Genomic DNA, 72,089 nt, shown 5'->3' with positions numbered 1-72,089 from the left:
TTAGTATGGATTATGAGCCAAGTAGCGATTGACCATCTTTCTATTCTGTCATGGATGCATTAGATCGTTCAATGGCATATTCATAGGATGCGCCTTGCTATTTATGTGGGGAGATTAGCTAATAGTTTGATGCATTTAGTGTAGGGCCTGAGCAACCCATCCCCTTGGTCTATTTTTGTGCTTCAGTAGGATTTCTGTGGGGGCCAAATTTTATTTTTAGCAATAGGATAATGAGTGGTGTGCTTTACTAGTTAATTTCATTAGTCCAAGAGGACCCTTTGTTCTTGTAGAGAATGATTTGATTTCATTAGGCTAAGAGGATCGTTTCCTTTATAACCGCAAAATATACAAGGCACGCTCGAATGACCTATCTCCTTGAGAATAGTATAGCACCACAACTTTTCACCAACTAGGTTCTCAACTGTAGGATAATATTCCAAGTTCACTTGGATTTTGACCCAAAACCTAGTTGCGCTTATATACATACAAACCACTACACAAGTAAGGTAGACACACATTGTAGATAGAGCACAAGTGACTTAACAAGTGCAATGGAGCTCCTCAAGGCTCATCAACATCAGTGGCCCACAACTGTCATGATCCCTTGAGCATTGGCCCATATTAATCCTCAAACGAACAAGGTAGAAAATCTGAAAAATCTAAAGCAGAAGACAAGGCTAAGACGAAAGTGAAATGGAAGGTGAATGTGCACCAAACAAGAATCTGGAAACACAAGAAGTACAAAATAGTCCTAAATCAAGGAGAAAGGAGCACAAGAAAAAGCACAAGTCAATACTTTTGTAAAAGAGCGCAAGGCGCACTATGAATTATTTTAAGAGCGCCAGACTCTCACCTGTGCAAATTGTAAAGGTAGATGGGCGATAGGAAGGAAGCTAGGAAGATAGGAGGACAATGGGAAAAAGGGCCTAGCCACAATCGGCCATGTAGAAAAGGCAATAAGAGGATGACCGCCCAAAAGGGATTTAGGATTTTGTATATAAAGTTGAAAGGTGAATGAGAAGCTCATTCTTGTGTGTGGCCCAAAAGTAGCTTTCTTCTTCTTCTTCTTCTTCTTCTTCTTCTTGCTTGCTTGCTCGCTTGCTTGCTTGCTTGCTTGCTTGAGCTTGTGCTTGAGAGAGGGAGTGTGAGAATGTGAGGGAGTGTGTGTGAGGGTGAGGGACCATGGTGGAGAAGCTCTCCATCTTCATCTCTCTTCTTCTCTTCTCTTCTCTTCTCTACGGCAATGGAGCATGGAGCGTGGAGCGTGGAGCTTGAGGATGGAGCTCGCTTGAGGCTTGCACTCAGATCGTGGAGCTACCAGAGTGCTCGAGAGAGGAGGCAACTCGATTGGGTATGGAGGTAAGCTCACTACACTCGTAGGGATGGATAGTGTGTCGGCTATGTGAGAGGTAGGTTCTCGGCTTGGAACACTTGAAACAATAAGCGATCCATGGGTCTTAGTAGTTGATTGCCTCTACACTTTGGTTCCATTGCCGGGACAAATGGATTCAAGTCTTGAGTGCTTGCGTGCTTCGAATAGAGCATTGAAGTAGGGTTTTCCCTGAACCGATGCTTGAGGTAGATAGGTAGGAAGTGAGGGAGTTTGAAGAGATACTCGATCTCCTTAGCAAGTAATTCTTTGGTTTTTTGGATTTGGAAAGGTAGGCTAGAGTAGTGTATGTGTTTTATTTATGATTTTTGTTGCATTTAGGTAGGATAGGAGAAAAATAGTTGAGCACATAGTAGGGTTTCTATTGCTGTATAACAGGCTAAAACAGGGAAAAGAAGGGCAAAAAAAAAAAATGGATTAAATGTTGGTAAGGGGAGCAAGATTAAGGTGAATGCAAGCCTAGGCAAGGTAATAAGAGGCTGGGAGTGGTAGGGGAGACCTCAGTTTGCATTTCAGGGATTCAGAAGAGCTAGAGAGAGAGAGAGAGCTTCATTGTATAGACCTACTTCGATCTTGTCATCGAGAAGTTCTTTGCCCACAACAAGTACTCCCACACCTTCTCCTGCATGAGTAGCTAAGATCTAAAGGTACTCGACCAATGGGAAGGCCTCGATTGCTTGGCGCGACAAATTTTGTGCAAGTCAGTTAAAAAAAATGTGTCGTGTTTGCCCGTCCGAGTGATGAAAATTCTAGGCCAAGTCCCAGAATTGACCCTTGGCCCCCTCAGCCCTCTTATATTTGGCCATTCAGCCACTACCACACGCGAACACCCACCGCTCAATCTATCCAAATTGACCATTCGAACGAACTCAATATTCAACCAACTTGATATTTGGCCCTTGGCCCTATCGACTCGGCCCAACCCCACTGAGACAAGCTGACATTCAGGCGGCCAAATTCACCATTCAGACCACTTTGTATTCAGCCTACCCAACTCGGCCCTTGACCATTTGACCCAAACTCATTCGGACGAACCACTCAGCTCTCGGCCCTCGGCCCAATCAACTCGGCCCACTAATGATCCATTGTTTGGCCCTCGGCCTAGTCAACTCGACCCACTAATGATCAGATGTTCAACCCTTGGACAAACCACATTTGAACTGGCCAAATTTGACATTCGGACCAGTTGCATTCGGTGCTTTCTCATTCGGCCCTCGGCCTTTAGACGGGCCGAATTGGACATTAGACCCCTGCAATTTCGACCGAATTGGACATTTGGCCCCTGCAATTTGGACCTATTTGGCCGAATTTGGATTTTGTCATATTTTAACCTGCAGAACTTAAAGCTGACCCCAAGATCTATCACTAGATTTAAATCTAGAATAAGTAGTTCAAAACTTGGCTACGAATGGTCCCTCAAATCATGCATGGTGTTTAGCATACCGACCCTACAGGCCAAAGGGGACTACCTCCCTTCCCCCCCCCCCCCAAATCCCCGTAGAGGGCTCTACCTTCTCCACACCTCCCCAGTGGGCTGGAGCGAAAACGCGCGGTATGACATGTCCTCCAAATTAGATCCTAGTGTAGTAATGGCTCTACATACACATAGACTCTCACTTGCAAAACAACAACCAAAAGCCCATACCCAAACAAGGACAAATAGAGACCCTAGGACCTCAATGGGCCAATCTAACCAATAAGAGAAAAAAGGCCACACCACATGTTGCATTCAAACTGCATCTAGTCAAAGCGAAATGCAGCAACATCAAGCTCCAACTGTGAGGATGACTGGACATAACAATCCTAACGATAGATGCACCTTGAATGGCACCACATAGACGACCCAAGACATTAGTGGAGATTTCACATTTGGTTGTGTAGTGGGGGACTCAAGGGCATTTATCAGAAGGCTTAAATTTATAAGCCAAGACCCGGAAGATGAAGACATAGTACTGCCTACTTATCTTAGGGTCAAACTCACCGCAAAAGGAGAGCATTGTGTCGATGCTCTTATTGATGAAGGAGCTGATTTCAACATCTTGACCTATGAAATATGGACCCTACTAGGCCAACCAGAGCTCACACCAACTGGTACAACTCTTAATCCTTATGGGGGATACCCACAAATACTTATAGGAAATTGCAAAATCCTTGTAACTATTGAAATGGAAAGCTTGCCTATCCTATTCCATGTTCCTCCAAATAGTGCTAATTGTGGAAAGGAAACCCTCCTAGGATGACCCTTCAAAAGGGCGATGAAGTGTGAGGCCGACTATGTAGCACAGAGGATACACCTGACACTACCAGATGTGAGGATAATCACAACCTTTAGTAAGGGTGACCTCATTAAACCTCAAAGGAAGGACAAGGAACATTCGAACATAGCAGGCAAGTCTAGTGATGAGAGCAAGGACTTGTTGAGGGAGTTGATAGAAGCTCATGTTGAACAGAGTGGGCTAGTGAGCGAGACCATGCTTGAAACAAGGTCAGGAGACAATGCCAAGGACAGGCTTTGGACTTACAAATATCGTAGAAGACCATAAGAGAAGCCCAAGTTTTATAAATGAAGGTATTGATGGAGAGCCAGCACAACACCGCGATGGATTTCCAAAGCGTTGCTACGTGCTCAAGGATATTACGCAGGTCACCAATGGATTTGGGTACCAAAACCCCCTCCTAAACCACCTCTATCAGCTGAAGGCTAGGACGTATCAGGAGCAAAGAAGCATAGGAGGAAATCTAAATTAAAAAACAAGTCTCAAGTCAAAAACATTGGAGTGATCAAGAAACCAAATGGGACTATTCGAAGGATAGATCCTCAGCCTAGCGTGCTTAACAAGTGACTATCAGATGTAACCATCGAGTGTGCACAATAAGAGGATCCAAGGAACCTTTGACTTCGCAAGGGGATAATGAGCACCACAGGCACAATGTTGCTCATGATAAGGCTAATTTCTCAATAAAGCAAATGCTAGAGTCATCTAATAGCCATGAGCAAATCTTCTAGTCAATGTCAAAGCTACTTAGGAGTCCCAAGTCTCCTACACCCTCTTTCCCTAAACGGACACAAGAAGCACAACATCGGCCGTCAAATGTGGCTGCTCAATTCCAATCTCTATATCTATCGAGGCTTCCGAATGTCCAAGAGGTGGGACATGACACCACCCTTAGCTCTCAGCCTAAGGATATACCTGTGCAATCCATTGTGACTAGCTCCAACCTGCACAAGTGAATGATCAACGGGCAACAAAAGACACGACCACTTCTGATTTGCCTAAGGACTTGGCACCCCAATCCACCAACAATAGCCAGTCCACTGAACTAGCAGCTACTATTCCCAATCAGGAATAGGATGAGGAGCCAAACAAGGGAGAATTGACCAAAAAGCTAGACTCCCCAAGAGGAGAGGCATTTGTACCCTCACAAGCTCACAAGGTTTTTCAACAGGCCATGGTTATGTCCCATAAGGGCATGCCAGAAGAAGACAATGCTGAGCCCCAAACCAAGCACATCAACATCTGATCTAGTTCAAGGTCGTGAGTCCTTAAAGGATACATCACAATCTCCCAAGAAAAAGAGGAGAAAACAACGAAAATAACTGCAGTTTCTAGTGGTTGTGGGTACCAAGAACATTGAGACCAAGAGCGCTGAAGAGCTGAGGAATAAAGCATCGAGTCCATCCACCAATAAACCCATTTCCATCTTTCCTAACGGTAGTGAAACCTCAAACACATTCGCGTGTTCTGAAGAATCAAAGCAACCATTACCGTTAATAGTTGATTGCAACACTCAATCCATCGACAACAAAACTCGCATTGATCAATCAAGAGTGGATACAACATTGTCAAAACAAGGTGACAAGACTATACCAGTTACATCCGAAGAGAACTACGATGCAATAGCAGCAAAGCCTCAGAAGAAACACAAAAACCTTGAGGATATAAGCAATCCTAGCAGTGACCAATCTTGCTCATCTAGGCCCGACCCCCCAACTATGCTAAAGCCTAGAGAAACTCCTAGAACCTTGCATGAGATAGCAACTAAGCAAGCCGTCATAGAACATAGAAGTTTCACAGAGTGCTTGACTGAGTTGGACACTAAACTCAAACTATTCGCATGTGTCTACGTCCTTGCAGACATGGGCACATTCCCTAGGGAGCAGCTTGAAGAATACTTGCCATGTCCCCTATCTTAGGAAGAGCAAGAATATCTTAATGACCACTAAAACATGCTCCTACATCAGTGCATGCAACTCATCTCCAATGAGGAGGGTGATGAACTACACTTAACTATGACACTCGTTGCCACCATGGAAAGCCCTGGCCAACACCTCTGAGGGTGTAGACGTGGTGTTGTCCCCTCCTTTTAGAAACGAGTCTTGCTCCATTCCATCACAGCCAATCCACGCAACTTGACATAAGCAAAGATCTGCTACTGGCCAAAATCCACCACACATTTGAGGTAGAACGAATGTCATCACGGGGGCCATCCCTCTACAGCAACTAATGCATGCCTCACCTCACCCCTCCTCATCATAAGCGCTTGATAATCCACTGTTTAATCCCTTTCATGCGAATAGCTTTATCTTGCCTCAGGGCCTAACCCTTGGTTCACATTTTGCACGTTCCTCCACAGTAGCCCGTCATGGAGCACACAATGCAACTAGTCTATAAAAAAGCTCTCCTCCATAGAAGGGAGCATACGTCACAAGCTCCTCCACTAGAACGCTACTTGTCTACCCTAAAGAGGTATGCACAGAGACGAGGCCCAAAGCAACACCGCCCAAGATGCAGGCCAAAAACTCCCTAAGCCAAGAAGAGAAAGGCTCAAGGGAACACCCGGGGGGTAGCAACCCTTGTTGTACAGGCCTGTGCAGGCCCTCCCTAAACACTCGGGCACCAAGTGCTCAAAAGAAGAAAAGAAAGCTAAAAACAAGAAGGAATTTGCTGAACTATTTCAAAGCATTCTTGATACGGCAACAGCCAGGGACTACACCATTTGGGTCCCAATCAATATCTCCCTTGCCCGTCTTGATAGGAGCCCCCCACCGGCAACGCCCCAGTTGCCTGGCCACCCACACTCACCCTACCTCATACAAATAGAATATCCCCTATTTTGTGCAACATGCTTACCAAATGCTATCTGGCCATGACTTTTTGTCATTAGATGGTTAAAAGGAGCAGATTCTCCAATTGTGCAAACTTTCCATATCTACTTTTAATATATTTCATGCCTTAAACAAGTGACATGCATCTAAGTCAGCACCATGGGATTCAGATAAGTGATGTCTCTTTGCATTGCACCTATTCATTATAGTTGAAACATATGACTTGCATGTACCCTCACAAGTTGTCAAGTGGATACAAGACGACACAGATCTCTATACGAAAACATTCAATGTCCAAGGTACCACAAAACCACCAACTCCACAAAGAGCCATGATGGAAGCCTCACTACCGAAAGTGAAAATCACCCTTACAGTCCGCCCACATCGCATGGCCCAAAGCATAGTCATTGGCTACTCTCTCCTTCTGGGTCAAACTCTACATTTGGCTCATGGCAGTTATTACCTCAATTGTACTAACATCACATGTTACAAAGAGTTTTGCAAAATCTCAAGTGTATCTCCCCATCTCAACAATTGTTCCCCTATAAACGAGGCTAGTAACACAATCATCTTTGTAATATCCATTTTCACAACCTTTGAATTCCAACATTTCCCAATCCAAATGAAAGGCTGATAGCCTCAACGTATTGCAATGGTTGTATTCATGTTATATATATATATATATATAGAAAAAAGCACTCACAATCACATCACAACACCTAGGGGTCCTCAAATTAGGTATGTCTAGTAACCTTGGTCGGCTGGCTCCGTCCCTAGTCCCCTAGCCCTTTGCACATCCCCCACAATTGTTCAGGGAACATCAAGGGTAGGACATACCTAGGGAGTTTGTCTTGCCTATGGTTAGACCTGTCACCTTGACCCATTTGCTCGATTCCTTTTTTGCACCCCACCTCAATATCATTGCGATTGATCATGGTAATCAAGGCACGAAAGACCATGGCAGGTACACCATACTCGTCAACCACTACACGTAGCCACCAGCCACACCAAAGCTAAGGCATCAATGAGCTCAATTATGCTACAACGTGTTGTCAAAAGCACAAATGATGTCTCAAAAATCCTTCAAGTGTACTTCTCCTCAACATCGATAATTTTTCCCACCCCATCAAACCCTTGCTTCATCCACCCATTGCTACAAGGAACTAGACTAGTAGTCTTATAACTATGTTATATCTAAGTATGCATGTGCACTCACATAATGTTGCCCACAATATATACGCAGTTTGGGTCCTCAAGTGCAGGAAAATACTCTCAGCTTGCTTAGAGTTCAACCTGTCTCCCAAGCTAATCAATCTACATCTTGTGCATGATAAAAAAACTAGCACTATCCCACGGAGAGGCCACATAAGAGAAATTTTCAATTGTAGGTATTGCAAGGCTCCAACGAAAGTACCGTCAGCTCTTCATCAACACTCAACTCTGAACTCTTTTCCTTTATCATCATGCAAGCCCACCAAAGAATTGTCACGTGCAGAATCCCCAAAAAACTAGTACCTGTGCCAAGCCATCAGTGTAATTCCCAACTAAGAATAGCCCTATCACCAACTCCAACAACCCTACCACCAGCCACCTGGGCCAACAATGTGCCCCTAATGACTTTTGTCCATACCACCACCAAAACTCCTCCAAGGCAACCACCAATGTCCCCTCCACCCACGTCTTCGATGCATGCCAAAGCCTGCTACCTATAAGGGTGAGTGCCATGGGACTGGCACTCGTCTAGGAGGGGGGTAATGTTAACCCTCAAACGAAAAGGTGGAAAATCCAAAACATCTAAAGTAGAAGACAAGGATAAGGCGAAAGTGAAATGGAAGGAGAAGGTGCACCAAAGAAGAATCTGGAAACACAACAAGTGCAAAATAGTCCTAAATCAAGGAGAAAGGAGCACAAGAAAAAGCACAAGTCAATACTTTTGTAAAAGAGCGCAAGGCGCACCATGAATTGTTTTAAGAGTGGCGGCCATGCAAATTGTAAAGGTAGATGGACGGTAGGAAGGAAGCTAGGAAGATAGGAGGACAATGGGAAAAAGAGCCCAGAGGCCACAGTCAACCATATAGAAAAGGGGATAAGGAGGTGACCGCCCAAAAGGGATTTAGGGTTTTGTATATAAAGTTGAAAAGTGAATGAGAAGCTCATTCTTGGGTGTGGCCCAAAAGTAGCTTTCTTCTTCTTCTTCTTCTTCTTCTTCTTCTTCTTGCTTGCTTGCTTGAGCTTGTGCTTGAGAGAGGGAGTGTGAGAGTGTGAGGGAGTGAGTGTGTGAGGGTGAGGGACCGTGGTGGAGAAGCTCTCCATCTTCTCCTCTTTTCTTCTCTTGCTTGCAGTAATGGACATGGAGCTTGAGGATGGAGCTCGCTTGAGGCTTGCACTGGGATCATGGAGCTACCAGAGTGCTTAGGAGAGGAGGCAACTTGATATCGAGCATGGAGGTAAGCTCATTACACTCGTAGGGATGGATAGCCCATCGCCTATGTGAGAGGTAGCCATTAGTGCTCGGCTTGGAACGCTTGAAACAATAAGCAATCCGTGGGTCTCAACAGTTGATCGCCTCTAGAGCCCACTACCACTCCTTTTTCTTCAAGAAAGCCTACCCAACATTGGGTTCTTTGACACCACCACTCTTAACCCAAGATCCCTCATCGGACATCTCAGTTCCTCTTTCCAACAACATCACATTTTTTGTGCAAGTGCCATGGGAATAACACTCATCTAAGGTGATAATGTTAATTGTAAAGAGAATATAAACCTACAAATTTTTAGAAAAAAATAGTTTTGTGAAAATGTATTATTATTTATTGAGATTCAAGCTCCTACCCATGCAAATTATAACAATTAGTTGGTACTTTGAAGTTGTAGCTTGTATTTGTTGTAATATTCCATTACTCAATTCACCTTAATAAACAATGTGTGCACACATTCTACGTAAAATAAAACAATCAGCAATGATGTGCACTTCAAAAATAGGTTGTTTTATGTTGAAAAGGAAATTCATTTAATGGAACATAAAAGGTATCACATTCACACAACTGCACATCATTATACACATGCACGCTTAGAAAAATTAAATCATAACATTTAAAAATAATAAAGCTGCACATTTTAAACTATCCCTACTATGTTTCAATAATGAAAATATTTTTTATTATTAATGAGGTGTTGTATGTTGATTCATAAGTGGAAGTACTTGAGAAACCCTCCAAAGATAAGCTTATCAAAACTATGTTATAGTATAAAAATAACAACAAGAACTAGCCTAATGAATAGTGACTTAGTAATTAAGCACATTTGAGTGATGATATTACTAAGATGGGTGATCTTTGGGGAAGTTTTTCCTACAAGTGAGTAGTTACTTCTCACGCATAGCCAAGGGCACCGATGAATCCTTCATAGCCCATTACTAAGTATACCTTAAAGCTTTCAATTCCTCAATGCAACTTGTTAGGACATCAACGTGTCACAACTCATCATAAGGAACTTATCAAAATGTAAATGCTTAAACTTATCAAATCTATTGATAAACAAATCTAATTAACTCATCAATACACAAACCCATCAATTCATAAATGTATAGCTTGTCAACTCATCAATAGACCAACTTTTCAACTCATTGATATAAGAACTTGTCAATTAATCAACTCTCAAACATGTCAATTTGATGATGCAAGAACCTTGCTAGCCTCTCGATACATAAACTTTTGAACACACAAATTGATCAACTCATCAAAACATAAAGTTTTTTATTGGTATAAAAAACTTATAAACCAAACCGCACATAAACTATTTAATTTATCTACACATAAACTCAAATTTCCTCTTGTCACACATACAAGGCCAATCCATCATCCCATGAATTGATCCCCAATCCTTAGTCACTTAACTTGAACTAATCATTAGACTACTCACATTTGAGTCACACATGTAGTAACTATTTGCCACATGAATCGTTGTTACATAGGGATCCTTTGGCACATGGCACAAATCAATAATTACACTTCTCAACACAACCATCTCATAGCCTTCTTCAACAAGATCAATTGAATCTCATGGAAGTGTCATGAGCTAAAAATTGCTAGTACGAGTTGATGACAACTTACTTGAATTTTTGGGATTTTTATTGTTGATGTTGTTGTCACAACATAATCATAAGAAACTCTATGACATGAGATAGAGAATCCTTGTGTGCAATTATTGTCTTGTGTGAATTGAAAGTGAGCTATAAAATTGGGAGTGGTTGCTTGAATACTCACAAATTATTTTAACAGTAAAAAGCTTGAGTCATCACAATACACAATCAAATAATGTAAGTCACATTAAGCACATTTTTTGGGAATAAAGAATGATGATTGAGCAAGAGGCATTGTTAGGGTTTTAATTATTTTTTTTAAAGTTGAATAGAGCTCGTGAAAATTGGGATAGACAAATTAGGGGAACTGCCCACAATAAAGGGAACCCACTATGCGAAGGACTAAAACAAGGAAAAATGTAAGGGCAAAACTAGGGAACTTCAAAGAAAATATAATTGAGTGATACACAAACCAATTCTACTAAACTGTGGTTGAATAGCCTCGCTAGGGCACAACACAATGGAAGAGGTGGCATCTTGCTTGAGAAGTTGAAAGTGGCACTAGAAAGCTTTCACATTGTAATTAACAAGTATGTTAGCGAGGAATCATCGATAGGATTGCAAGACTTATATAGCACCTTGTCTAGGAAAGGGAAAGCCTTATATAACACCTTGGTTAGGAAAGGGAAAGATACATTCAATAATATGCTAGAGTTGACCATAGTTTTTCATTAATATATGTAGCAAGAGATGGATGGCATAAGGAGACTATTGCAAAATGCAAATGTTGTTGGGTCATCTAGCAACTCAATAACTGACTTAGTACATCAAAGACTATCAAATAATTTGTATTCCCTTATGTGGATCACACATGGCCAATTAACAAATCCTCCCTCAAAGTGATGGTGTAAACAAAAGTTGGCACTCATATATAGGAAAGTACCAAGCTTGAAGGACTAGATCAATCGACAAAGGGGAGAAAGCCCAAAACTTTTTGAAAAGCTTCAAATTTTTCACGAGGCAAAGCCTTTATGAAAAGATCTATAGGTTGCCACTACTATCAATAATGATCTAGTGGCAAATGAGTGTCCTACATCAAAATTGGCCAAAACGCATATGAACACACTCAACTATAGCTATGAAAGTTACCATGTACTCAGCTTCACAAATAGAAGTAGCCATAGTGAGCTACTTCTTGCTCAATCACAATATGCATGAAAGTTACCATGTACTCAATTTCACAAATAGAAGTGGCCATAGTGAGCTACTTCTTGCTCAATCACAATATGCATGAGCTGCCAACACAAGTATGAAGGAAAACCCACATATGGATACATTAGTGACATAACAAATAACCTAATAAAAATCCAAAAAAGTATGTAAATCTGGTAGTAATGATCTGCCCTTGGGATAAAACAACCCAAGATGTTGAGTACCACTCAAGTAGTGAAAGATCAGCTTCACTATCTACCAATGCTTAGTGCACAGCTATGGATAAACTTGCTCATATTTAAGACTACAAACTAAATGAATGTCAAGCATTGTAATGCATGCATAAATCAAGCATCCAACAACCTACTGACATCAAATCTATCTCAGGTATCATGAAGACTTTCGAACCTATCTCCATAGGAGTACCAATAGGCTTGCACTCCGCAAGACCAAATATTTACAATATTGTGTCAACATTCTTTATTTAACACAAAAGAATACCTCCATCACATTGCTTGAATTAAATACTCAAATAATGATGCAATAGGCCTAAATTTGACATGTCAAAATCTTAATTCAAATCAGCCTTAAAATCACTAATATGTGTCTCATTAAGACTTATTAGAAACATGGCATTAACATAAACCACAATTATCATAGGCACATCACCCTCATGATATATCAAGTGCTCTCAATTGGACTATTTTGAAAACCAAATGCAATCAAATATCTGTGTATATTCTCATACCAATCCCAAGGTGCTCACTCATACCAAGCCCAAGGTGCTTATTTTAAACTGTACAATGTCTTTTTCAATCTACACACTTTTTTAAATTGCCCTTTCTACACAAAACCACAAGGTTAAAAAACATACACTTGTAAATCAACATTAAAAATGCAACTTTTATGTCCCATTGATGTACCTTCCAACCATTGTGAGATGCTTATACACAAGTGCTACGAATAGATGTCATATGGCAGGTGAGAGTAATGGTCTCATCAAAATCCATACCCTTCTCTAGACCCTTTGCCACAAGTCTATCTTTGCAGTGATAAACACTACATCTACCTTGTGCTTTAACTTGTAAACCTACTTGGTGCCAATGGCCTTCTTACCATACATCTAAATCTACAACAAACATGCAAGAGTATGTAAAGAAGCGTTATAACTACCTATTTTGTATCCTGCACAATATTTCTAGATTCTAACTTAGGAGAGAGATTTACAATAGCCATACTAGCCTCTTTCTTCTTGACCTATTTCAGAGCCAATCCTCCTTAATGACATGATCTTTGGCCTTACAATAGCTACAATAGACTTTATTCTTGTTTTTATTCTCATCCTTACTGAAAAAGATACATACATACATACATACATACATACATACATACATACATAGAAAAAAGATACTATGTTTGTGTCACCTCCAATAGCCCTCTTATGAGGAGGACCACCTTATTGCCTTATCACTCAATGAATAAATATATAGACCGAGCATTACTAACTAAGGTGGGCAGCCAACTACATTGGCCTTTATGCCAACAACCTCTCACTTAAATGCCAATGTGTTATTAAGGGAGACAAAAGAATACATGAATTGTTTTCAAGAGAATCATTGGACGCTCCCATACCCATATCAAAAATTTTCAAAAGGTCTTTGAATTCAATTAGTCTAGATCAATTGGATCATGCACACTAGTGGTAATGTTCAAATTATTTCCATCTCAATATCCAACTAGAAAGCTTTCCACTTCCATCAAGAGAGGGGAGTTGCACTTGATGGCCCTTTGACTATTTCCCATTAGCTCTTCCAAACATGTGCTCCAATGGTTGTGTACACCATTCATATTTTTATCCCACTTATTCCTAATATGCCTAGAGAAGGTCTCAAGGCCAAGTCAAGGACAAGATCAAGGCTAATTCCCTCAACAACCACCACAACCAAGTCCTTATGTACTAAAAATATTATCTTTTTTTTGTTAATATAAATATAGGAATCAACAAGGTAGTGATGGCACTGCACCTTAGGGAAAATTTTATATGATATTTTTGTGTAATCATGCTGGAGGATATGGTGGATACCAAGTTCGCCATGTATACTCACCCCTTCTACCTAGAGTCATCTTTCAATCTCCATGATATTGTAAAGGAATATATGTTAGGGCAAGGTCACCTTCAATGATAGGGGCCTTTGGTAATGAAGAAAACAATGGCCTATCTAGAGTCTAGTTCATAGTCATGAACGAAGGCTATGCATTCTCTCAATTGGGCCTTGGATACCATGGCTTCAACACACCATTCTAGCCCACATTTGACAATCCATTGCTACACTACTGGGCTGCTAGCAATAAAATTTTTTAGGTTGGCTATTATGTTGTACTTTAGCTCGCTTATGCTAAGCATGGACTACGGCTCAATGTTCCATTACTATTCTAGTGTGAAGGATCTTATTAGCATTCTTTTGTCCTTGTATGATATCAAGGTGTTTAGGGGATGATCGCTCCGTCTTCTTCTTGCCCTTGGATTTGCCAATGTTAGAAGATTCTACTAGCTACATGCATAATAAAAAAGTGCATGGTGAAGAAATTTTCCCAAATTAGTAATCTGAAGAAAACTAAGAAGAACAATTGACAATTGACCCTCTAAAGATTTAGCAAAGTTTTATTATCTTGAACTTCTCCTTGCCAAGTTTACTTTTGTGTTTAGTTTCCCTTTGTACAAGATGACTTTCTTTTTCCAAAAAAACATCCTTTAATGACTTCCATTTCAATACGCCAGCTCTATGCCTTTCATCATAGTGGTTGAATGGTTTTTTCTCGCACTTCCCCTTCTTCTAGTACATGGGAGGCTGTGACATGTTGAGAGGGGATCCTCTACTCTTTGTGTGGGTGCTTTTAGCACATTGGCCATCCCCTTGCACACCTCTCTTTGCTCTTGTGTCATCTTTCTCTCTTATGGTGCCTGTTATGGTTCTTCTTCATCACAATCTAGGAGACGAACCGTTTCAATAGTTGCCATTCCTTTGGCTAGTGGCTCTTCTCCATCCTCTATCTGTGGGTAGAATTTTGTGATCAAGGAGGGAAGTAGCTAGTCCAAAAGCCCATATGTCTAATATTGTCATCATCATATCCATGCATGAACAAATGGACCTCCATCCTCCCTCTTGTCAACTCATATGTTAGCTTTGATTTTTCCCAAAAATCATACTTCTATAGTGTGATATTTGCAAATCTCAATTGGGCCTTTAGGTCATCAAAATAAGTGACAAGAATATTGGTTAGAGTGGGGATTGCTTGATGATAGATCTCTTTCTACATTTCGAGCACATGCTTGACCATAGACACTTGTTCCCTAAACATGCTTTCTTGGAATAGGACATTTGACATGTCCAATGCCATAAACAATCTCAACTTGGGCACATTCAATTTTCTTTTCCACCCCTTAGATCACCCTTTTAAGGGTTTTCTCATAGACCATTGGAAAGCCAATGAAAGCAAGGCCCAACTGATCATATTTGTCTTGGCTATCCATGAGCTTCTGGGTGAGATTCTCATGTTTGGCCTTTCTTGCTTTACAACTCTCTAGGACCCCTGGTCCTCCCATTGGAATACCTCTAGATTTCCCACTCAAGCTTGTAATCCTTCTAGTTTACCACTCTTCTTCTCCATTTCCTTGCATCTTTCATCTTCCTACTTGTTCTTATGTTAGCCTTCTCCTTTTCCTCAATCTCCTTGTACTTTTCCTCTAGTTGTCTAATTTTCTACTTCAACTTCTCATATGTTGTCTTAGCATCATTGACCTTTTCCTCTGGTTATCTTGTCTTATCTTCTAATTCCTCGTCTTCTTATTAGGTCTCCTCTCTTCTTTTCTCCAACTCTCTAAACTTGACCTCAAGCAACTTGTCTCTACTTTCTACCTCTCTTCCCTTTTTTTCAAACTCTTTGCTTTTGCTTTCCACTTTCCTATTCTTGATTTCTAAATCTTTCTCCTTCTCTAATTTCTTCTTTAGCTCTCTTTAAAGTTGAATAGACTAGATGGTGAGCCTTTCATGATTCTTTGTGGTTTCATCTAGTTTTACTTATAGCTCAGTTTTGCATGAACGGTTGAAGCTTTCTCACTTTGTAACGTCTCACATAGGCTCTCTAAGGAAATGTGGCCTCTCTTTGTCACGTGACTAGATATCTTCGCTACTCTTGTTGATTGGGGAGCCACTATGGCCTCCCTTTGTCATGCAATTGGATGTCATCCATACTCTTGCTGATTGGTGGGCCTATTAGCCTACCACTGTCCTCCTCCCAAGGTGGCTTCTCAACCGCCATCTCCTTCTTCAATTCTTGAATGTTGGATTGGAGGGCCTATAAAGCTGCCACAACATCTATGATACTCAAGCCTTCCTCCACAACTTTTTCTTTACCTTTGTGCAAGCTTTCTACTCTTTGCTCTAGTTCTGATTGAAACTTTATCAACCATTCTCCCTCTCTTCATTGTCCTCTAGGAGGGACTCCTTGATGCCCAACATGAGATTTGTTTAATTTTGTTTTTGGTTACTGGTTACTATTCTAGTCCCTTTGGTTTTTTTTGTTGTTGGTGCCACCTCCATTGGTCTACTACGAGCTTGCGGGTGGATTGTTGCACATTCAAGGCACCCATTGCTCTCAAGTTCGCTTTGGTGAAGGCTTGCCCATATACTATAGTTCTTGCCTTGTTTTCTATGCATGTTTGCCTTCTTGATTTGCTACCAAAGTACACCTTATGCCTTAGTGATGGAGTCTATGTGACTGACTCTAACTATAGGTTTATAATCACAAATGAAATTTTAAAAATAGTAAAAGAGAGAAAAATAAAAAATATTAAAATATTTTAAAAAGGAAAAATAAGAAAAAGGAAGGACAAAAGTTGCATGAACATGCATGCTACACCTAGGCTATACGAGGGCCCCTCTCTCCACTTCACTGTCCCAATGCACATCAAGGATAGGACACCTAGACTTTGGTTGTAGACCTATCATGCCAAGTGATGCAATGCACCAACAAGGATGCACCAATCAAGTCCTCAAGTGTGGAATAATACCTTGGGTTGCTACTAACTCTGATCGCACATGTGGGAGTGCATGTGATTATCATTGCAAGTATATCAAAGAATCAATGTGAACCCAAGAGAGAATCAAAGAAATATTGTAGTTCAAAGCCATTGAGAAAGCCACCCTCAAGGGCCACAAGGACTATGTCACCTCCATCCCCAACCCAATCATTGACTCTGACACGATCATCTCTGCCTCACATGACTAGTCCTTGGAGGTCCAGTTCCTCAACCATCACGAGTTGTATACCTTCATCAAGAAGCACCTCATCTTTTTCAGACATTAAGAGGTCATTCCTTGTATGGTGCTTTACACAATGATGCTAGGTACCAAGGAGATTGGTCATCATCTAAGGGAGTGTAATGTTAACCCATGGTAGTAGCAAAAGAAGTGAATGAAAAATAGAGCAGCAACCAAAAGAGAACATTAGTGAATAAGACATGTAAGGATGAATCCCAATGGCATCAAATTGTTAGAATGCCCTCAAATGATTAATTAGTCATGATGTAATCCATTACACAGCTCACCGAGCATACGCCTATGCAAGTTGTTAAAAAGAGTTCCATAGAAATTTAGGGAGGATATAATGATCCTAGAATCAAAGTTCCATTTCAAGGGTCATCAAGCATAAATTGTGCAAGTTATTAAAGAGTTCCATAGAAATTTAGGAAGGACATAGTGATCCTATAGCAAGAGTCTCAAGACCAAAAGGCCATTCAAGGATCCAACCCACAAATGGCCACCTAATATAAAATAGAATTCCTCGAAAATTGTTCGTGTGTATAAGCTTGGAAAAACAATGAAAGGCTTGTACTTATGTGTGCACTAAAGCTTCTTTCTCTCTTGCTCATGTTATTATTTTCTTTCCATTGAGATTGAGAGAGAGAGAGGTTGGGAGTGTGAGGCACAAGGGTAAAACATTCTTGACTTCTTCTACTACTACTACTACCACTACTACCACCACTACCACCACTACTACTACCACCACTACCACTACCACTACCACTACCACTACCACTACCACTACCACTACCACTACCACTACCACCACCACCACCACCACCACCACCACCACCACCACCACCACCACCACCACCACCACCACCACCACCACCACCACCACCACCACTGCTACTACTACTACTACTTCTTCTTCTTCTTCTTCTTCTTCTTCTTCTTCTTCTTCTTCTTCTTCTTCTTCTTCTTCTTCTTCTTCTTCTTCTTCTTCTTCTTCTTCTTCTTCTTCTTCTTCTTCTTCTTCTTCTTCTTCTTCTTCTTCTTCTTCTTCTTCTTCTTCTTCTTCTTCTTCTTCTTCTTCTTCTTCTCTTACTACTACTACTAATGCTGCTGCTCTACTGCTGCTGCTGCTCTTGTAGCAGAGAAGGCTATCCAAGTAACATAAGTCCGTGTCTCAAGCTTTGGATCGAGCTGACTACAATGAAGGGAATAAGGGATGTGTCTACTACAACCTCAAAAACATTTGATTTTCTTGCTTTCTTGTGAACTAATGGTTTGGAGAGGAGAGTAGAGCGACTAGGTGAGAACAATTCAATCAAAGGAGCTTGAACTTGTAAAATAATAGGAGCTCCACTCATATCCCATTGTTTAAGTGTGCTAGTAGCTCAACACAAGTGTTCTAAAGGGACTTTGTTGAGTTGAGTAAAGGAGTTGGCTTTGCCTTTGGTATATCTAGGTGTTGCTTTTTTGTTCCAATGATTTTTTATCCTTAGTGGTTTGATCTAGGTATTGTTTGGGATCATTGCCTTTTTCTTGCTAATGGTTATTTCCCTTTCTAACCTTTAGTTTCTATCCAACCTTTATACTTTTCATTGGGCATCTTTTCCATGTCATTATGTGTGCCTCTGTTTTGCTCATCTACATTGACCATATCCACATATAATCCCTTCCCTTGACTTAGTTTTAACATCTATTCTTTGTTTGCTACATTTGGGCATTCTTTATAGTTTAAGCTCCACACTAGTTTGAGTTTAAGTTGACCAACATAGGGAACATCTAGTTCCAAGAGCTCAATCTTACTTTCCTATGTGTTCCATAGAAACAAAAGCCTACTCCTAAAGGGTCTTGCAATTGAAAAAACATGATGTGACATACCCACCCCTTTCTAAGCTAGAGGAGTCAATGTTTAGCAATTGCTTAGACATGTTTCCATGAGTAGCACCTTTTGGACCCAATCTAAATGCATAGACTTAGTTGGTCAAGTAAATTCTACCTCCTAGCAAAACGTTAAGGCCTCAACTCAAAGGATCACTACAAAGATCTCCTAAACAACAATCTAATGCCCACCTAAGAAGGGTTGCTTTGTAACCAATCAAAGGTGAGAGTGGGCTAATACCATGCTTGGTTCAAAGAGAGTAGAGTTGTCTTTAGACTTCCATGGCCACCTCAATTACACTATGATCCCCTAAAAGAATGTCAAGTCATTTGGCTATCCTACCAAATTGGGGGATCGTATTCTAATAGCTCTATCGAGTGTTTAGAAAAGTTACATGACTAATCAGCTCCACCTATTTATAGATTTTTAATCATCAGGATTGAGGCCTTCCACTTTCCTTGACGAGTTTGTTTTAGCTATCTAATTGGCAAAGCATAGTACCACACTATGAGAACATATAAAAGCAACTTCTTTTTGTTATCCCATTATACAAGGTTTTACACATAATTTAGGCATAAGACATAGATAAGCAATAAGAAAAGTGACTTGGTTTATTAATTTTTTTGACATATTGATAGGAGTTTCTAATGGGAGAACATGGACATTAAAGTTTAGCCTTTTGAATTTTTTCAAAAAGATGAAATGAAATGATAAGGTTGTAGAGATTGTCATGATAATCACAATGTTTCAAATTAATCCAAATTCTATGTTCTAGATCAAAAGTTATAATTTCTTTAAGTTTTGTCCAGGGCACAAAAATTTTTATGCACAAGCTACACTGTTGCATATGTGTGAAAAGGCCACAATTTTGCTTTCCTTGGACTCCTAAATTCATACTAGATGGTCACTAATTTGAGGTAAGCTACTCAAAATAGCTTGCTTCAAGCTTAAGGTGAGCTTTCCTCTATATCTATATAAACAGCCCATGGGTAGCCTAAGAGACACACAACTCTCTTAGAGGAAATGCCACTCTATGGGCATGGGCCTGAAGCTAGAGAGAAACTCTTTGTCTTAGCTTTTTTCCCCTCTTCTCCACACTTGCACGAAAACTCAATTGAAATCCACTTAGCTTCTTCCTATTCTCCACACTTACACTAAAGTTCTACCAAAATCCATCAAGCTTATTCCCTCTTCTCCACAAGTGCACAAGAGTTGTGTCAAAATCTATCAAGCTTCTTACCTCTTCTCCACACGTGCGTGGAAACTCAATAGAAATCCCTTGAGATTCTCTTCTCTTCTTCATAAGTACACGGAAGCTCTACCGAAATCCATTGAGCTTCTCTCCTCTTCTCTACACATGCACAAAAGCTCTGTCGAAATCCATCAAGCTTCTCTCCTCTTCTCCGCATGTACGTGGAAGGTCTATAAAAATCCACAAAGCTTTTACTCTCTCTATCGCAATTGTGGAAAAGCTTTACCAAAATCCGTTAAGATTTTTCTCCCTAGTCCTCAATCATGTAGAAGCTTTATTGACATCCACCAAGCTTTTTTTCTCTTCTCTAAAATCACGCATAAACTCTATCAAAATTCACCTAGCCTTTTCTCTATTTCTCCATAATTGTGCAAAATCTCTATCAAATTTACTCTAAAAAATGGCCCCTAAGAGATGCCATGAAGGAAAGGAGGTCTTTAAGAGAATGTACTTCTCAAGAACTTGAGGAAGAAGCTCCAATGAATAACTTAGAAGATGACATCAAGGATGTAGACCATATTGTATCGAGTTGTGATAATTGGGTTTGAATTATTTACTTTATATTTAATTATTTTTATTTACGTTTAAAGTGTTGCTTTAGCTAAATTTGTTTATTAATTGAATTGTATTCCTTTGCCAACATGTTTACATTATGATTGAAAAAGAGGATATATGGCTATTGGATTTGTGGGAATAATAGGAAAAGGATATATGTCTTTTGGATCCGCAGGTCCAATGAAGCCATTGGTATTTGGACTCACCCCAAGATCCAATGGGAATGCTTGAGTATTTGAGATAAATCTAAAAGGGCACTACTTAATATCTAGGGTTGAGAGCTAAGTGGTGAAAAAGGCTGAGTGCATTATTGCTAGGCAAAGAAGCTTAGCAAGCTCTAAGCATGTAAATCCCTTGACAATCTATGATATGATATAGAGCTTTGTGATCCGCATCGTTAATTAGGGATGGATAGCCTCGAATACTAGTCAACTGGTGGAACAACCTTGAGGGGTTGAGAGTCCTTGCAAGGACTAAGACAACTTTGTAAAAGTCAGGATCCTTGCAAGGATCATAAGTCCTTGACCCTTTCGACATTGCATTATTGAAGCAATACATTTTCCATCACAATTTGGCTTCACCCTAGGAAACCTGTATAGGCTAAAAAACTACCTCATTTGTCATTGTATGTGATTTTTCAAAAAGAGACAATAAAGTATCATAGTGAAAGTAAAGGTTGAACAACATCTTTCACTAAGGCAACATCACAACTTACCAAAATATGCATAGTTTGCGGATGATATGGCTAACATTTTCCTTTAGTACTATAACTACCAAATATGCATTGTACTGCCTTGTCATCTAACTTTTTTCATTGTTTCACTATTATTAATGTGTATTCTAAGCAATCAAAAACACACAAATGACCAATAGATGGCTCTTTACTATGCCAAGCCTCATACAAAGTGATAGACTACAATGTCTTGGTGGGATACATGATGACTACATAAGTTGTACATAAAATAGCCTCAAGCCAAAAACTATATAGCAAAGCTTGATGTTTAATCATGCATTGTGCCATCTCCATGAGAGATATGTTCTCTATCTTAGCTACACCACTTCTTTGTGGTGTATATGGTACTATGCATTGATATTTTATTACACATCCAACCATATATATGTTAAACTCCCTAAATATATACTCCCCCTCTTGATTTAGAATGGAGAGTCCCCACTTTTCATTCTCAAAAAAATTAATTGTGTCTATAATCTTATTGAAGTGTAAAAACAATTCAAAGTTAGATTTCAAAGCATATATCCATGCATACCTATAGTAATCATCCATGAAAGTCACAAAATACAAGTAGTTTCCAAAAGACAGTGGTTGCATTGAACCACAAATAATACTATATATAAGTTGCAAGTTGCAAACAACTCTCATCCACTGAACCATCTTTTAGAAAGGAAGCATGTTGCATTTTACCCAATATGTAGCCCTCTCAAATGTGTTTTGCAAGTCCCTCGAGGAGAGGCAATCAATATACCATGTCAAATTTGAAAGGGAGTGACGGATCAAAGGTTGGACTCGAGAGCTATGGCGTGAGAGCAAGAGCAAGAAAGGGAGAGACTAGAAATGGGAACTCCAACAGTCACAATGTGTGACCGGGCCCTCCTTTATTCAAATTGTCACTAAAAGAATAAAGAATAAAGTGATGTGACGGGCACCTGCCACCTGCAGTGTACAGTGGCAGTGACTGTCAGTGTAGTAATACACGGGCGGCTAGGCAGAGGCGCCTTTACCCCCAACAACCTCCCACTTAAAGGTGAATCTACCCCAATGAGGAGTGAAAAGAAAAAGAAAAAAGACAGTACAACATGTACACATGTACAACAGGATGAGGAAAGACGTCATCTCATCCACGCCCATCAACCTCCTAAGAAAGGCAAAGCGCTCTATAGAGAGGCTTTTCATGAGCAGATATGCAAGATTCTGGTCAGTCGAGATCTTGACAAGATCAACAGACTTGTCCTCAACGACCCCACGTATGAAGTGATACCTCACCTCAATGTGTTTCGTCTTCGCATAAAAGTCTGGATTCTTGGCTAACTGAATAGCACTCATAGAATCCGAATACAGTGTAGGGATAGCATCAATACCAAGGTCAGCAACTAAACGACCCAATCAAATGGCCTCCTTGCAAGCCTCAGTGGCTGCAACATACTCGGCCTCTGTAGTAGAAAGTGCCATGCATTTTTGCACCCTGGACATCCAAGAAACAGCACCTCCAACATAGGTGAATACATAGCCGGAAGTGGACTTCCTACTATCTGTATGCCCTGCATAATCAGAGTCAGTGCACCCCATGACTCTTGTATCCTGGCTGCCATAGCATATGCACACATCTATAGTGCCCTTCAAGTACCTCATGATACCCCTCACGGCATCCCAATGCTTCTTTCCAGGTGTAGCCATATAGCGTGCCACAACACCAACTGCAAAGGCAATATCTGGACGAGTGGCTATCATGGCATACATAAGACTGCCCACTGCGGATGCATAAGGAATCTTGGCCATCTCGGCCCTCTGCTCATCTATCTCTGTGGCGGAAAATCAACCTGTGATACCTTCACATAAGAAGCCAATGGATAGCCAATAGGCTTTACGTCCTGCATGCGGAAGCACTCAAGGACTTTATGAATGTACTCCCTATGTGACAAGTAGAGGAGTCACTGATGCATGTCGCGTCTAATGCGCATACCAAGTATGTGAGCGGCCTGTCCCAGATCTTTCATCTCAAAGCTCTTCTTAAGCTGAGCCTTAAGAGCATCTAGCTCATCATGAGCTTTCCCTGACTATCAGCATATCATCCACATAGAGTACCAAAATCAATAAAGAACCATCACGGGCTTTCTTCGTATAAAGACACGGATCCATGGCACTCCGGCTGTAGCCCTGTGACTACATAAAGGCATCAAACTTATAATACCACTCCCTAGGTGCCTATTTCAAGCCATAAAGACTTTTCTTCAATTTGCACACTAGGTGTTGCCTGCCAGGTTCTGCAAAGCCCTTAGGCTGCTCCATATAAATCTCATCATGCAAGTCCCCATGTAAGAAAGCCGACTTGACATCCATCTAGTATAAATCCAAGTCAAGCTGAGCAACCAAAGCCAAGACTAAGCGCAGGGTGGTCATCTTAACCATAGGAGAAAAGACCTCATCAAAGTCCACACCATGCTCTTGCTTAAAACCCTTTACTACCTATCTAGCCTTGTATGCCGGCTTGGGGTGTCCAGGGGTACTTTTTAGCTTGTACACCCACTTGCATGGCAAAGCCTTCTTGCCCGTAGGCAAGGAAACCAAATCCCAAGTGTCATTCTTATGCATGGAGTCTATCTCAGACTGCATAGCCCTCTCCCAGGAGTGACTGTCACCCCTGCACATAGCCTCATCATAAGTGAAGGCTCTCCTGCATCTGTAACCAAGACATAATGCATCAAGGGCTGAAATCTATCTGGTGGATGTCTGTCTCTAGTAGACCGCAGGCTCTGCTACCTGCCCAGCTGCCTGTCCAACGCCCTGACCATGAGCATCTACTGCAGCTGTAGGCTATCCAACTGGATGTGCAGGAGCTCTCGACTCCTCCTAAAATATGACCCTGCAGATCTCAACAACTCTCTCAGGCTGCCTATGCATCTTGTCTTCATGGAAGACTATATCATGACTGTGGATGACTTTCCGCGCTTGCGGATCCCAAAGACAGTAACCCATCTCGCCTGCGGATCCCAGAGATGGGTTACCGTCTCTACGGATCCCAAAGACGGTAACCCATCTCGCCTGCATCCCCATAACCAATGAAAATTCATTTAACACTCTTGGGATCCAGCTTACTTCTCTTGTCCCTAGGCACATGGCAAAATGCCTCACATCCAAAGACATGGAGATGCGCATAAGAGGGGGGTTTCTAGTCCATACCTCCTCTGCAACCTAGAAATCCAAACCACTAGAAGGTGATATGTTTATGACATGCACAATTGTACTAACTGCCTCAGTCCAAAAGCTCTGTGGTAGGCCTGCATGACTAAGCATACTATGTACACGCTCCTGGATGGTTCTATTCATCCGCTCAGCCAAACTTCTGGGGGGTTGTAGGGGGCGGTCAACTAACGCTTAATACCCCTCTCATCACATAACTGCTCAAAAGCACATGAGACATACTCACCCCCATTATCTGTCCTTAGGCATTTTAGCCTATACCCAAACTGGTTCTCAACCAATGCAAGTCATATCTGAAACAGCCAAGACATCGGATTTTAGCTTAATGGGGTAAGCCCAAACTTTCCGTGAAAAATCATCTATGAATGTAACAAAATACTTTGCACCACCCATAGACTGATAAGGCATGGGCCCATAGACATCCGAATGTACTAATGCCAAGGGCTCACTCATGCGTGGCCTACCAAACTTCTTATGCGTAGACCTAGTCTGTCTGCCATAAAGACAATGCTCACATGAATCAAAACATGCATAATTAAGGGGCGGTAAGTACTGCAAACCAGAAAGCATTTTTATTCCCTTCAAAGACATATGGCCCAAACGGGCATGCCAAAGAGATACATATGGGATAGAACCCACAGACAAAACATGATCAAGGTAAGAAGCTAATACAATCAAGGGGTAGAGACTGCCAGCCTTGGCACCTCTCGCAATCACAAGTCTACCACGAGTGATCTTCCATGCAGAGTCTCCAAAAGATACATGATAACCTACGTCATCAAGCTGTCCAACTGACATGAGATTGCATGTCAAAGGAGGTACATGACGTACATCCTGCATAACAAAACTACTGCCAGAAGGAAACTACAGTCTAACATCACCAATGCCCACAATATCAAGAGAGTTGTCATCACCTAAGCGCACAATACCTGAAACAGTACGGTATGAATGAAACCACTCTCGGCAAGGTGTCACGAAAGGATGTACCTAAGTCCAAGAGCCAACACTGTGCATACATATTGTGTATCTCTGTCATCTATGAAGCACTAGAAGAAGCTATAAGGATATAATCATCATCATCATCAACATCCTCAGGTTACATAACATTGATCTCTTCAATTTTAGCATTGGACTTTGCAGGCACTATGCTGTGATCAAAATACTTATCCTGCACTTTGTCTTTCTCCTTATCTTTGCGCCTTTCATTGCGCAATTCATGGCATTGTGGCCTAATATGGCCTTTTTTCCCACAATGGTGACAAGTAACATCTACATTCCTGCCACGGGATTTGCTACGTGACTTCCCACGAGACTTGGACCGAGACTTTTGAGAATCCCGTCCACGGCCACTGCCACTGCCATGCTTTCCATATCCATCATTCTTGCCTCTAACTATCATAGCATGCGACACACGAGAGGCATCCAAATTCTTATGGTTAACCTCTTCTTGTAGAAGAGCACTCTCAACATCAGATGATTTCAAGGTAGCAATAGAGGCACATAATGCAGTGCGGAATACATCCCATGACTCATTAAGAGTACCAAGCAAGAAAAGAGGAGTGACATCCTCTGTAAAAGTGATGTCCTGCGAAGTCAATTTCTTGAGTATAGCATGGAATTGGCTCAAGTGAGCAAACATAGTCACATTCTCCTTCATGCGTAGATCCATAAGCTACTTTAGCCAATACATTTGAGTCACTGGACTTTTCTTGTCATAGAGATTCTTGATTTTATCCCACAACTTCCATGCACTCTGTTCTTCCTCAAATACATTGTAGTAAACCTATTCTGTGAGAGACAATACAATGGTGGACTTGCATAACTCATCAAGCTCAAGCCATTCCTCATTTGGTATAGTTGTAGGCGAATGCCTGCTTAACCTCAAAGGTTTGATCTGCGATTTCTGCACCAACACCTGCCAAATCTGGCTCTTCCAATAAGAGTAATTCATACCATCAAGATTAGTGATGTTGAAAATAGCATGATCAATGGACGAACTCGCCATAATGCAGGCTAGAAGACTATAGACTGTTCAAAACTGCTTGTTGTTTACCTGCAGAAAATGACCAAAAAATCACCAAAATCGAGAAAAAATGACGAAGAAAGTGGAACCAAAGCTGTTGTCCACCAAGTACTAGTGAAAGTACATCATTTCAGAGTGTTTCAGCATGAAAAATCCATGTCAGTCCATACATATATACTTGCTATAATAAATTTCAGATTTCAGTAAAAGAGAGCTAACAGTGCCAAAATCGGATCCCAAGGCAATCAGATACTACCAAGACCAAAGCCGGCATCATGCGGGCATAGCATAAGCATATGACGGTGGATAAGCGTGAATCCAATACCCAAGTATGTCATACAAACATCTGCCAGTGAGTAGGCACACCCCCCAGGCAACGGGGCAAAGTGTTCCTACCACTACCAAAACTTGACACAAGTAGGTGTCAGTTCACAAAGATACGGATCCAAAACTGAGACTTAGCTCATAAACATACAGTGAACCAAGACATATGATGTATCATCCCAAAAGGTAAGAAGTCCCAAAGTCTCAAGTGTCTGTAACTGCTCAATGGCATATAACGGCTCAATGCATAAAAATACCGCTTGCTCAATGTCTGATAAGCATTCAAGAATGCTCCCAATAGCACAAAAGTCGTATGTACGAGCTCAAGAGCTCAAGCCAAGGCAAGACACAGTGCCAATGACATAAGTCCAAGACAATACATCAATAGTACATCCCAAACATGTAGACGATAGAGCATCCGTAAGCATGTAAGCAATCAAATACATCCCAATTTAAACTCTGAAAATCCAAGTAACATCCAAGACTACTCCAGATAATCCAAAATGCATCCAAGGTAGAGCTTCAATGAGCACTCAAGCTCAACGTATGCATAGGGTAATCAACCATGACATGAGCATCAAGCCATAGGCAACGGGTATGCATAAACTCAAGAAGCATCATTGTCAAAGCATATACCAATGTCAATAAGTGAGGGCTAAAATAAGCGCAAGCTTCCAAAAGCATCCGGATTCAATGGCAAGCTCAAAGTCGTTCCTCGATGATCAATACATCATAGCATAACCCAAGACATACATCTGGAACCAATAGGCATATGTCAAAGCATGAAAGATAGCTTCAGCCCAAGATTATTCAGCATGCATTTACTGTTATAAACTGTGTATTTCCAGCCCCAAAATCAGGCCAAAATCACAGCATTACATATAGCTTCAATCCCCCAATCAATCGGGATGCAATAAGCATCAAACCAGTTATGTAGTCATGCCCAAACAAGCATAGGTATACAAATACATGTTGTCTCAGACCTAAAATCTGTTGCAGAAGATTCTATCATCAGAATTTGGAAAATCCGACATCACCATCGCGTCTGGAGTGTGCCAAAACCCCAACTTAGACTCTTACCTTGCTTGAATTGGGTTCCAAATGCCCGAGATATGACAAAAAGAGTGATTTTTTGGGCCAGATTTTGAAACAGGCGCAAAAAAAACGTGAATTGGCTAGGGGGTCTGTTGTCCCACGTGTCAACAATGGGGCCCAAAGTAGGCACAAATGAGGGCCAAAGAAGGCCTACACCAAGCCGCAGCAAGCCTTGATAGATTGGAAGCAAGATCCAGGTGAAGGAAGCTCCAAGAGGTGTGAGCTATGGCTGCCCACAACTTGTTTACAGCCTGTGAGACCTGAGAACTGAAGTAAAACTTGAAGAAAATGATCAAATACCTCTGATGTAATGCCTTGAAGGTGCCCAACAATGTCGGGAAGGTGCTCGGGAAGCCGAGGAGTGACAGGAGCTCGAAGGAGTCAGATATGGCTGTCGAGAAGGAGACCCAATGCAAGTAGGGAGTCGATGGGATGCTGAGAATGCCACAAACCAAGCTCGAGAGTCGGAAAGCAAAGCTCTGATACCAGTTGAAAGGGAGCGATGGATCGAAGGTTGGACTCGAGAGCTATGGCGGGAGAACAAGAGCAAGAAAGGGAGAGACTAGAAATGGGAACTCTAACACTCACAATGTGTGACCGGGCCTTCCTTTATTCAAACTGTCATTAAAAGAATAAAGAATAAAGTGACGGTGATGGGCACCCGCCACCTGCAGCGTGCAATGGCGGTGATTGTTAGTGTAGTAATACACGGGTGGCTAGGCAGAGGCGCTTTTACTCCCAACAAAATTTTTTATAAGACAACAAACTAGCCCAATTCAAATGACCAAAATGTGCACACGAAAGTTTTGCATATGAAACAACCCAAAAAGCTACAACTATGTATGTTATGTCTTCTACATATTTACCATAATTATTGAGTTTGTGCATCCCATGATATAATGAATGAGATGCAATTACTATATCACAATATAAAAAATCTTGAATTATGCATCTATTATCAACATACTTACCAATTAAGTCAATGTTAACAAAAATTGATAGCATATTCTTCTTGATCTTTGGTATATATGAAGCACTTGAAAGTGTGAAAACACTACCATTAGCAGTAGTCAACATTATTTTATCAACTACTTTAGCATGATAAGATAATTTATTGGCATATGTGATAGTATTAACCTTAGGGGCACACCCAAAAGAAGTGGGCACATGTGTTGAGAAGTAATATGCTTAGTGGTACCATTGCCAAAGTACCATACATTTAAATCCACAACAAACATACAACAAGCATGTAAGAAGCATCTTAACTACATTGCACACTAAATCCCTACTTTGTATCCTACACAACATTTGCAAATTTTGATTTAGAAGGAGAGGCATCTGCAAGCTACGCTGGTCTTTTTCTTATTAGCCTCTTTTAGAGTCAAATTAGGATGGTCCTTAATGACATGATCTTTTGGCTTACAATGTCTACAATGTATTGCACTCATTTTTCTTTTCATCCTTGTCAACCCTTTTTGTCAAATTGGTATTTGCACATTTCAGGTTACTAGTAAAAAAAAAATACATTTTTCTTTACTTTCTAACTATCAAAACTAGATCTTGCAATATCCTTAACAATACTTATTTCTGTACTTGCAACTTTTAGAATACCACTAGAATATATCACAGTTCTATGCACAATATCCTTAACAATACTTATTTCTATACTTTCAACTTTTAGAATACTACTAGAATATATCACAGTTCTATGCACAAAACTCCAAATCCCTCTTGCAACCAATACATGACATAGCATACAAGCCCATAGTGGATAGTTACTTCAATTCAACTTATCATTAATAGCCAAAATATGGAATATGTCATTGTTGCCAACAATGGCCAAGGACTGTACTTGATGCAAAAGTTGTCTACATAAAGAAAAATAAACACAAAAACAACCAATACTATGTAGCATAGAACAAAATAGACTTAAGAGCACTCTTATATGCATAAATTACCTCAATCAAAAATCCGTACAAAGTGATGAAATAGCCTACACAATATTGGCAATAATACAAGCACAAGCTGAAACAAACCTAAATCGTGCAATCTCATCCTAATTAGAGAAAATCAAATAGAGGATATTAATGACTATGCAAGAGATTCAAGCTCGTTGATACTCATTGTTGGATTTAGGATTGTAAGAATGCACACAATGTTTGGAGAAGAAGAAGCTTGACAAAGCACAACATAAATTGTATTGAGAGGTATCAATTAAGAAGATTTACAAAACTAAGTATGCTTGCCCTAAAGTAAATAGGCATACATAGAAAGCCAAGAGGGGAAAAAACCTCCTAGAGAGGAAAAGAAGTGCCATTGTGATTCTAAGTGTGTTCGCACCTATCACTTATGAAATATGCTAACATAGATAGAAGACCATCTCCTTGTTACCTACCACAAGATTAGAGTTATCATCAACAAAGTGTTGGGTGCAGAAATGAGAGCCATTAGGGAGTTGCAAGCCATTCAAAGCACCAACTTGCATCCTATACTCAATCATTCTTAGTAAGGGGTCAATGGTGAGAGCAAATAGTGGTCGTGCTAGTGGGCATCCCTACCTCATAGATCTAGAAAGTTGGAATTCATGAGAGAGGGGACTGTTGATGATTACCACTATTGTACTATTGATGGAGAGGGCCACAACCACCTTGCAAAAGTACTTAACAAACCCAAGCATGTTAGGTACTTCCAATATGAATTGCCAACTTGCTTGATCATATATTTTATGAAAATCCATATTGATCGAGACAAATTGGCCATCTCTCTAGAGCTCAATTTATAAGCATCATCAAATTGGGGATTGCATCATGGATGCGCTACCATGGACAAACCCATAAATGCTATGCCATCTCTCAAGAGCCCAATTTATTGACATCATCAAATTGAGGATGGATTGCAATGTGGATGCATCTACCATGGACAACCCATATTGATGGGGATTAACCACTTTTAGCGCAAAGTGCTTAATTCGGAGTGTCGGTGCTTTTGTAATTAGCTTGTAGATTACATTGAGCATTGTAAGCAACTTCCATTAGCCCATTCCATGTACAATTCACCCCTTTGGGGTCTAGCTTAACAAATCCTTCATTTGCGATTTTAGACATTGTTCGAGTTGCCTGTACTTCATTTGCAAAGCCGCATACATCCTAGCAACATGCTTGCTAAGGTGGCCGGAAAGAACTTGGCAAGGAGGCCATCATTGCCCACAATGGAGTAGGGATGCTTTACAGAGCATCTAGCAATGGGAAAGTCGCTTCGGTTGGGAGAGCACCTCAATCATCCGGGATAGCCACGATCCTTTCCTTTTCTCTGCATGGTTTTGAAGGACTAAAAGACGACGGTAGAGGGGGAGTCTCCATCCATGTCTCGATTTTTCCTTTAGCTGCACCCTGTTGATACCTTCAGCTCTGTAACTTTCATGTAATCTTTCATGGCATCTTCCGTCTCTTGTAAGAAAGATACATGATGACTGTCAGTGGGGTACAAAGAGATAGCATTAAGTAGGTTAGCTCTGCAATCAAGAGCAAGAGCCATAAGTTACCTTCTTCTTCGAGCTTCAGGGACCCCATGCTTTTTGGAGAAAGCTCCTGCTGCCTCAATTCAACATTGGATCCTCACTGCCTGCGTTGAGTCGGGGGGGCAGGCCTCCTGCCAGGCTTGCTTAACCCCCTCTATATGAGCTTCCTTCTCTAGGAACGAGGTGTTGAGACAGGACTTTGCCTCTTTCACAAGTCGCTGAAAAGCTCACATATGAGAGAGAGGACTTTGAAATCAAGCGTGTCCTCCTCCCCAGGCTCGATCTTCTGGAGTGCCATGAGATTTGGTTTTCCATGGCCCAAAATTTTCTTGCATGCCATTTTTCTTCTGTCTTGAACAGAAACCTTTTATGTTCGGTGTTAAGAAAGAAAAATTTTTGACAGTTTGTTCATAGAAGAGGTGAGATCTTCATCTTCACATCCAAAGCAGCAAATCTTTTTCTATCAACCGAAGGAAGGCATGCGAGCTCTGTGTGTGTGTGTGTGTGTGTGTGTGTGTGTGTGTGTGTGTGTGTGTGAGAGAGAGAGAGAGAGAGAGAGAGAGAGAGAGAGGGAGGGAGACTACCTTCAAAGGGTTTGCATACCCTTGTGAATAGGCTTGGAGACCCGATGCATTCCCTTGGCCTTTCTTGTATTGAGCTTTCTTCCATTCAGCCTGATCGTCTGATATTTGTTGACCTTCTGTTCCTTGCTCTCATGGATGTTGTTTACTCTTTCGAGTTGTCTAATTTGCCGACAAGTGCAAATGGAACAGAAGATGTGGCTCTGCTAGAAGCTTTAAAACTTATTAGGCCGTATGATTTTAACACAATCGAGAGCAAAATCAAACCCATCCATGGATGTTCACAGAGCATTCCTTTGGTATATTTGGACATCAAGCTCACATATTGTGTGAGTATTTACAGTTGCATTAATAATGTTGGGGTACGAAAGTTATATTGGAATCATTTTAAACGACCACTCGGAAATGTGATGCCATTCTAGGACACGAAGGTATAACAGCTTTCTTTGGGCATGTAGTTGCAATTTGAGTAGCTTCACTCTCGGGTCACGATTATAAGATGTGTCGACACTATCTTAGGAGGTGAGCGGTCGTACACTAAAAGTTGAGATTATTAGTTGATAGGACCAAACACTTGATTATTATCATCCTGATGAAATTCCTATTATTTTCATCTTAATGAAATCCCTGTGATATTCATAAACGCAATATGATTATAGGACCTTCAGTTATTGAGAAGGCATTTCATGATGCCAGTATGATAAATTACCCAATGCGTTGCCTTCAAAACAATAGACAGATCGCAAATTTAGTTTTGAGCACAATGCGTCCTTATTCCTCCTTGTAGGCTTAGCCGAAGTAAGGAAGATGGATAGCAAAGGCAATCAATTGAATCAAGAAGGGTACTTCTTATTATGACTAAGGAACAAGGCACCTCACAAAGGTGTTTAAGCTACATGCAAAGTTACAATCGAGTGAATACCCCAATGTCAAATGATCCCATGATAGGTTGCAAAAAATTAAGTACTTCGATAGACTTGACTTGCACACTGATTATCAGCATATTTGCAAGTGAGGAAGAAGATAGGCCATAAATTGCTTCTGCAACTTGTTGTGGGCAGTATGACTCGTAATTATTTTTCGGTCTCACTACAGCAGTAGCAACTATCCTATAAATGATAAGACCAAGTTTGTTTGTGTAATCTAGTGGGGAAATCTGTGGTGGCATTCTTAAATGGCACCAATGCACAATTAAACTTTAGATGATTATGAGAACCAGCTCAAAGAGGTTCAACGAATATAAGGGGAGAGAAATTGTATTGCAAATCAGTTTGTGCAAACTCCTGAGAAGAGAACTATCATATCTGGGCCACCAAGTCTCTTTTAATAGCTCACTCATATTTGGAATTATTTCCAAGACTTTCAAATGTTTCCATAGAGAGTGAAAAGACGAGATCTTTCCTGGGATTTGTCATCATAACTCGGTCAACTCGCCCTTGCCTTTTACTAAGCTTCCAACAACAAAGGGTTCCACCAACATTTCGCCTCTTCACACAATGGTTCTAAATAAGAACCATAACTCTTACACATGATTTGTGAGCACAAGTATAGCACTAAATTTATTTTTGGTCCTTTACTAAGTATCAAGCATGAATTGCAGATGTAAAACACGTGACTGGTGTATATTCTCGAAGAAAAATCTGATGCTTCTCACAATTGCAGAAGAAGAGTAATCTACATGCTACTTACAATAGTTGAGGGCAACATGAGATACAAAAGTTCTCGACTTAAACCTTGTCCCTAACCATTGGCTTTTCAGAGCATATTTCTTTTCCACATCAGCTATCGGGCATCTTCATGATACAATTGGAAATGTACTGTCCTTTCTTCAAGCAAAATGGCCTCGTTAGAAACATCACCATATTAGCTCTGGAATTGGCACCATTATCATGTCTTTCTTGACAGAATTACCACAGCTTTTTTCCTTGCATGGACAAAGTTTTATAGATTTATAAATCAGAGATCACGAGATCCTTCGCTGAGTTTTCCATTTTATCATTGTCTTCTTCTGGCAGGCAATACAATTGAGGCTAACCTCAGGATTTGATTACTATCTTGCAGATTTCAATTTTGGGTTTGATTACCATCTTGGATGCAAATAGATACTATGCATATTAAGTAAATAACAGGTTACAAAGTTGGGATGTATATCTGCCAATGGATCTCAGGATTATGGCCAGATCCCTGCTCTCTATTTACCAAGCATATTACATAACACCATTCCGCTTTGGATACTACGTGTTCCATTTTACCTCCATACTAGTAGCCTCAAAAGGCCTCTACACTGTAGCCTCACAAATTCAAGATAACTCGAAACTCCCCCCAAATTTTCAATGTTTTGAAATGGACAGCCTTGAATTCAAAGTACTTCAATATGCTGGACCAGAGAGAATCAACACACTTAACAGATACTGTCCACACTTCACAAACAGCACCTGCACCAAAAATACACACAAATTATAGAACTTCTTACAGATCCTTCTGTACAACTACCAGAGCCAATGGCCTTTGTTGGGACCACCATTGCACAACAGAAAGGCTTCACGTTGACTCAAGCCACAAAGGCGATGCATATTCATGCAGCGGATTCAATCTGACGCAGAGGCGTGCGTCTGAAGGACCATGCAAACCAACGAGAGAGCTGGCTTCGCCGTTTCTTCCAGAACCAGATGGCAGCATTATATTCTTCATTTCTGACATGTCTGGTAGCTGCACGCCAGTCATGTTTCTCCACCTCCACCCGCCCCGCAGCACCCATCTTTTCACAAAGTTCCTTCGACGTGAACAATGCTCTTAATTTGCTGACACAGTCATCAACATCACCTGGTGTGTAAAGGAAACCTGTTTCACCTTCCTGTGCAGCTGGAATAATGTCCGGTATCCCTCCTGCTCTAGCCGCAACAATGGGAACCCCAGAAGCCATAGCCTCAAGTACAACCAGCCCAAGAGTTTCTGACTCTGAAGGGGTAATGAAGACATCTCCACTTGCATATGCTTGCGACAGCTCTTCCCCATGAAGCATGCCAGTAAATACAACCGGAAATCCTTCAAACATCTTCTCTAATTCATGTCTGTTAGAAGCATAAGGGAAGGGCTTAGAATGACAAATCTCTTATGTCTTATGTAACAGTTCAGAGGCACCTTAGCATAGTGCACAAATCCTTACCTCCAAGGACCATCACCCACAAATGCAAGTCGTGCCTCAGGCATCCTTTCCAACACTCTGCTTGCAAAAAATAGCATGTTTCAAGGAAAATACAGCAGCCATTACAGTTCACATTACTGACGCATTTCTGCATCCTTCCCTCTGAAATTATTGTATGAAGCATAATTAGTGACTTACATTTTCAAAAAATCAAGGTTCTTCTCTGCACCTAAACGCCCCACATGTACAATGAGAGGTCTATCAGGTTCACCAGCACTGAAAACCACAAAGTTGTCATGTCAGTAACCAACAAAACAGTGTCTTCATTATAAAATGGTGAACCCTGAACACTCCATGGAGATGCCATTTCTTATTGACCCTATTTGCATGTAGACGCTGAACACATAAAGAGTCCTTGTTTGAGCAGCACACCCAGGGAACCCCTACAGCACACCACAATAGTGAACTTATAATTGCAAGAACAGCACGGCCACAGAACTGGGTGATTGCTAAGGCAAGAGCCACATAAGGCATCAGATGAGCTTTAAATTCCTGGCAAATTGTCCATTGCCCTACTTTATTTTGTCCTCACGAAGCAAAAGCGCCTCACACATGATGAATCACAGCTCCTGCTGTCATTTGACACAGCATGCTTGGTTTCTGCTGCAAAGCAGAGAAGCATTAACTTATTTTGATACCTGAGGCGCAGCCGCATTTCAGAGGATTTGAAACGTGGGTGAAAGTTCTCAGAATCCACCCCCTTGCGCCATAGTCGAATCTTGTAAGCTGAAAGCATATCTCACTACGGTTAGCATGAATGACATTAAGCTATCTCAAATTGCCCATCAGAAGCATGTAAGCTGAAAGCGATATCTCACTATAGTTAGTATGAACAACATTAACCTAAACTCAAATTGCACCTACCAGCAGCAGCTCCAGCAGCTTGAAGCTCCCTACCAACCACACTTGATGTGACCAGTGTTAGATCTGCAGCTCGATGAAGAATTTCTACAAAAGAAACAAAAGAGAAACTAAGTGAACATCAATTTCCATACCGTATGATTTCTGCATACCACATGTATACATGCAAGGAACATATATATAATTTTAATGCATGCAGGCAGGTTTGCTTGACCAAGGGATGTTCAAAAACTGTTCTGGATGGGAATCCACAGATTTGCATCACTAGCTTCTTTGGCCAAAAGATTTTGGAGAGGTATTCAAGTCAGGAAACTAGAATTCACTAAATCGCAGCTTATTACATAACCGGTAAACCAAGAAGGTAGGTAGCACCAGGAAATCAGAGCACTTACCAAAGCATGTTATTGAGAAATTCATTTTTAAGAAATTATCAAATACTGGAGATTCCCCATGATTGGCATACTATATCTGACCCTTCTTCAAGGCTACAAAGTGGACCAAAGATAGAGATGAGACAGCTATCCTTCTCTTGGACTTTTATTATACAGAGACATTACATCATCAACTGAGGAGCATCTCAAAATGAATGTAATCTTAAGATCTTTTAGCTAATTTTAGAGATGGAAAAACATGTTTTGGACATTTTCTCAACTAGAGACATGACACCTTGTCATTCCTCAAGATAATAAACTGGAACAAGTTTCTCACACGCCTGCTAGAAAGAATCTATATATTGGAGGGGACCATGGCTTCTCTAGGCTTTCTGGAACCATGAACCTGCAAGATGCTTGTGTTGTACCAACGATCAATGGACAACAAAGTGATTATTGGAGGGGAAACGGGGGATGAATTCCAATTGGAGAGATTAGTCAAGCCACGCTATCCACTTGCTATGTACCTTAAGGTACTATTCACTGAGGCGAATGTTTTACTCATCCAAGCTCAAGCCACAAGCCTATGCAATGTGGGGCCTCCTATGAAGAGAGAGAGAAAGCTTCAATGTTCAAGACCACAACCTTATGCATAGAGGCTACAGCTAGCATTGGGAACTTTGCAGACTAGCAAGTGGGAAGGTGTAGTTGGGATAAGTTAGTTGGTTCTCACAAATTTGGACTTTGACATAGATTAGCAGGTTCACCTAAGTTTGAGATGGGCGACAAAGGCAAACTCTATGGTGCCTCAGATTTTGGGTGACATCAATATCACAGCAATGCAACAATTAGTCTTGATGGCAGATGCCAAATTCCATTGGATGAAAATTGAACTACTAGAGCTGTTACATCCTTGGACACCATAGATGGCAGATGCCAAAGTCCATTAGGTGAAAATTGACCTGCTAGAGCTGTTACATCCTTGACACCATGGATGGGCACCACCAGCATTGGCCACATTCACTTAGTGACCCTTTGTGCCCAATGCTGCAGACAACCATCCAGGATGTCCAAGGATGTAACAAGAGTGCTGCCCACCTTAAAACCTTTCTTTAGCTTATCCTTAGTGATCAACTATATCTATTAGCCATAGCTTGGTGGTACATGGTATTGGTATTTTGCAGCTTCCTATACAACACAATTATGCCACTTGGTCCCAAACTTTCTCTAACCGAGTTGGAAGGATTAAGGGATTCTTCAGCCAAGATGGCTTGTCAATCTACTATTGAACATGGGTCCAAGGGTGGCCTAGGCACCAGTGATTGGAAGCATTAGAGTCAAGCCAGCTTGAATATGTTGGAGCTCACAAGGATCTCTCCAAGAGTGCAGACCCAGAAGTTGCTTCTACAAGAGGGTGCAAATTTGCCAACACCCACCATAGGAGAAATCAAAGGCCTTCCCTACAATGGATTTCCACTACAACCTCAACAAATTTATTATAACTTCACCTTCCTTTGCAATTAGTCCCCTTGCAGTTTGGCAAAGCCTCCACAAGGTTGGCAAATAATCCATCATCCATGATGGGCAAGTTAGGGACCGAGATGGCTTCCAACTAGACAAGGGCATTCACATCCAATGGATGATCTCCACCCTGCTCCTTCCATCTAGTCCTACAGAAACACTTATCAACATGTGGGCCAAGATGGCTTCCAACTAGACAAGGGCAGTCACATCCAATGGATGATCTCAGCCCAGCTCCTTCCATCAAATCCTAGAGAAATACTTATCAACATGTGGGCCAATGTGGTCCTTGTCTACGTGATAAATGTGAGATGGGCCAAACATACCACAAGTAGGAGACCAATGCTACTATCCTAACAAAGTTGCTGGAGTGACCTTGTAAACTTACATGGAGACCAAAAGGTTGTTGTTGGTTGGCTTAGTTATCCCACTAGGTCTTCCACTTTAGGTGATTTGTTTGTTGTTAAAGCCCTCCCATGGGGAGAATGGCAGCTTGGAGTGGGGGAATCTCATTTGAAATTTTTGAAAATGGAGAATGCATTCCTAATTGGTAAAAAGTTATAGCTGTCATACCAAAAGGTGTTCCCTATTAAGGCCATTAGCATTCCTATCTCATTCCCTTGTGAAGAACATATAGACAAGGAACAAGTAAACCAAAATTTTGGACCCGTTTCTTTTCAACCACTATTTTCACCTCATCTTCCACCCATGCATCATCACTTTTCACTTTTCTTTCCTCACTGTCTGAGGCAATTCGCTCATAACTCTACTCTCTTTTTTCCCATAAATCTCTCTCTCTCTCTCTCTCTCTCTCTCTCTCTCTCTCTCTCTCTCAACCTGAAATAGTGCACAATTCTATTTCTTTTTTTTGGGGGGGACTAATGTAGTATGGTCTTTAAAGTGATCCTTTTAAGTATTTGTGTAGTTGTAAGTATTTATTTCAAATAATGGAGTTAGTTTCAAAAAAAATCAAAATTTTACTTTTTTTTCAATCCAGAATGGGGCCTTCTCATTCCCATGTTCTCCGTTTCCCACGTCAAGCAAGTAAAATTAAAGGCCTTACTTAACGAAAATTGTCATGCATTTTGGCCTAATTCAACTAAAAAACAGCCCCAAAAAGATTTATTTATGGAAAAGGCATTTTAGTTGTCATCACCATAGGACATATGCCCAAAAATCTAAACTAAGAGGACATGCTGTGGGCATCCATTTTTCATCCCTCATTCCCATATCTTGTGCCATCTATTGACCATCTTCATTATCAATATCTTCATCATCCTCACCATTCTGCCATCCCCTGACTGGCTGGAGTTTCCATCCATCCTCAGGAGTTGCTGCCCATTAGTCAAAGGCTGCCAACCTGCAACTACTAGTAGCTAGTGCTGCCACCACTCCTTGAGACTGTTAAGCTAAAACACAGTATAGACTAATTAGCTCTTAATTACAGCCCCAAAACTCAATTGTTACCAATGGTTCATTAAATAGTGTGCATTCCTAGAGAGTGTTTGTCCCATAAGCCAAACCCTAATTTGGGAAGATCCACACTTCTATAAATAGACAAGCTATCCACTACTCAGCCTTTGCAGATTGTTAGCACCTATCCTCTGCCGTCTACACCTCTTCCCAGCAGATATCTCAGTTGGAGGTGGTCATCCATAAGCCATCCATTGACAAGTGCCTGCATCCAGCCCTTCTTCATCAACTAGCGATCAATCCACAGCCATCCAGACCCTGCATTTGCTGCCTAGTGACAATATACGGCCTGCTGGCAGTTCTTTCCAGCCACCACCATTTGTCATGTGAGCTGGTGCACTTTGTGTTTCCTGCTGCCAGGTGGTTTACTGCCTATGTTTGCTGCATTGGTGCTGATGTCATTATCCACAGAGGTGGCATACAGCTGTGTTTTGCAGCTGCCAGCTGCCACATGCCTGTTCCAATCATTTTTCAGCTGCTGTCCACTCTATGAGCTGCCCCAGTCTTGTGTAACAGTAATTGAAACTCGGCAAATCTACATTGGCCGCTGTCGGATGAGTTTCAGGATCCATCAAAGTACAACACACTCTCCGGCTCATACCCTCTACCTCGGTCCTCCAAAGACACGAGAGTTTGGGTTCAGTCTTCACCTTGCGTAGTGTGTTTACTACATGAGCATTGTATTTATTCATTATTCTTCATTCATCTCTCCTAAACCCTACTAAGTTCTTTTAACAATCTGTGCTTTGTCATATGATTTATCTATAGACAATGATTTCTTTACAAGAACTGCCACTAATTGCCTACTACTGCCATGTTTCCTCCTTGCATAGCTTAGCTGTTAATCACTCCCTAAACAGCTGCCTTTTGATCCAATAGCCACCTTGCTATCACCAGTCTTGCCACATCTTCACATGCTATGAAAGTGAGTGCTCCAATGTGTGTAATTTCACACATCAAAACCAATGCTCCTCTTAACATGGTATCAAAGCCTATGCTCTTCTAAAGAGCACCCTGTTGAGCTAAAATATGCATTACTTGCTGAATAGCCTCTTAAACAACCCCAAAACACACTAAAAATGCTCTTTTAGAGTAAAACCCTAAAACGGGGAGCGGTTCGAGAGAGTTCAGTGGAAACCCTAAAACGGGGAGCGGTTCAAGAGAGTTTAGTGAAAACCCTAATTTTTGGGGCACCCTTCCACATCTATAAATAGACATGCTGCCCCCATTCAGCCATCATCCTTGTTTGCAGGTTACACCAGCCCACACACCCTCTGCTGCTATTGGTGCCCACTTTCCAACCTGCAACCCGTCTCCATCTGTTGTCCAGTCATCATCGCCTGCAGCCACATTAACTTCAGCCTGTCCATTGCTGTAGGTGACAGCTCTCAGCTGCTGGCGACTGCTCCAGACTGTCCCAAACTGCTGTTCAACCTACTGTCCATCATCTCTAGGTCAGCCAACCTGCGTTTTCAGTATTGCTGGCCCTGACACTCTCAGACATTGTTTCAACCTGCTGTTTACAACTGTGCACAGTTTCTAGCCTCCGATCAGTGGTACACTGCTGCGTTTACCAATTTCCAGCCTCCAAACTGCTGCATTTTGATGACCAGCCTGCTACCATTCACTATTCAGCACTCCGACTGGACGTCACACTCCGACATTGCTTTGCCCTTGAGCACACTATACACTCACTTGGGATCTGTCTTCGATGGACGTCACACTCCGACATTGCTTTGCCCTTGAGCACACTATACACTCTAACATTCATTTACAGCATTCATTCACTTCAGAGTTGTGTTCTCTCTCTCCCTTCTTCTCTTTGTGTTTGAGTTTCTGTGTTTGAGTTTTGAGTTTGCATTTAGATTTGAGTTTTTGAGTTTTGCATTTAGGGTTTGAGTTTTGCCCTCAGAGTTTGTGTCTGTCTCTTCGTATTTCTATCGTGGTCCTACGCTCTATGTGTCCTCAGTGCAAACCCTAGCAGTTTCCTTCACACACCCTACATGACTAGCATGAGAAACTAGGTTTGCATGAACAACACACATCTAACTCATGGCGTCTCAGACATCTTTACCTTGGGATTCAATATGTCTAATCATGTCGCTCCTTCAATGGAGACCATGATACAGCATTATGGCCTCAATGTAGATGACAATCTTCCATTCCCTTGTTCCACTACTTCTTCTTCATTATCTAGATACCATTCCCCCAAGCCCAACTCTCCTCTACATATTCCTTCTTCACAAGGTGCTTCTTAGTTGGGGCACTCAATTGGCAAGACTGATCACCTCTCACTTGAGGAGAACAACCATCTCGGCAACAATTGGTAATTCAAATTCTTCGACTCAGCCCAAGCCTGGTAGCAAACCATTTAATCCTTTCAGATTGTATGAAATCCAATTCTCTCTATGTTGCTCCTTTTGTTATGCAAGAAGCAGATGCACGTCACTATAAACACCTAGACAGATGCCAACAAGAATATAGAGAACAATCTATAGGCCTGCAAAATTATTCAATCAGAGACATCTATACCTTCTATTCAAAGCCTTTCATTACCCACAATCGGGTACCCAATCTTGCCGCAGGTTACTTTAGATCCTCATACAAGGCTTTAGGGCTTTTTCAGCTCATATAAGCTATCCAAGGAGTGTACCACCTTGCACCCTAATGTCTTGGTATAGGAACACCACCAGTGCATATGCACCTCCCAATCACTCGCAAGTCTGCCACCCCTAGTGCTAGGAATCCCCCTTCTGCACACTATACCACCCTCCCCAATTGATCCAAAGGAGAGACACCTCCCATGTGCCAATTATTATCCTACCTCATTGAAGATAAAATGGATTGGTAAGAAACCACCTAAACCAAGACTTGCACAGCAACACGTGCCTAAAAATACTGCCCAACTGGCTGGAGCAACCACCCACCTTCCCGCCCAACTATCACATCTATTTAGGTTCTTGCATATTAGTTTCAACTGAGCTTGTTACTTTGCACTCTTAATTCCCACCCTTTCCTCCCAATTATCACATGTATTTAGGTTTCGGCACATTAGATCCAAAGCCTTTCTTTACCCACAATAGGGTACCCAATCCTGCCATGAGTAACTTTAGATCTACCTCATCCTCATATAGGTTTTAGGGCTTTTTCAGCTCATATGAGCTATCCCAAGAGTGTGCCACTGTGCACCCTAATGTTTGCGACAGGAACACCACCAGTGCACTATGCACCTCCCAATCACAAGCAAGTGTGCCACTCTAACCCTGGAATTCCCCTCCTGCACACTATACCACCCTCCCCAATTGATCCAAAGGACTCGGGGGAGATACCTCTCTTGTGCCAATGATCTGCCTACCTCATTGAAGATAAAAGGGATTGGTAAAAAACCACCTCAACCAAGACCCCCATGGCAGCACACACCTATAAATACTGCCCAGCTGGCTGAAGCAGCCACCCACCTGTCAAAGGCTGCCACCTACTTGAAGCCATTGCCACCCCTGCTACCAATGCTCCTGCCCATCACCTGCTGCTGCATCAACCCTACAGGTGGCACTGTCTTGCTGCTGCTGACTCCCCAAACACCTCTGCTTTTATCTAGCCTGCTGTCGCCAACCCTTCTAGCTACCCCATGGCTCCTCTTGGCTGCTCTTTGATGCTGTCAATGCTTGCTGTTGACCGCTAGTACCTCCAGGTTGCTGCATTTCAGAGCAGCTTCCTTCCTCCACTTCCAAAGGCTGCTGCCAAGCAGTACATTGTTGCATTTTCGTCCTCCCAACCCCAAAGCATTGCTATGTGTCAACATTCAGTCTACAGCCATAGAACCAAACAGCTAGCAACATACTCGTGTCCTGTACCACCAGCCCACACCATTCCAACATATGAATGCAACGACCTACATGAAAAGAGACCAAGAGTGGTATCACACAATGATGTGCACAATAGGGCCTTGAGTCCCATAAATAGGACTCGGCTGCCCTAACCCTAAAGTGCCCTGGTGCATTTGCACTAGGTCACTTAATGACCATTGTAACAAATGCTTCTAACACCCATCCAAATGTCCAAGGATGTAACAAAAATGTTCCTAGGCCATAAATACATAGTTGGTTGTTCAAGTTTTGGGCATTTAAAAATGGCCCTAGACAGTTGTTTTGATCATCAAGAGTGGGATTTCTTGATTTCTTGAATTTGAAAAAACTCTTCGTCTAGCATACTCGCATAGATTATGATGTTTGTCCTAGTGAGAGAGATGACCACAATTTGGCTAGAGCATCAAGTTTCAATAGGAGAGCCACTTGTGTGCCTTGGAGCAAGATTCTCTTGTCAAAACTTGTCTACAATTGCAAGCATCTATTTTGGTGGACCTAAGTAGGATGTGGAGACGGTTTGCCAATTGGGTAGTTTAAAATTGACACTTTAGAGGATTCTTTGAAGCGTTTGGCTGATGATGTCACACGGACGTCTCAGGTTTTATAATTGCTTGGATAAGTGCAAGCACAAGAGTTGCTTACTCAATGTGACTGGGCACTAAGGCCCGTATCCTTGTGGTCTCACTATGAAGTACCAAGAACAAGTACATTTCTAAAGAGAAGGCAACAATGAGAAGTTCAAGTACAAGTTCACATGGCCTAGAGCATTATGGTCATCTTCAAAGTGAACCTACTCAATGCACACTCATGGATTCACACGAGTGCAAAGCTACAATTCTATATATGACAACATTTTCCTCAACAAAATAGACACATTTTGGTGACAAGAGTCAAAACTTTGTAAGAGATGTCCCTAGACTATAAAGACATAATTGGTCATAGATTTGAACATTCAAAATGGCCCTAGGCTGTTGTTTTATTCGACAATAATTGGGATTACATGACTTGGCTGACTTTGTAATTATTTTAAAAGTTTGGTCTACTTTGTATTTTAATTCAAGAGTTTCTAGCTATTCAAAGAAGTTATTGGTCCTCAATTGAGGAATCAATATCATCAACATCAAGGCTTCTTGATCGTGATCTTCTCCTAGGAAGTCATCAACATGATCGCCAGTGCACGACTATGCAATCATGAGCAAGTGGTTCAAGGAGCACAAACTAGAGTGCTCATGGTTGCACGAGATCAAGTGAAGACTAGTTGCGGCCATCCTGGATTGGGCAAGGACATGCTTTGGAGACACAAGTATTAGAGCGTATGCCATACTAGATAGCACACAGCTTGGGCTCTTGGAGACATACCTTGTGTGTATTCCTGTTATTGTTAGAATAGAAGATTTAAGAATCCTTTTCAACATTGGGTGAGTCATGCATTTAGGACATCACATCTTACAACTCAATGGGTGGTGGCTCCAGAAGGAGCACATCAATGGAAGAGTTGCATTGGGACTCAAGAGTGTGGCCATGGCCTAGCTTCGTTAATCTTCTAGGCTTTAATCCATGGAAGACGGCGATTTGCAGCTTTAAATTGATCAATAAGAGCTCCATAAGTGGTGGCTTTGGATATGGGAGAGGCACATCCATGAAGAGTTGGATGGGACCATAGAGAGTGGCAGTAGGCCAACTTAATCAGTCTCCAAGGTTCCAAAAATCTTCTCCTACACACCTAGGGCAAGCAAACATTTTTTCATGCATGATGATCACGAATGGCGTGGAGAAAAATATTTTAGAGCCTGTTAAGATAGGCCTTGTCAGCACTGTATACTCTTTGTTAACACCAAAGCGTTAGTTATTGATTTTGTTTGCTTAAGTTGTGGCTCACGACAGCTCATTCGATAAGAGTGACAACATTGTTTGAGTTTTCTTTAATGGTATCATACTGCAAGTCCATCCATCATGAAGGCAGAATGCAACAAAAGAATGAAGGAGAGCATGTCACACTTGCTGCTGCTCACAACTAACCAATGAAAAGGTAGGAGATCTCAACTTGTAGAAAAACAGTCGTATAATAAGACAGGTGATGTGCCAGGGTAAAACAAAGACAAAAAGGAAGCACAAGTAACAAGGATTCAATCCACAGTTTGTGACTAGCAAGCATGAGACAAGTGTCACACACCATAGGCAAAGATATCAGAAACATGAACATAGGAAAATTGGGTCAAAATGCAGTTTTCTGACCAAAAACCAAAAATTTTCTTGTGGCTTGGAGAAAGATCAGTTTGGAGTAACTACTACAGCGGTTCAGATGCCCAATGTTCATCAAAAATGCTCTAATAATGAGTACATGCAGCACTCCTTCGAGAATGGTTCTACCATTGAAGACAGAGAAAGTGATTATTCCTGCTCTATCCTACCTAGGGATTGTTTTTATGACTTCACTTACTGCCAAAAAGTTACTCGCCCCTGTAGAATTCCACACCCTTACCTGCCTACAAAGCTACCAGAAAGAGGGAATGGGGAGTGGGAAATAGGGAATGGCATAGGAGCACCCAGGCCCCTTCCAGGAATGGGAAGGGAATGGGTACTAATAAAGATAAAGTGAACAGTTCACTGTTTCAGGTTGTGTTCATGCGTGTTGCACACACACGTGTGCAGACTCAATCAAGCAGTGAGGAAAGAAGAGCGAGAAGCCGCCATGTGGGGACAAAACTTTTTATGACTAGCCTACCTGGTCCCTCACCTGCCCATTCCCTACAAGGGAAGAGGGCACATTCCAAAGAGGGAACAGCAATAGCAACATTCCACCAGTTAGCAATGTGTTTTCTGTTCCTTTCCATTTCAAAACAGCATTCTTCCATCTCTAGCTGCTGTTCCATGTTGCTCTGTGTGCCTACCAATTGCAAGCACATTTTCTCTTTTGCTACTTGTAAACATTTAAATCTGTGTCCTATTATGTGAGCAGCATTTTGAAAAATTGTATCTTTACATTGCATGCTGGGTTTTCTCCTCTTTTGGAGGTTCCACACACAATGACATAAGATAGTCAAAAAACAAGTGATCATGTGTGACAATGCAATACCAGCTGGATTACTTTTGGTGATGAAAAAGAAAAAGTTTATTGCAACTTGCAGAGAAGTTAAATGCAAGGATTAGAGCACATACTTATTATCAGCCACATTGGCTTCACCAACCAGCTGAAAGTGTATTTGGGTATGTACCTGCAGGAACATCTCCGCCACTATCAGCATGCATGATTCAGACAAAAGCAGGTTTGAAAAATGAATGGGAAAACCAAACAAAGCAAAACTCACACAAACTTACACTGGCACATGTGTATGATATGATAAAACCAATGGCTTCCTAAGTAGTTTTGCAATTATAAGGGCGCCCACCACCTGGATGCATGCAGTGTACCATGATCAATTTAACACAGAGAGGGTATTGAACAAGAAATACTCTTTTATTGTGCTTTCTGTTACATTTTGTTTTTTGGCATACCTAATAAATATCAAATGAGTTTATGTTACTCTTTTACGTGCATTGATCTTTTATGTCACATTATAGATACAAATTGAAATGTATTATACTTAATATACTAAGTATAGAGTTTAAAGTACAACTTTGACAATAGAATAATCAAAAATCCTAAATTTTTCATGAGCTTATATTAGAGTGTGTGACAGTCTATAACACAATAAAATAAATTCTTAACTATCACAATCATTCTGAAGTGTGTATTGTAAAATGAGAATTTGTCTAGGTAATTGCAATGAATATCCTGCATTCTGTGCTTAACCACATCACAATCACACCATTGGATACTTGAGATGGCAGACTGAAATACCATGATTCCAGGAGATGAGGCATGTATAATGTCAGGCTTGAATTTGGCAACCTCCATAATAATGCGTGGGCTCAGTGCCAAAGAAAGAGGCACAACTGTATACCAAGGACAAGGGAAGCTGCAGCAATCGTGTATAACTAGATTAAGTAACTTTTGTCTGACAAAATGCAGTACACACCAGATAGGCATGGTCACTCAAAACCAACACCTACGGATGCAAACTCTTTACCATACCTCCATGAAGGCACAACTTTTGCACCATGGAAATGATCAGGAGCCCCTTGATGTGTTGTGACCACTATAACCTGAGAAAATCAAACATAATTGTTGAAGTTGCTGCAAAACCCAATATAACCAACTACAACACTCAAATTTTCTGTTAGCCACAAACTATCAATTACTTACTTCATCGCCCATCTCTTTCAAGTACTTGATAAAGTTTTGAAACCTGTTTTTGTAACCTGAAATATAGCTGCCATAAATAGGCATATGTGAACGTCCATTGTGCAAAACAAATAAATATACTTGAAGTTAAGTTCCATGTATCCACAGAGAAATGATTTTGACCTACACTTGACATATGCATGCACAGAATCTTGGCATCCCATTTTTAATAATACCACTGCCAAATTTCATAGAGTGCAAGGGGTTTGTATGGACACGACAGGGTCCACCAGCTCAGGCTGGTACCTACTGTTATCATGCAAATATAGCAGCTATACAGTGAGGTATTAGTATCAGTCAAAGCCAAAAGATAGACAAACAATACAGGTCAAGAATTTGCCGTAAACTCCCTCGAAGCAAGTAGTGCATGCATCGTTGAGGTCAAGGCAGTGGACAACATGTCACTCCCTTGTAGCAAGTAGTGCATGCATTGTTGAGGTCAAGGCAGTGAACAACGTGTCACTAGTCTACTTCTTCACTCCCCGAAGAAGTAGCCTTCAGAGTCCAGACTCTAAATCATTCTCTCTTAGAGAATTCTAACTACTCAAATCATACCATCCCCCAAGATCTACAAAGAGCATATGCTTGCAACGGTTTGACAGAGTTGCATAAAACTGCAATGCAGATATTTCACACCCACAGATTTTCAGAGTTGGATTTCAGACAGATGATAGGGGCTTTAGGTTCTGAAATCAACCCTTTCGAGTGTCATGCAGAAAGATACATTTGTTCAAAAGGACACTAATGAAAGTGATTAAATGCTGTAAAATCAACAGCACATTCAATAGAAGATACATGTTAATGATCACTAAAATGGCAACACGTATTGCAATCAAGGAACGTAAGCCCCTTCACTTGCCAGTACATCCAGGCTGTCTTTTCCTGTGTTACTGTAGAAGTAGATCCTACTGCTGGAAACATAATTGACAGCTGGTCTGATAGTCCATGATCAGGGAGAAAATTTGCAAACTTTGGATTCGCTATACTGCCTATTTTGGGTCATCATGCAAATTGGTTGATACAAAATTGATCATCTGTCAGAGAGATACATGTGCGCGTATGTGCAATTTCTGTTGTGTTTATGACGTCTCAGAAGCAGATGTAGGAAGGTTTCCAACAATCTCTCCAAAATAAATCAGGAAAAATCAATGGGCACTTACGCAAACGGGGAGGGCTCGACAAAGAGGGCGATCCGGCGTGGCTTGTGGGCTACATTGTCTGGCAACGACACTTCCGAGTCGGTCGGTGTAGAATTAGATGTTGCAAGTCGATCTGGAAATGGGACTTCCAGCTCGGCCGGCGTAGATTTAAGCTGGTCTGGCATTGACGCTTCCAAGTCGGTCAGTGTAGAATCAGATGTTGCAAGTTGGTCTGGCAATGACACTTCCAACTCGGTCGGTGCGGAATCAGATATTGCAAACACTCCTACTGCCCTCCTTGTTGAGTGCAGCATCTTCCTCCGGCTGGAGCGAAGAGGTGGCTCACCTCCCATCGGATTCCCTGGACTGAAAGCACAAGCACCCAAATCCACGCCCTTCCGAGCAACTGCGGCCGCTTGCAGGCATCCAGCAGCAGGTGCGCGAAGCTCATCGGCGACGTCGTCGTGCACCCAGGTGGTGTGGCAGGGGCTACATGATGAGGCATATGGACCACCACACCTGGGAAGGGTACAGGAGAGGGACGGGGTGGGAGATGGCGATGAAGAAGGGAGACTGAGGTGGGCAAACAAGGCCATGGCAGAAGGACGGCTTCTGGCTCAGGGTCCGTTCAATATAGGCAGCGATCGAATCATTCCATTACTGTGCCTCCTGCGGCATAGCCAAGAGCTAAGCACAGAGGCACAGAGTATGTGTGTGTGAGTGTGCGCGCGTGGGTGGGTGGGTGAGTGCGTGCGCGGGCGTGTGACTCTGTGTGTGTGTGTGTGTGTGTGTGTGTGTGTCCAGCTTCAATCGCGGGATCTCCCAGATATTTTTCTTCTCATCATATCATACCACGAATCTTGCATGCATATTCTGTGTACTTGCCGTGCCCGGCATATCCAAAACTCGCATATCCTGAGTTTTGATTCGTCCAAAAACGATGGAAATCACAGCCCCTACACGCACACTTGAAAATCACAGTTTGATTGGAAAAGCCATGGAAATCACACCCCCCTCCCCCCTCCTTCGCACACGGCTGTTAATAACAATTCGATTGCAAATTATTGCGCATTATTGTATTGAGAAGATAGAGACATTGATAACATCCCTAAAGATGATAACATCAGTGCTACTAAGTGTTAAAAAGATTCAAACATGGATGATTCACAAACTTTGATTATTTTTTAATCATGCGAAGCCATTGATCTCACACATGGTTCCTAGGCCTATTAGCATATTAGCGTTGGTGGGCTCGCTCAACTCACCAATTCATTGCATGTTATTGTAATCAAAAGATGCATTAGTGGGCTCACTTTGCTCACAGATCATTCGTGTTATTGTATTTAAAGGATAGCGGCATTGCTATTATTCATAAAAGTAATGTCAATTATGCCAAATAGTAAAAAGATAGAGACATCGGCATTATCTATAATTTCATATTATTGTAGTAGAAAGATAAAGACATTAGTATTGTTCATAAAGATACGATGTACAATACTAAGTATTAAAAAGACAAAGACATTAATATTATGTCAAAAGACAAAGACATCAATTTTATTCATAACAATAACACCAATGATGACATCATCAAACCCCACCAAGTAGTTTGGAGCCCTTCGTGCACTTGAGAGGGTACTCTATCAACCATGTTTAGTTACCGCCCAAGTTCAAAGTAAAGTATTCATGTCCGTCCAAATATTTACTATGACAACTCCCTTCAATATCACATGTAAATTATACTTGTCCATATGATGACCCTTATCTACCACATTAAGAGACTATGGATTCTTTCTTGCATATGTGAAAAAGTTGTTAATATCATTCAAAAAATAGTATTAGAGCAAGTGTGCGAGGAGCTCCAATAATTCTTCTTCAACTTGGGAAAGAGAGCTTCAACCGAGCTTTCATGGTAGTCACACCTTCTTCCAACAACTAAGATATACATTAGCTTCCCCTCCTTGCCAACTTGCTTCCCAACTCTAGGAGGGCCTCCACTTAGTGTTAATGCACCCTAGGACATCAGCCACAGTAGGAGATTGACCATGATATAATTTTCAGTGCAATTTTAGGGGCTACCTTGCTACTCCTACATTTGATCAATTACTCTAGTATGTGCCTCATGCTTCTTGCCTAGCCTTTGTGATTCATTCCAACTTCTTAGACTCCATTTCACGCTCATTCCAGGTTGAGCTTATCCGCCAACCATTTACTATTTTGGATAGACCTATTCTTCACAATATTGATAACAAATGCTTGAAGGTTTATGCTTCTTCAATGCTTATGCATTGAAGATTCAATGCTCATATGATGTATTAATACTCGGAAAGGCTCTATGGATTGGTTAGAGCTTGCTTTGCTCAGCCATTGGAAGATTTATCACTATCATAAACAGTGGATTACAAGCTTCTGTATTCAATATCAATGAAATGCATGCCTTTATACTACTGGAGAATGCTCTTGAATCAAATGCATGCATATCACTACTCGTTATATTGAATATGCTCTCGCTTGAGCTTTGAGCTTTGATTTTAAGCTCCTTTATATTTATACTTGACAAAGGTTGCATTTATCAATGCTTTATCACTTACCAACAATTATGTCATTTATATGCTCCAAGATATATGACTTGGCATCATTGGGCCTTTGAAAGTTATGATGTATATGTATTGAGCTTGTTGAGTTCTTCAGCATTCTAGTCTCTTACTAGTGGGAGTACTATTAGTTTTGTATTGCAAAGCTTGGCTTTTGGAGCCCATGGGATCCCCCTTTATGCTCATTAGTTTATGAGAGCTTCTCCTTGTAGTCATTGATCATTGTGGGTTATCTTTATTTGATATTTGGTTCCCCGATACTTCATCATGTCAAATATATTATCGGTCATGGATACATGCTTTATTATGTATTGAGCTTCACTATTCATGAGTACTAAGTTGGTTGCAATGTGGTAGATCTCATAGGTGTTTAGAAATCTCTTATGCATAATTAACTTATGCACATGGTTATCATGTGGTTGGGATGTATCTGTATTTGATGCTTTTGGATTCTCTGTCAATATTTAGTACTCAGAGGTGCATGCTCCTTCTTGCACATTGCTAGTTACATTGTAGGCCTTGTTGTTTTTTTTTTTTTGACTTCCTTGGCAGTGGGGACCACTCTATTTTGGATATTTGCATACATTGGTCTCATTATTTACTACAACTTTATGAGTAGCATTGCTGAAATTTAGTTTTGAGCTACTTTACAAAGAGCAGTCACTTCTATTAGACACTGTAGTGCTTTTACTTTGTGGACAACTATACCTTGGGTTGTTCTCCCCCTATTGACTTCATTTTCGGCTTAGTTTTGGGGCTAGTTTATTGTTATTATAGTAGCTCATTCTTTCTTTATTTTGTAGTTACAATGGTAGGTGCTTTTGGTACCTCTACGAATAGTGCCATTTTTAATATTGATAAGTTGGATGCCAATAACTTTAACTATTGGAAGACCCAAATATGGCAAGTTTTGGTGTAAAAGAAGTAAGTTATACCATTAAAATGCAAATATATATATATATAATCATTAAAGGGTCATTATCATAATATTATTGTGGCTTACATCAAACATAAAAATGTAGACCACACATAAAGATGATGATGATTAACTTAATGAATATCCTACCTTGTCTTGATAGAACTAAAGATGAATATTCATTCTGAATTTTTCCAACATTTGGTTGCCTCCCTCCATCCTCATTCTATCTTTTTTCTTCTTCTCCTCCTTGCTAGTTACTTATTCATTCTTCCTTTTTTCGAATTCACACAATATTCCTACTCAAAGTTATAGATCATATATTTAGTTATGAATCAATCATCCAATGATCCTTGTAACACTAGTAAAAGAGTTCTCTATCATCTTCACATTGAGCGAGAACATGAGTATGAAGTAATTAGGAAAAGAAGAAAACAAAACGCTATTTGAAGACCCATGAAACATATTTCGATTTGAAGGAAAGAAAAATCTTAGTCTTTAATTGGATGGAAGGTTATACACCAGATATCCTATAAAAAATTGTACTCCTCCTTTTTATAATAGCTCTTCACTGATGTGGTTTACTAGTGATGGTTATAATGGATTTTTAGGCCCTTAATCTTATTGCAAAGAAGGATGTTCTTAGATTAGAGAATCACTTATTGACAAAACATGCATATGAGTTATTGCAAAACCTAGAGGATTGTCAACCAATTAGGGAAATGCATCAAAGCATATAAGCAAAAACAAACTATTTTAGGCCTTCAAAATCGACAAATAACTCTCAAGAATTTTGAGAATCTCAAACAAGGAGGAGGTGGATGTAGTAAAAGAATTTAAGCGATAAGGTATACCTTCTTACTTAAGAAATGTTGAATATAACTTTGCTTGTAATAGTATATGAGTCATAGTGTTCATCATGTTTAGATCTCTTCTTTAGCTAAATGTAAGTGAGATAGATGTTTCAAAGGCATATCAGTTTTATTATCATCTTTTGCCTTTAGCAATCTCAAAGGATATTCTTTAGAAGAATAAAGTAAAAAAATTAAAGAGATAATGCTTAGATTATTTCATTAAGCATCATTTTTTGGATTTTAAGTTAGTGCAAAAGACTTTGGATAGCATTGGCATTAGTGAATATGCATATACACAAGTTTTCTAGCTAATACAATTCAATATGAAATAATGTCAGCTACGCAATTGTTTACTTCTAAGGCCATCTTAGTGAAGCCTATTAAACAAAGAGTTAATGGTAAAGTGATTAAAGTTTTGGATGAGCCTTTTCATATCAAGGCCAACTTCAAGAGTAAGAAAAAAGAGATTTTTTTCAATAAATTTAATAATATTTTCATTGATTAGACTACCTTGCAAAGTTTGATGATTATATTCTATGGTTGGTCTTTAGAAAAGGCATAAAGAGTAGCCATTTTTGTGATTAAACTTGAGGAAAGTGAGATTTTAAAGTGTACAAAATGAGAAATGTTCTCTATTACCTTGATAAATAGAGCACTTTCATTAAGTCATTGCAGTGATTCAATACCATTTAGTGTTTAATCTGAACATAATATTTGGTAGTTAGGGGCTTTTGAAGTAGACATAGAGGATTTTATTATAATATATTGGGTTTTCCATTAAACTTCAATACTTGATGTGATTAAGAGCCAAAAGTAAGAGAATAGCTCTTTGTCGAGGAATTTGAAAACTACAAGGTCGAATGGTGCATAGTTGGTGACTTAAAGACACTCAAGTGCATGCACAATGTGTCTAAAGAAGCAAAATCTAAATGTCCATGCCTATATTGCATGTCCCTAACTCCACAGTTGAGCTCGAGCAACTGGAATACGACCCTCTCTAGGCATATCAAAGATTGATACTTCAAGTCAATTTTAGATATTCCATTAGCCAATCCTCATATATATACATTTCATGCACTTTGTAAAATAATTGAAAAGCTATTTTGTTTTTACATAGGGTTTTCTTGGATGCTAAAACCCTTATCAGCTAGACAAGATGTTATAACAAAGATTGAGCAAGTTTATCTGCTATTGTAGTGGGAGCTCATGCTCGATCACCAAGACCCACGAACCGCTTTTTATTTCAAGTGTTTTAAGTGAGCTCTAATGACTATCTCTCACTTGGCTTACGCGCTTTCGATCCTACGGGTGTAGTGAGCTTACCTTGATGCTCGAATGAGTAGCCTTCTCCCTTAAGCACTTTGGTAGCTCCACGATTCTAGATGCGCACTCAAGCAACCTCAAGCCTCTTCCTTTGAGCTCCATCCTTTATAGGAGTGTACGAGACAAGAGAAGAGAAGAAGAGAGGAGAATATGGAGAGCTTCTCCACCCTAGTCCCACACCCTCACACACTCACTCCCTCACACTTTCACAGTCCCTCTCTCAACACAACCATACACAAGCAAGAAGGAGAGAAGAAGAGAAGAAGAAGAAACAACTTTAGCCACACACCAAAGAATGAGCTTCTCATTCACATTTTGAGTGTATATACAAGCCCTAAATCCCTTGGGCACCCATCTCCTTTTTACATGATCATGCATCTTACCAAGGTCCTCTTTTCCTATTCCCTTCTAGTTGCCTTATCCCTTCACCTATGCTCGTCTATATTTTACAATTTGCACGGGAGGGAGCATGGCGCTCTTTTATAAAATTTTAGTGGTGCCTTTGCATTTTAAAATGCGACTTTGCCTTTGACTTATCCTTTTGCGCTTTTGGCCTTTCCTCTCTTATTCGTTTGTCGGGCTATCTTTTTTTGCATTATTCCATATTTTTAAATTTTCTTTTTACCAGTCTCGCATTGAGGTTAACAGCTATTGATTTGTATAGAGCTAATGTTCTTATTGAATCACATCTTCAAAATTCTAAGGATGGAAATTGTGTCCCTAAAAGCCATCTATTTGTGGGGTAAAAGCGAAAAGATTCCTAGGCTTTTATGGAAAACTTGACAAGATAATAAACTCTAGAAATGGGGGTTCAACCATTAAATACAATCAATGAAAATCCATGCATCATGTACTTAAGGATTAATATACTAGTAATGAATAGGCTTGACAAAACAAAAAAGCCAAAGTTTGGGAAACACAAGATAAAATATTTTTTAATGTAATCAAATTGATTAGAAAGATGATAGTCTCAAAGAATTTAAAGACTAATTGAACCTTTTCAAAAAGGTAATGATCGAAGCTTGTACTTCACTCACTATATGGTAAGAAGTGGTTATGTTTTTTCATTGTCTAACTTATATAAGATTTTTAACTAACTCTCTATATTTTTTAAATGTAAAACATATTTTATACACCCATGCTCCATATTTTATCAAATAATATAGAAACCTATTTATCTAGTCAACCCAAGGTATGGAAAAATCACATTATCAAAAAATAACAAAATACTTCAAACACACAATACATGGAGGAGAAAAGTCAAAGTAAATAGTTTATTAGAGGTCTTTCAATGGTTTTATAGACAAAATTGGCATAAATTTAAGCTTAAAGATACAACACATCATGTTATACATCATCTTTGGAAAAAACATATAAATGGTTACCCAAAAAAAAAGAGGGATACCTAAACTTATGCAAAGTAGAGATTTTCAAAATGGTTGCAAACTAAACAAAGAGAAGGCAAAAGATGGGTTTTAAGAAAACCTTAACTCTTTAAGATCTTTCAGTCTATTTTCAGTTATAGAGGAATCTTTGGCTCTATCCCAACCCATAACGTATCTACATTTTAAAACCTCTTACTTTCTATAGGCCTGAGAAAAGCTTCAAATCTTTTGCATCTCATATATGGGAGAGTAAATAGGAGCTAGGTGTTGGGGTAAAAGGCCCTTGGGCCTGCCCATGTACAGTGACCACCCATATTCTTTATTCATATATATATGAAAGTGCAATAAGGCTGTCATAACATTGTTGATAGCACCTACATTATGTGTGCTCTTCTCTCCCGCATCTCCTGCATCCCTTTCAACTAGTATCAGAGCCACTCCTTTGCGAGCTCTTCCCGACATCTACACAAAGTATGAGATATTGTTCTCTCTCATTCTTCAGTCCACATAGGTACAACAGGGTTTACAGGTCGGGGCAGCCATTGATGAGCTTCCCCCTTGAAGCTTGAAGCTTCTCGCCTTGCTTGGCTTGTTGAGGCTTTGTTTGGGCCTTCACTCCCTTGAGCCTCCCCTTCATAAAAAATGTGATCAGGCCCCTTCAAGAAAGTTTGCGCCATTTTTTGGCAGACCCTAGATGGCACGCAATCATTCTCCAGCTTCCCCACCCAGTTGGCTACTCATTGGCACTTGATCTTGGTCCATTGGACCCCCCGACACTTGGCATTTGACCCCATCACTTGGCATTTGACTTGGCATTGATTTGTGGGCTGATTTACTTCAGTCAAAAATTGTTCACAGACACTTTACAACAGTGCTACATTAGCATTTTATGTTTGGGCCACATTGGCATTGACATTGGTCGCCCGGTTGGTCCCGAATGCTCCCGAATGATGTGGGAATGTATGCCTATCATGTGAGATGGTTTTGGAGCTGATCTTGCTCAGCCATTGACTATTTTACACAGTCCACAGGCAGCCCAAAATAGGGTAGCCCCCTGTCATTACATTTTATGCTCATGCTACATGGTCATTTGATGCTCGATTATGCCCGGTTGGTGCCTACATTTCAAGGAATGTATGCCTATGAGTTGGCACTTGATTTGAGCTTGGTTTGAGCATTATTTTGCTAAGTTTTGGATTGTTATTTGCTGCTGGAAACTTCATGGCTGAAGCTATTTATGCTACAGTTGGGTTATGCCTATTGGTCACAGGGTGCTCTCGGCTACTCGATATGATGTCATGATGTATTTGGACTATGCCACATGTCTTGTTTATGCTCCAAAATGCTTTTGAGCTAAGATTAGAGCTCGATTTGGGTTTGATTGTTACTTTTTTGCAGCCAGCATTTCATCTATGACATGGTTTATGCCTAGGCTACCCAGTACGAGTTATGATGTCTTGGTGAATGCTTTATGCTTTGGCTGTGGATGGCAATTGTTTGAGCTCGTCTCGGCATTCATTAGAATATTCCCTTGAGCAATTGGACATTGACTTGGCTTTTTCCATTACGTCTTGGCTTTTTCCGTTACGACCTTGCATGCTATATGGGATTTGATGCTCTAATTATGGATCTTGGCTATTACTTGGGTGCACTTATAGGTATTGAGCAGTGAACTGCTCCCTTGTTTTGGCAGTTGCTTATTGAGCTGTGATTTCTCGTTTGCATTTGATATGCGGGATACTTATTGATCAGTGGACTTGGATAGTGCTTGGGATTTATAGTTATGGCCGTCCTACTTCTCTGTTGTATGGCATCTATGCTATTTGGGTTGCTATTGCCCGTGTATGTTAGGGAGTAGTTGATATTTATGGCCACACGTGTATGCACATGATCTGTTGCTATGTATTTTACAGAGCCTCTTACTTGAATACTTTTACACATATATTTAGGCTTTTATTGGAGCTTGATTCTTGCAATTTTATTTGCCACCTACCATTCTTGGCTAGACATATATGTACGTGCATGGTATGAGACACTGCAAAGTTATGTATACTCCTATGTTTCGAGGATGCTTATGCATTTATGGCTCCGAGGCATGCTTATGCTTTTATGGCTACAAGATACAGTGGTTGGATATGTCATGCTTTTGTTTTCTAGGCTTGTCCGTGTGGGAGCTTTTGCATCCGTGGTTGATGCCTTTGTGTTCTCCCCTTTTGGTTTGGATGAGTTCCCTTTGCAATATGCTATGACGACTTCCAGCTCGTCTAGTCATGTAGACAGTCCTCTCAATGAGCCTGTTCTCTCTTATGAGAGTTCCCATGATTCTTTGAGCTCCTTGGATGTATTGGACAGCCCTACTCATGCTATTACAGAGCAGTTGTCCTCTTCTACACGTTTTACAGGTTCTGTTTGCTTTCATTATGGAAAGATAGGGCATGTGAAGAATAAATGCTTCAAGTAGATTAGAGAGCAAAAAATATTGCGCCGCACTAGACATGAGAGCAGAGTCAGTGATACAGTAGGTGAGACCACTGTTGATAGTGGTATGGTGCATGTAGTTACCCATGATGATGCAGTTGAGCCTAGACTCCTGGCATCGTGTTACCCTGTAGATTACTTGCTTAGTGATATGGTCTATACCTTTGATTGGCTTTTAGACATTATGGCATCTTGTCATGTTACTCCGCATAGAGCTTGGTTCTCTTCTTACAGGGAGGTTGATGGATGTATTTCTTTGGGCCTTGAGCAGGATTGTCATGTTATTGGTATAGGGGATATACACTTGGCTTTGCCAAATGGGTCTTCTCGTATGATCCATGATGTCTTGCATATACCTAAGCTCAGTAAGAGCCTGATCTCTGTCAGTCACTTGCATGGTGCAAGATATTATGTCGCTCTTGGGGATACTTAATGGAAAATCCATCATGGTTGCTTGGAATTGGCCAGAGGTGCTAGATATGGCAGTGATTATGTAGTGCATGTTTCTCATGTGGGAGATTCTATGGTTGTAGTTACGCAGATACCACATGCATTGTTATGGCATTGTCGCCTAGGCCATGTACGACACACTGAGATGGATGCTTTATGTGATATGGGCTTATTGCATGATCTTCCCCATGCTACTTGCCCTCATTGTACTCATGGTCCGTGTAGAGCCTCTTTGGCTTATGACGATTGTGTGAGGCACGCTCCTCTAGATCTAGTCCATGTTGCAGTATATGGACCTATGCCTTCCCAGTCACTTGGTGGAGCGTCGTATTTTGTGACCTTCATGGATCATGCTACCCACCGTGTTTAGGCTTACCCTTTGGTACGAATTGAGGATGATGTTACTATGCTTGACAGGTTTATGGATTCGGCTAGTAGCAGGCCTAGATGCTTGCAGATGGATTATGAGAGTCATGCTATCTCTCCCAGCTTATGGATCTCTTGTCAGCAATATGGCATTGATTTTCTTATGCCCACGATATTATGGGATTGCTCAATGCATGTGCCTGACTTTACAGGTAAAGGTTGCTTCTGTGCTTACCACAACTAGGTTGTCTTATGGCTTTTGAACTGAGGCCCTTATGACGGCAGTATTCTTGGTTAATCGGATGTCGTGTTTATCTTTGGATGCTATTACTCCGCATGAGGCATGGAGTGGCATGAGATCCTTCTATTATCACTTGAGGATGTTTGGCTACCAGGCATGTGTCAGTATGCCACATGAGCCTATGTCACACAGATGCATACTCCTTGGTTATGGAGATGGTGACTTTATGGCTTACAGGTTTTGGGATTTAGATGCCCAGCAGGTTCTACGCAGTCGTCATGCTGTCTTTTATGTGATGCAAACACCTCTCAAGCCTCTTGATGCGTGTTCAGTGTGCTTTATGGCTGATTCTATAGCCGTATGCCAGTCTTCCGCTTTGCTGAGGTTGCATACTGTCTTGAGACCTCGTTTGACTTGTGTTCGGGATGCTGGCCCTCTTTCGATGATTGACCTTAGAGATTCTGTATGCTCTCCGCCGTCTTTTATGCACTGCGCTGATGCTATGCGCCACTCTGATGCTTTACAGCCGTGCACTTATGAGTTGTGTTGCTTGCTTCATGGGAAGCAGTCATGGATTGCTCTATTGTCTAGAGCTATGGGATCGCCTATCTCCTGGATGTCATGGACTCAAGGATGCTTGACTCTTTTTGTGAGGAGGTTCCCGCCACTTATTGCACAGCTCGCTTTCTGATTGGGTGTTGGGTGAGATGTCATGATTCCTCACCCTGTCTCTTTTCTTTTGTTTTGTTTTTTCACTTCCTGGCCCATTGGCCTTTTAGTGGGAGGTTGTTGGGGTAAAAGGCCCTTGGGTCTGCCTGTGTATAGTGACTGCCCATATTCTTTATTCATATATATATATGAAAGTGCAATAAGGCTGTCATAACATTGACAACACCTACATTGTGTCTGCTCTTCTCTCCTGCGTCTCCTGCATCCCTTTCACTAGGAACTCCAAAGTATCCAGCTCTAGACCCACTACAACCATGCATATAGCCAAAGACCCTTATGGCTTCTTCCTTCTCCACCAAAATTATATTTTTCACTTCTCTATTGAAAACTTTAGATCCAATGGATTTGGAAATTAGCTTTTAAATCCATCATTGGTTGATGACCAACAAATCAGTGCAAATAAAGGCACCAAAAATGTGCTGAACATGGAAACAACTTTTTGTAAAAAGACACTTTGCAATTGTACCCCTTTGTTAAAAAAATCAAATATGAAGCAATGTAAAATGTGTAGTCCAAAAGAGACACACTATAAAATATTGCTAGGAAAAGGAAAGGTCAAACACCTTTTGTCTCATTCCAAAAATTGAAAGGTCCTTAGACCTTAGCCAATGTATGCAAATTTGAATTCTATAATTCAAGAAAGGAAAAGGAGGTGGTTGCAGCCGTGGGATTTGAGGAGGTGGGAGGTTGAGGTGGTTACACCCTCTCTCTTCCTTTATCTTCTTCTCTCACGGTTCATTTCTCCTCTCTCATTTTGGCACAACACTTGCCTTCTTGTTCTTGCTTCCCTCTCTTGTGCTCCTTTGTCAAATCTAATGGAGAGTGAGGAAGAGGAAGAGGGTGAGGATGGAAGAATTATTCAATTTCTTGTGTGCCTATCTCTTGTGTGTTTGGAGAGCATGGTTCTTGGTGAGAAGAAGGAGAGTTTTCTTGCAGGTTTTTGTGGCCAGCAAATGTATTTGCAGCCTCTCTTGGCCGGTTCGTGATTCATATTGTGCCGTGGCAGGGTGCTCTTCATTTGGTGCACTGGCCGGGAAAGAGGGGGCTATGGAGCTTGTAGGAAACATAGTTTTTGAGATTCAGCTATGGAAGGTTTCAAACAGTTTCTCTCTTCAGCTATGCATTCTCATTTTTGGAAGAAAGAAAGAAAAGATGATGTTGGAGAGCACAGTGTCAACATTTTCTCTCCCCTTCTTGGCTGCATCCTCAAGAATAATGGACTGGTTTTTTTTGGAATCAAGAAGAAGAGGAAAGGATTTATGAAGAGGCAGAATCTTTTTGGAAATCCTTGAAACATATGTTCAAGAGAAGAAGATCAGTCGGCTAAGTATATGCAGACTCATGTGGCACATGAAGACTGTCCAACCGTTGCACCACAATCTCCATACCTTCCCATCCAGAATCGGCTGGCCAAATATTTCATTCGCCTCCACTATGGGACCTCCAAATAGTTCCACACTCACCCTCATCCACACAATGCCATTCTGCCTCCTCCAATCCCCCCCATCCGGTAATTATCCTGATCCATTTTGCAACTTGGAGATGGGCTCCGTTGCCAAGGATCGTATCTGCCCAGCATTCCAATCCACGCTAATAGAGACATCTGCCCAATTGTGTCAGCAACAGCGCTGCGATGAACAAGAGAAGATTGGAAGCCAACATCGGTGTCGAAGATGCAGGGCGCACCTTGCACACCTCCTTCTACACGGCTGCCAACGTTGTATCCCAACTTTACACACAAGCTTAGAACCCAGAACATCTTCCAGGCTGGCCAACGTCTCTGTCATCTCCTCTTTGCATACACAATGGATTGCAGTTCTAGACATGAAGAGGAGCCCACGCGTTCAGGCACGGCGACATCCAATGTCATTATTTTTATAATAAAAAATCTCATCCACATAGCAAACAATTATCCAATATTATCCTCTCTCTTGATTCTCAATCCTTAAACCTTCAAAATGAAAAAACTGAAATTGAAACACTTTAACCCCTATAATACCCATTCATATGCAATGCTTATCTCAGAATGCCCTTCTTTGCCAAGGTCACCTTTCAAAACACACTAGGGTTTAGTTCAGATTTTCTTTTCTTTTTGATATTCCTTTTTGTTTTAATAAACATACCTCTTCTTTTCCTCTTTTGAAAACCGGGTGGAGTACCTCATTTCCATATCTCTTGCGAGGGCGTGCTTATATGTTATATCTTTTTCGGGTTTTCTTCATGAGTTTTATAGTGTGGTTATCTTTCATTCTATGTTGGGTGTGATGTTGCTCTTGTGCTCAAATTGTTGAAAAGCCCTATCTTTTGAGTTTTGTTTGGCATGTGTTTAAACCTAGGCTCAACGTCCTAGTTGTATATTTCTATTTTTTGTGTTTTTCCCCTCTTTATCCAATGACAATTCAAAGAAGATTGAAGAAAAGAAATGAAGATTGAAGACTAATGATGACGATGAAGATTTTTGCAAGTGTTGATCGTGGTTCTTCTTCAAGTTTGTTCGCGAGGACGCTTCACACTTAAGCGTGGGAGGAATGATGACCGACAAATCAGTGCAAATAAAGGCACCAAAAATGTGCTAAACATGGAAACAACTTTTTGTAAAAAGACACTTTGCAATTGTACCCCTTTGTCAAAAAAATCAAATATGAAGCAATGTAAAATGTGTAGTCCAAAAGAGACACACTATAAAATATTGCTAGGAAAAGGAAAGGTCAAACACCTTTTGTCTCATTCCAAAAATTGAAAGGTCCTTAGACCTTAGCCAATGTATGCAAATTTGAATTTTATAATTCAAGAAAGGAAAAGGAGGTGGTTACAGCCGTGGGATTTGAGGAGGTGGGAGGTTGAGGTGGTTACACCCTCTCTCTTCCTTTATCTTCTTCTCTCATGGTTCATTTCTCCTCTCTCATTTTGGCACAACACTTACCTTCTTGTTCTTGCTTCCCTCTCTTGTGCTTCTTTGTCAAATCTAATGGAGAGTGAGGAAGAGGAAGAGGGTGAGGATGGAAGAATTATTCAATTTCTTGTGTGCCTATCTCTTGTGTGTTTGAAGAGCATGGTTCTTGGTGAGAAGAAGGAGAGTTTTCTTGCAGGTTTTTGTGGCCAGCAAATGTATTTGTAGCCTCTCTTGGCCGGTTCGTGATTCATATTGTGCCGTGGCAGGGTGCTCTTCATTGGTAAACTTGGAGAGCTTGAGAATTTGTTGTGATAAATTGTAATAGTTTGATTATTTAAGCTTCCAATACAATAGTCAGGTCCTTGACTTTTGGCAAGCCTCAGTAGTCTAGACCCCTTGGCTCTTCCAAGAAAGTTATCAAGATCTCCAATTTTAATTTGCATAAGAAAAAAGAAGTTTTCCTTTTCAATAGATGAAAATATTAAGGTTATTTATTCATTAAGTACAACAAAACTCTAGTATTAAACCTACATAGATATTGGAAATAACTTTCATACCTTTGGGTTTTCAACATCTTCAAGAAGACTCTCATCATAAAGATTTATTGAGTTCTTTGGCTTTTCCTTTGATGGAGGCTTCAATGCGTCTTCATCAATGCCAAGTTGTGTTTGGACCTCTAAGAATTATTTTGTGGGTAGTGTTGGGGGTAAAGGTGCCTCCGCCTAGCCGCCCATGTATTACTACACTGACAGTACCCACCACTGCACACTGAAAGTGGTGGCCGCCCGTCACAGTCACGTATTCTTTATTCTTTTAGTGGCAGTTTGAATAAAGGAAGGCCCGGCTACACATTGTGGTTGTTGGAGTTCCCATTTCTTGTCTCTCTCTTTCTAGCTCTTGCTCTCCCGCCATAGCTCTCGCATGCAAGCGTCGATCCTTCTCACCTTTCAACTGGTATCAGAGCTCGGCTTCCTGACTCTTGAGCTTGGCTCATGGCATTCTCAGCTTCCCATCAACTCCCTAATCGCATCGGGTCTCCATCCTGGCAGCCACCATAGCCGAATCCCTTCAGTTCTCATCATTCCCCGGCTTCCTGAGCTTCCTCCCGGCCTATTGAGGCACCCTCAGGGCATTCACACAAAGGTATTGCTTCATTCTTTACTGGGTTTTATTTAGTCCATAGGGTGCAGGGAACATGGCAGCCATATCCAAGGTTCATGGAGCTCATATCTTGCTCCCCCTTCATGGCGGCTTGTTGAGGCCTCTTCCTAGGCTTCATTGGTGCCTACCCTCCCCCCCACACTTGCCATTTAGGCCACGTGGCATTGCAGTAACCCCAAATTAGACTGTGCTAATTTTTCAGCCTGTTTCCAGCAGCTATAGTTTGGTCTTCCTCATCTCCAACTTCCCAAGCATTGGGCACTTGCAAAGGATCCATTTCGGGCATATGAACATGCTTTGATGCTTGCATTGAAGGTTTGAGCACTGACATTGATTCGGGACTAATTTGGCACTATTTTGGGACTATCATAACAGTCCACATGTAGTTTATAATAGTGCTACAGTGACATTTGATGTTTATGCTTGCTCGACATTGCTATTTGATGCCCGGTTGGTCTCGGTTGATGCCTATTGTTTCGGGGATGCATGCCTATTGATTTGCCACCATTTTGGAGCTGATTTTGATGTTGAAATATTCAGTTTTGCATAGTGAATCACTGCTGTAATACAATGGGCTGAAGCTATTTAACTCATGCTTAGTTATGCTTATGCTATTCGGGCTATGTTTCGGGCATACATAGTGATGTATTGACATTTGGGGACCGACTTTCAGCTTGGGTTACACTCCAGATCATTGATTGAGCTTGAGCTCAGCTTTGGAAAGCATTTGGATGCTTTATCTTTGATGCACTTACGGCATGCTTTGGTCTACGATTGACTGCCTTGACCACCATTACGGGTTATGTCACCTATGCATGCTAGTTACATTGTCTGGAGCCGCTTGCTACTAGAGCTTTGTCTTGGCTTAACTTTGGACTCTTGAAGCTTACTTGGGCTATTTTTTGGCTTGCCAGAGTTTATTTTGGGATGTACTTGATGTCTATGGATGCTCTACCGCTTACATTATCGAGATGTATCATTGATGCTTGATCTTGGACACTTGTCACTGGTGCTTGTACATGCTTTGTTCAAGCTTTGTTGCTTGATATTTATGGATTTTGTGCCATTGGGAGTGTCTTTGGATGCTTGCGCCAGACATTGCGCAAGCACTCTATGCTATTTGAGCTTTTGAGACTATTTGGGATTTCTTACTCTTTGGGATGATGCATGGTTCATATGTCTTGGTTCCTTCCAATGCTTATGAGATGACTTTTTGACTTTGGTCCCTTTCCTTATGAGCTGACACCTACTTGTGTCAAGTCTTGGTAATGGTAGGCACACTTTGCTCCATTGACTGGGGGGTGTGCCTACTCATTGGCAAATATTTCATGACATGTTTGGGTGTTGGATTCATGCTTATCAACTGTCATATGCCTATATTATGCCCGCATGATGCTGGTTATGGTCTTGGCAGTATATGATTGACTTGGGATCCGCTTTTGGCACAGTTAGCTCTCATTTATTGAAATCTATCATTTATTATAGCAAGCTGAAATCTGTAGATTTTGAGCACTTCTATGAGGGTAATGCTTTCTATTTGATGTTATCTTGGTCATATTTGATGGACAGGTGTTTCTCTTGGTGAAATCCACTCTTTCAACCAGTTTTAGTAGTGGTTTTAGTGCATTTTCTGCTAATTACAGCAACCTGCAATTTTACTATTTTGCATTGATTTGGGATAGTATGGCTGGTCATTTGAAAGATACAGCTCTCTTAAACATTGCCAAGTTGGATGGTACCAACAATGGGTATTGGAAGTCTCAAGTATGGTGGGTTTTGGTGCAAAAATTGCAGATTAAACCCTTGCGTTTCAAAGGTGTCAAACTCGAGGATATGGATGATGATGTTTGGATGGAAGTTGATGAGCTATGCAAGTCTACCATTATTTTGTCACTCTCAGAAGAGTCCATCATAATGTTGTTGAAGATGAGAGTTAGAGTGCATGGGACTTATGGGAGAAAATTCAGGAGCTTTATGCGTATCAGAGTCCTGCGTCACAAATGTATTGGCTAAAGCAGTTAATGGACCTTCGCATGAAGGAGGGGTCATCCCTATCATCTCATTTCAGTCAGTTTCATGCTATCGTGAAGAATTTGTTGTCATAGGATTGAGTTTACAGATAACTTGCACCCGTTATTTCTGCTTGGCACCCTTCCTGAATCATGGGATGTATTCCGTACTGCCATATGCATGAACAAGCTTGATGGGCTGAAAATCAAAGATGTTGAGAGTGCTTTATTGATTGAGGAAATCAATAGGAGAAACAATGATTCTTCCTGCTCTTCACATGCATTGACCGTTTAAGGTGGCAGACATGGCAGGCATGATAATGATCATAAGGGCATGGACTCTCAGAAGTCCAAGTCCAAGTCATGTGGTCGCAGTAAGTCCCATGGACGGAAGTTTGATCTTACCTGTCATTATTGTGGGAAAGCAGGACATATTAGGCCGCAATGCCATAAAATGCGTGATGATAAGCGCAAGGAAAAGGGAAAAGAAAAAGTGTAGAAAAGTCTTTTGAGCGCAGTATTGTACCTACAAAGTCCAGTGTGAAGATAGAAGAGGTTAATGTCACACAGGCCATTGATTCAGATGACGATTACATACTTGCAGCTTCTTCATGCAATGCCTCACAGACTTCTGAGATACACTCTATGTATGCGCAGTGCTGGCTCTTGGATTCGGGTGCATCATTTCATGTGACACCCTATAGAGATTGGTTTCATACCTATCGTACTATGTTTGGTTTTGTGCGCCTTGGTGATGACAAGTCTCTTGACATTGTGGGCATTGGAGATGCTAGGCTGTAGTTTCCTTCTAGTAGCTCTTTTGTTTTGCATGATGTACGCTATATACCTGCATTGACTCGCAACCTTATGTCAGCTAGACAGCTTGATGTTGCAAGGTATTTTGTGTCTTTTCAAGACTCTACATGGAAGATTACTCGTGGTGGCAGGCTTGTACTTGCAAGAGGTGCCAAGTTTGACAGCCCTATTCCTTACTTGTATGAGGAGCTACATTGGATCATGTTTTGTCTGTGGGTTCTATTCCCCATGTATCCCTTTGCATGCTCATTTGGGGCATATGTCTCTTAAAGGAATGAAAATGCTCCATGCTTTGCAATATCGTATGCCTTTTGACTCTTCGCATTTTGATTATTGTGATCATTGTTTGTATGGCAAGCAGACTAGAAATACACATAAAAAGTCTTGTAAGAAATGCATGGGTGAGCCCTTGGCTCTTGTGCACTCACATGTATGTGGGCCTATGTCCTGTCAGTCACTTGGTGGGGCAAAGTACTTTGTTACTTTCATAGATGATTACTCACGTAAGGTTTGGGCTTATCCCATAAAGAGAAAATCCGATGTCTTAGACACATTTCAGCGTTGGCTTGCATTGGCAGAAAACTAATCTAGGAACAGGCTAAAATGCTTAAGATCAGATAAGGGGTTGAGTATGTATCATGTGCTTTTGAGTAGTTTTGTGATGAGCGGGGTATAAGTGTCTTACACCCCACCCTAGAATGGTATGACTGAACGCATGAATAGGACCATTTAGGAAAGGGTTCATAGCATGCTTAGTCATGCTGGCTTACCACAGCACTTTTGGGCTGAGGCAGTTACTATTGCAGTGCATCTCATTAACAGGTCACCTAGCAGTGGCATTGACTTTCGGGTTGCAAAGGAGGTATGGGCAGGCAAACCCCCCTCTTATGATAATTTGCGTGTCTTTGGCTGTGAGGCATTCTGCCATATGCCCAAGGACAAACACAATAAGCTGGATCCTAAGAGTGTCAAATGAATTTTCATTGGCTATGGAGATTCAAGAGAGATGGGTTACCGTCTATGGGATTCGCAAGTGTGGAAAGTGATCTGTAGCCATGATGTCATCTTTCATGAGAACAAAATGCATATGCAGCCTAAAAAAGTGGTTGAGGTACACAAAGTTATCTTTCAGGAGGAGCCACCTGCTCCCGTTCAGCTGCTCCACGGCCAGCTAGACAATGTGCAGCATCACCTAATGCTCATGGCCCAGATGTTGGTCAAGCAGCAGAGCCTGGATTGAGGCATTCTATTAGAGATAGACGACCTCCTGACCGTTTTGTGCCCTCTATGGATTATATAATGGTTATAGATGCAGGAGAGCCTCTCACTTATGATGAGGCTATGCGCCGAGGTGATTGTCACTCTTGTCGTGACGACTTGATGGGTTGCATCAAATCGCCGCGCCTGGAGAGTGAGGCGTGTTAAGACCCTCGACGATAAATATGAGTCTGAGTCAAATCACCATTTTCAAAAGGCCAGTAAGTTGTGCCTCCCTCACTCGATGTGGTCATCGAGTTCTTTCAAGGGGAGGTGTGTATGAGGGAGTACCCTTGTAGCTCCCTCACCCACGGTCGTGGCATCGTGTTGTAGCGTGTTGATAGCTCCACCCACCCACCGTGACATAGTCCCTTGCTGAGCCCCCGGTGATCATGTAAATGCTTTCTAGCTATGAATATGAAGTGAAGCCCCCAAGATGGGCCCTTTGGTATATCGTGTGCCATGTTATGTGCCGTGTTGCGTTCCGTGTCACGTTCCGTGACATGTTGGGGTGCCCCGTGACGTGTTGAGGGGTCGAAATGGCAAACTTGTGGAATGGGTCTAGTGCTGCCCCGGGGCCTAGATGGGGTCCCCAGGGGGTCCCGAGCGGGTCTCTGAGGGTTGGAACATCACAGGAGCACCTGATTGGGAGAGGGCTATGCAGTCTGAGCTTGACTCATTGCATAAGAATCAGACTTGGGATTTGGTTTCCTTGCCTCAAGGTAAGAAGGCTTTGCCATGCAAGTAGGTGTACAAGCTGAAAAGTACCCCTGGACACCCCAAGACAGCATACAAGGCTTGATTGGTTGCTAAGGGTTTTAAGCAGGAGCATGGTGTTGACTTTGATGAAGTCTTTTCTCTTGTGGTCAAGATGACTACCCTACGCTTAGTCTTGGCCTTGTTGCACAGCTTGACCTGGACTTGTACCAGATGGATGTCAAGACGACTTTTCTACATGGGGACTTGCATGATGAGATTTACATGGAGTAGCCTAAGGGCTTTGCAAACCCTAGTAGGGAACACCTAGTGTGTAAGCTAAAGAAGAGTCTATATGGCTTAAAGTAGGCACCTAGGGAATGGTACCATAAGTTTCGTGCATTCATGCAGTCACAAGGCTATAGCCGCAGTGCTATGGATCTGTGCTTGTACACGAAGAAAGCACGTGACGGTTCTTTACTAATTTTGGTACTCTATGTGGATGACATGCTTTTAGGAGGGACAACTCAGGAGGAGCTCGATGCTCTTAAGGCTCAGCTCAAGAAGAGCTTTGAGATGAAAGATCTGGGACAGACCTCTCATATACTTGGTATGCGCATCACGCACGATACATCTCGGGGACTCCTCTATCTATCATAGAGGGAGTACGTACATAAAGTCCTTGAGTGCTTCCGCATGCAGGATGTTAAGCCTATTGGCTATCCATAACCTTCTCATGTGAGGTTTCACAGGCCAATTGTCCGCAAACAGATGAGCAGAGGGCCAAGATGGCCAAGATTCCCAATGCATCAACCGTGGGCAGTCTTATGTATGCCATGATAGCCACCCGTCTAGATATTTCTTTTGTAGTTGGGGTTGTGGCATGTTATATGGCTACACATGGCAAGAAACATTGGGATGCCATGAAGGGTATCATGAGGTACCTGAAAGGCACAATAGATATGTGTCTTTGTTATGGCAGCTAGGATACAGGAGTTGTGGTGATTATGTAGGATATGTAGATAGTAGGAAGTCCACTTCTGGCTATGTGTTTATTTATGCTGGAGGGGCTATCTCTTGGATGTCTAGGGTAGCATAGAAGTGTATGGCCCTTTCTACTACAGAGGTCGAGTATATTGCAGTCACAGAGGCTTGCAAAGAGGCTATCTAGTTAGGCCGTTTGATTGCAGACCTTGGTATGACAAATGTTATGCCTACATTGCATTCGAATTCTATGAGTGCCATTAAGTTAGCCAAGAATCCAGTCTTCCATGCAAAGATGAAACATATTGAGGTGAGGTATCACTTCATTCGCGAGGTCGTTGAGGAAAAGTCTGTTGACCTTGTCAAGATTCCGACTGAGCAAAATCCTACAGACTTGCTCACGAAGAGCCTCACTGTTGAGTGCTTTGCCTTCCTCAGGAGATTGATGGGCATTGGATAAGGTGACGTCTTTTTCCTCATCATGTTGTACATGTGTACATGTTGTAATGTCTTTTCTTTTTTCTCTCTCTCACTGGGGAAGATTCGCCTATAAGTGGGAGGTTGTTGGGGGTAAAGGCGCCTCCGCCTAGCTGCCCGTGTATTACTACACTGATAGTACCTGCCACTGCACACTACAGGTGGCAGGCGCCCATCACTGTCACTTATTCTTTATTCTTTTAGTGACAATTTGAATAAGGAAGGCCCGGCCACACATTGTGGTTGTTGTAGTTTCCATTTCTTGTCTCTCTCTTTCTTACTCTTGCTCTCCTGCCATAGCTCTTGCGTGCAAGCTTCGATCCTTCTCACCTTTCAGGTAGCCCCTTCTTTTCATATTCCACAATCAAATTAATATATGTGTGCGAGGCTATGGAGCTATCTTGAAAATTTTGCCCCTCAACATCTAGAGCTACTAGTAGGCATGGCTCATAACTTATAAACTTCTTATCAATCTGGCCCCATGGTGCTAGGATGGCTAAGTTGTAATCTTCTCTAAGATAAAAAAATATGTTGAAGATCATTAAGCAATATATATATTGTTTAATTGATAAGGTAGGTAGAAAACCTAGGGATACAATTAAGAGGCCCTTCTTCAATCTCTATACTAAATTTCATCTCCTCTTCTTCTACCTTTGTGATGTTCTAACTCTTAAATAGAGTGGGATCAAAACCTTACACCCACTAGTTCTCAATATCCTTTTGAAACATCTCTCAACCTCTTAATCTATGCATGCAGCATCTTCTCCCTTCTTCTCTTGCACTTTCTCTGAAGAAGAATCTTCCATATATTGGAGAAACATAAGAAAACCTATGTTTTTTAAAAATCAAAAGACAATGTTGTTGATTCCTATGAAAACGACAGTTTGTTTCATACCTTCAAAACTCCTCATCAATAAGATAATACCTAATAATCAAATTTGTCCTCAAAGCATTGGTTGCTTGGATCACATCATTTAAATGAACATAGCTATTAATTGTGAGACACTCTGCATGTCTAGCATAGAATTCCATGTACTCCTCAAGTTTCTCTTCAAGATCTCCGAGGAGCTCTTACAAATCAAAAAAGACATTGAGCATATCCTTAGTATACATAAACTTGGATGAGTTTCCTAACTTCTGAAGAAAATTAAAGAGTCTATCATCACAATTGTCCTCCAACCCCTCTTACTCCATTCCCTCAAATGATAACTTTCTCTATAACATTATAACCCTACAATAATAAACAACTGCAAAGCAGGCCGTAATGAGCAAGAAAATTTGAAAAATCAAGTGGAATATGTAGACACAAAAGCTTGACGTATGAAACATGAGATGAATGGCAGCCAAAAGAGAACATTAGCATAAGTAAACTTTTGTTTCATACAACACAACCCAAGATAGCTTGACTGACAGTAAGTTTGGATGAAATGCGATTAGAGGTCAAACAAATCCACTAATAGCTGAAGAATTTGTG

The 72,089-nt window shown here is 41.2% G+C and overlaps 1 protein-coding gene across 1 annotated transcript; it reads right to left on the bottom strand.

Annotated features, from left to right (window-relative positions):
• Positions 1-33,862: 33,862 nt before the first annotated feature.
• SQD2 (sulfoquinovosyldiacylglycerol 2) lies at positions 33,863-50,025 on the bottom strand. Its single transcript, XM_087661289.1, has 11 exons — positions 49,011-50,025; positions 47,812-47,878; positions 47,641-47,711; positions 47,407-47,524; positions 46,884-46,957; positions 46,725-46,780; positions 36,338-36,421; positions 36,112-36,199; positions 35,612-35,689; positions 35,435-35,491; positions 33,863-35,339 (listed from the first exon to the last, which is right to left on the bottom strand). Exons 1-11 carry the CDS (start codon positions 49,583-49,585, stop codon positions 34,844-34,846), a joined length of 1,764 nt encoding a protein of 587 aa, XP_087517415.1. The 5' UTR covers positions 49,586-50,025; the 3' UTR covers positions 33,863-34,843.
• Positions 50,026-72,089: the final 22,064 nt, after the last annotated feature.

Source organism: Lygodium microphyllum, chromosome 21, assembly GCF_053477565.2.
Source record: "Lygodium microphyllum isolate KBCC chromosome 21, Lygodium_microphyllum_v1.1.10, whole genome shotgun sequence".
NCBI classification, from domain to species: domain Eukaryota; kingdom Viridiplantae; phylum Streptophyta; class Polypodiopsida; order Schizaeales; family Lygodiaceae; genus Lygodium; species Lygodium microphyllum.
The sequence above is the reverse complement of the archived record's forward strand: the minus strand, read 5'-3'. Positions and strand labels throughout refer to the sequence as shown.

What these genes read in the sequence shown, in the direction of transcription:
- SQD2 (XM_087661289.1), bottom strand. Translation starts at nt 49,585, where the DNA reads ATGGCCTTGTTTGCCCACCTCAGTCTCCCTTCTTCATCGCCATCTCCC. An exon ending in TGAAAGAGATGGGCGATGAA is followed by an intron (nt 47,712 to 47,811) that starts GTAAGTAATTGA and finishes TGATTTTCTCAG; the next exon opens with GTTATAGTGGTCACAACACA. An exon ending in AACCTTGATTTTTTGAAAAT is followed by an intron (nt 35,492 to 35,611) that starts GTAAGTCACTAA and finishes TTTTGCAAGCAG; the next exon opens with AGTGTTGGAAAGGATGCCTG.